Source organism: Blennius ocellaris, assembly GCF_963422515.1.
Source record: "Blennius ocellaris genome assembly, chromosome: 20".
Lineage (NCBI taxonomy): Eukaryota > Metazoa > Chordata > Actinopteri > Blenniiformes > Blenniidae > Blennius > Blennius ocellaris.
Genome location: NC_137669.1, coordinates 15121631 through 15191831, shown reverse-complemented (window position 1 = coordinate 15191831; position 70201 = coordinate 15121631). Strand labels below are relative to the sequence as shown.

The window sequence follows — 70201 nt, the reverse complement described above, 5'->3', positions numbered from 1 at the left end:
CTCCTTTAAGTGTATGTGGCACACATGAGTCTTTCAAAAGTAGAACAAGCTGAAGCATTTAAATGCAACACTGCTCAGAGTGTGGTGATGCTTGAAATTGTTGCTGAAACAATCAGACCATTAATTGACTGGTCAGAAAAGCGGGAAAAAAAATAAAAAATGTCCCTGTCTCCAGCTTCCCCACGAGAAGAATTCACTTTTTTCACTTTCATGGCTTCACAGATTTCATATCTGTGAATTTAAAGGTCATATTTTGCAAAAGCAGCAATTCTATATTTGTAGATATGCACGCGCAAACATTAATAGACATTTGTTAACATGTTACATCACCTTGCAGTGGTTGAGAATGACAACACCAGAGTTTCTGTAGTTTTTCTTCTTTATCTGGTATTTAGGGTTGATGCATTCCCATTGGATCTGTGCGAAGGCACAAATAGATATGTGGAAATGGGGAGGGCATATACCCATCAGAACATAGATACATGTTTATTAAAAAAAAACTGCTTTTCACATTTACTCTGAACATTCAGTATGTGTAAATAATGTAAAACACAAAAACTCACAAAGTTGTGAACAGAAAGAATGTGAAGTCCAGCAAAATCAATGCTTACCTGTTTCCCCTCCTGTTCTACCCTCATCTCCCTAAACGTGGTTTGAAACTCCCCAATAAAGTCATGTTTCCCATTGGAGTCCCAGTCCCAAACTGTGCACTGTAACCAACACACACATCCATCCATCATAGTTAGTGCACAGCGGCAACGCAGTTAGTTGAACGCACACACATACACTTGCAGGCATGCAGGGAAATGCCATGCTGAATGATTGATAAGGCGACATTGGTGGGGGGGCAATAGAGCGGTGAAATATTAATCTGAGGATGCTGAGAGGGACGAGGCTTAAGAGACAGCTTTAGTGTGTGTGTGTGTGTGTGTGTGTGTGTGTGTGTGTGTGTGTGTGTGTGTGTGTGTGTGTGTGTGTGTGTAGACATAATAGTTTGTTTCTCTCAAAGGAGCTACTACACAAAATGAATTACCTCCATGAACCAAGGGTCAACAGTTCAAGGTTTAGCCCACTGTAAAAAAGCTTTCTTACAATTTCGAAACATGACAAAGGGTACCAATATGTGGGATGTCCCACAGACATCTGACCATCAATAACGTTTCATAAACTCTGTCAATATAGACAAGTGTCAAAACACACTCACAATTTAAAACAAACCTATTCTGTCCATTCTGAAAGCGTCTAATGGCCGCGAATGAATCATTTAGCTGTTGAGTTTTGTGACCTTCTTGCCTAAAGTCACCCCAGCAACTAACAATCTGAACCAATTGAACGACGCTTGATTAAAAACAATGTCCAGTAGTAATCCCCTTATTTCCTGTCACCCACTTAGGTTGCTGAGAGCCTGTGCATGAGTGTCTGTGTGAGTGTGAGCATGTCAGCTTGTTTGTGTTTCTGACATTAATTTCTGCGCGTGAGAGAACAGGCACTTGTTTTGGCAGCCTTGCCTCCACTTCAAGCTTGCTGAGAGCTGTGCTAGAGAGTAATGAAAAAATGAAGAACCGCTGTTCCATTCACTGAATACTAACTGTTTGACGGAGAGAGGAATCCGTCAAACCGTCCCAACAGAGGGACGGAAAAGAAAAGTAAGAAGACAGGTACAAAGGGAGAGACAGTGAGACACAGCAGAGGAGGGTTATGCATTTATGCATTGGTCAGTTAAGGCTGTGGTGAAAGGAAAGCACTGGTCTGAATAGAAATCTCTGCCCTGCCATTTCTCACTATAGCTCTGATGCTTCAAACAGGTAGTCCTGGAAACCATAGCCGATGGCGTGCATGTGCGTTTGTGAGTGTGTGAGCCCTTTCTCATGCTGTCAGGAGCCATGCAGAGTTAAGATGCCTTTGAATATTTAATGAGCAAGCTCATGCTTATTCATGGGGGAAGAATAACTGTTCACAGCTGATGTGCGACCACCGCTTTGGCACATATGCACACGTAGATTTATTCCGGCAAGTGGAGGAGACAGTTTGAAATGGCCAAAGAGTGCGTTCACTCCCGCCCATTCGCTTTATATAACGCAGTGTCATCAGGTAAGGTTGCACATGACCTGAACTCAACTCAATGGGAAACAGCACCTTGTGGCGGAAAAGTGCTTAGCGATTTCTGATGAATACTTGTGGGTGAAACATCTGGCAAAGAAACATCTGCGAGTGTTCAGTTGCCGTTTAGCCTAAATGACCCTTGACTCTCACCGGTTAAACCTAAATAATGAAATGATCCAAGGAGGTTTTGCCATGCTGAAATTGCCGTGTATTGTGTTTAAAATTAAGTAAATGCTATTGTCATGATTATGACACGCCAAAAAAAAAAAAAAATACAGTTGCAGACTTACCTTTAGCTCCCTTTCCTGGTCCCCGCTGCAGAGTGTGTTCAAGGAAACTTTGAAGGATTTCCACACTGGGCTCAGGTTGTTCATGACCGTCTGTGCGTGGTGAGCATGCACAAGTGTCACACTCATTGTTAACCACAGATCTAAAAACACCTGTATCATCTGTACCTCTATGTGTGTGTATGTGAGTAATTACCTCAGTTCTGTGCACGAGTGACTCTGTCCCATCATCATTTATTCTGAAAATCTCCAGGAAAGGGTCTGACTTGCTGAAGAAATCCTTCAAAGAGAAAATCACGCATGTGAGAGATTCCCTCAGAACCGGCTTTGATCACCCTAAATCATTCATACACTAACAGAATCATTATTTCACCCCTTTTCCTCTCATTTTCCCTTCTTTCTTGTCACCCATCTCATTTCTGTCCTCTTCAATTTATCCAGTCCTCCCGTGCTTTCCATCCTTCCTCTCGGGCTTAACTTGTTTAGATTAGTCATCCGTAGCAGTGGATGTGTGTTTCTGCATGTGTGCATGTGTGTGTGTGAAAGCTGAAAATTAATACAGTTATCGGAGTGTGTGGTGGGGCTGGTGAGATAAAAGAGAGTTATTGGGGAGGGCGGTGCTCACCTATCTCAGCAGCCTGCCTCTAATGCCAGATTGCACTTCTGTGTATTGTGTGAGTTGCTCCATCATCAATTCCCACGGCTCCAACCCACATACTGTACTTTTCACACAGGCGCACACCTGACTGCCCACCCACACAGACTCACATCTTTAATATTAATTACCATCACATCAGAGGGAAAACTGTGGCGTATCGATTCGTTATTTTCAAATGTGCACATAAGATGGCACAAACCTTGTCGTCCAGCTTGCGAGCACTGAAAGAGAGTTCGACATAGTCGTCGTTACCAGACAGCTCCTCGGCTGTCACCTGCACAGAGGAAAACGGTTAAGAGGAAGATTGAGAGGCAGAAAAGGACACAGGCACACAAGTGTTAGAAGGAGGTGAGAGAAAATGAGATGGAAATGAGGAAGAGAACAAATTGAACGGGCAACATCATCAAATTAATTATCTTCAAGGTGTCGGAGTACAGGAGGTGGTGTGTGTGAGCGCTCTGTGCTTGTGTAGGAGTGCGCAAGTGGGGTGGGCTGACTTTCGTGCCAGTGTCCTACCATGATGGAAGACTTTCCAGCCGTGTTTCCCTGTTTGAGAAGGGCTTTAGTTAGTTTCCTTTGGGAGACGATCTGAAACATACCAACAAAAAATAAACAAAACATTGAATCTAAATCTCTTTTCAGGTGTCAGCTGTACGTGCTGTACATGTCGCCCTGGAATTGCGTTACACCCCTCCTAAAGGCTGACATACAGCTACCTACACCTTGTACACATCCAGCAGACACAAAGCAGCTTGGAGGCGTCACTTTTTTCCACCAGCTGTCAAATGAAATTTCCACTGTTCTGGCGTCCTTGTTGTGATCAGCCGACTTCTGAGATATTTGGACCTGTCTTTACCCCTTAACATTTTCATCCAGGCCAGTGTTATGTGAGACACTTGTGTGCCAGGAGTGACAGGTTCTGGCTGCCAGAGACACTAACCACATAAACAAGACAAAAATGAAAACACCCTTCCATCACAAGCGGTGGAAGAAATAAAGAAAGAGAAGCAGAGTAATCCTTTTGACGTATCCAGCAAGTGTAGCAATAGATCCAGGTTCATTTGGAGTCTTGTTTGAAAACACCAAGGACATATAAGTCAAGTTTTTATTGCTACATTCAGTCTATTAAGTTTAAAATTGTGAAAATGTTAAGCCAGCCATTAACTCTGGATGTCTGCTATTTGCAGCAGAAACTCTGACATATTGTATATTCACTGGTGTTAATATAGTATTTTGTTGCACATTTACAGCTGACGTGTCTTGTCAGAAGCTTACATGACATTTACAATAACATCTCTGCAATAGTATATAGGTATATAGAATTTATATTTCTAATATATAACCGATATTTTTCAGCTTTCAGTGCCAGTTCTCAAACAACAGTATACTGAAATCTTTGCGTACACAATTGTTGTTATCGTATTGAACTAATGAAATGGCTTCTTTTTTTTTTAAATCATGTCTTTCTGATGTTAAATGAAGAAAAAAAAGTAGGTGGAAAATCAGAAGACAGCTCAGCGTCTTGTGGCCTGGAGGTGTTACTGGTGTTTACTTTCACATCTTGTTCTCAGAGGACAGCAACACAAAACTGGTGGGTTTTTAATATTCAGTCAAACTGAGATAACATATGGGGAGAAAGAGACATCCTGGATATTGTTTATTCAGGGTTTTGTTAAAAATAGAGAGAGAGAATTGTTTTCTAGGTTTTTTGCTTGTTTGAGAACTAAAGTATGAAAATCAACTTTCTGAAATTAGATTGTGATTCACTGGAAACAACTTGTTCATGAGAATTACCGCAATAGCTCATGAATATTGTGCAAAGGATACAAAAGAAAGCTAATCTTTCAATATTGATTATGACTATGTAAGAGAGGTAACACTTCATTAAGTTAGTAATGAGGTCTTGTATAATAGTAGACACACATCTAAATGCTTTGAACTTATCTGGAAACACACGCAGGACTTTATTCAAGCAGCGACTCAAGGACGGTTGTGTACATGCAGATAGTGACAGTAAGTGACCACATTAGGATTCCATTCATGGATATAGTTGGCTTCTCACCCTAATTAAGTTACAGATCACCTGATACATATATTTAACATCCCAGCATGCTCATTGAGTTTTACAAAGGATTATACACCCCAGTGTGTAACCCTCGCCCTGGAAGCTTGCACACTGCACTCAGGCTTGTGCAGCTCTGAAAACGACTTGCATGTTGCACACTGGCAGCCAACTGTAGTGCTGTGACATCCAAGCTGAACGCAATCTAATGGCAACAAGTGAGGCCCGTAAATCGTTTTATGCATTCACCTGTGGAAGTATGCGCACATCATGCGTGTTTGTGGTCATTAGGGTGAAGTCACTCTCGTATGTGTTTAGATTGGCACAATATATGAACTTCTCACACGCGCCACTGAGCACATTGCACTGACCTACTGCAAAAGCACTTCGACATTCAGTCATACAAGCTTATAGGACATTTTTTATTGAATAGCATGAAGCGCATGAAGACTGATATAGCTGTGCCGACAGTGTTCACAAACCCCTGCATTCAATGGATGCTGTTCAAACAAGCACTTAGAAGTCTGGAGTGTTTTCCCAGGGCTAACTAATTAAAGGACACACTGACCTGTCCTAAAGTACACTCCATGGCTCCCAGGAAGTCGGCGTCTCGGAGGCCATTGTTGCCCGAGCTGATGTCGTGGAGTTCAAAGCGAAGCCTCTGGACTTCTTCAAAGTAGTAATCCACCAAGAAGATCTTGGAAAAGACTGGGCCACTGCTGCTACGAATCACCTCTGTGCGATCCACCTGCAAGCACCCACGTAAACACACATGCAGGGATTCAGGTGCGCACTAACAGTTCAGGTGTTGCTTTGCGGAGCAGAAAACCGGTGATATTGGATTTTTCAACATCTCATGAATGCAAAAATGTACATTGGATGATTTTCTGTAACCCACAACAGTGCTCATTAGATAGCCGGCGTTAGATGGTTTTTGGCACAGCATGAACCCTGCAGGGCCTCAGGAAATCACAACAGATGCACAAGTAAGTTTTATGGTTAAACTGACATTATATTCAATTGTCTTTCTGGTTTTTTCATCACTAAAAATTAATACCTTTCCAGTCTGATGAATTTTTCTGTTTGAAAAATGAAAAAAATGTAATCATACAAACTATGGGGATGATCTCTATTAGGAACCTGTCAGAACATCAAACATCACAATCATTGTGTCAAATGAACATATTTATATTTAAAAAAAATTAATTAATAAAGCCTACGTAAAATAAGGAATTTGACAAATATAGAAACTGAGTTTCTGATGTTTTGTTAGTGGACTGCAGTATATATAATCCTCTTTGAATATCTAACACACTGCTGCTAAGGATTGATTGTAGGAAAACTACTGAATTTTCAATGCTACAGCAATTACCACAAATAGACGTGTGCACATTGTTTTACACTTATCAACTTGAGAGCTGCAAATATAGATTTTTTTTTTTCTTGGTGGGTAAAAATCATGCAATCTGTTTGGCTACACATACGAGACTTGAGTGTAGCTATAACTATACTATATTGATCTCACATTTTCTTCTCTCGAACTGCCTGGCAAAGAAAGGATTTAGTACGTCAGATGAAAGTCTGTCACACAGCTCTGCCAACAAAGCCGAATCCAACACCAGCAATGACTGGGTCTCTTTTGTCACTGATAACCCTTTGACACAGCCCAAATACACACACGTACACACACACACACACACACACACACACACACACACACACACACACACACACACACACACACACACACACACACCACACACACACACACACACACACACACACTTGCATACACAAACACTATAAATTTATAATAGCAAACTCCAAACACACAAAACACTGACACTTACTTCAATTGACTGGCGACTCATCAAAAGCAAAAACGGTCATGAGTGCATAAACACACATACAAAAACACTCTCATCCAGGGGCTTGAATGCTCGATTCACAATTATCCAATTAGGAGACTCTAAATCTGATGGGCATTGATAGTGTTTGTCCATTCCCACTCTCCCGCAGAGGGGCCTAATTGTAAGTCTCTCTCCATCTCTCTCAAACATGCACACACACACACACACACACACACACACACACACACACACACACACACACACACACACAAATGCACACGCACACAAACAACTACGATACTTTGTATGATTTTTAGCCTTTCATACCGTCTGCAAAGACAGAATAATGCTGCACTACTTTAGGAGCACTTGATCGAGAGCCCCCGTGGACATAGTGTGTGTGTGTGTGTGTGTGTGTGTGTGTGTGTGTGTGTCCTGTGTCTTTTCTGTCTCTTGACAGTGCATGTGTATGAGTTGCATGTTTGATTCTACTGTACGCACGTACATACACATCTGCATAGTGGGTTGCTGCAGCGTGTGTGAGGATGCACATTGATGTGTGGGTGTAAGTAGGAAGAAATGAGGTTCTACTCTGTCTTTATATAACTCTGGATAATTCCCTCATACTGTACTCTTACAGAGTTCATACACCATATGTTGCTGCCACTGGAGGCGCATCAGTGAGAATAAAATGGTTTGAATCAAGGGAGAGTCCATTTGAAAGCCCATGGGTCAATAGAGGTAATGTACGAGGAAGTGGAACACTTACAGACATAATGCAACACCAGCGGTCCATTTCCATGAAGTCAACACTATATTTTAAGATGACGTTGCCTCCAACCTTTTTAGTGTACGATTAGCACCATTAAATGGTCCATTATTTGAGATACATGTCGCTTAGTGATTACTTTCAACAGGAACATAATTTATAGAAAGTTCTATTGGAAAGCTGAGATCACACTTTTAAATAATTTCTTAATTGCGTTGGCTCATTCTTAAAACAGTCTTTTCTCTCTTAATTGAAGTATAAAAATCAAGTTTGTGCGACAATCAATTGCCCATTGACCAAATCAAAAACTGTCAAACAAAAAAGGCAGCCCTCGAAAGGTTGGTTTTAAGCAAATCTCTGCTTTGTTACTATTTATGAAACGCTAATGATTAATGATTGTATAATAAAGCTTTTCTGCTGCTCTTCAGAGTTTTTTTCCATCTTCTATACAGCTTTTATCCTGTACAGGGTCGCGGTGCGCTGGAGCCAAGCCCAGTTGTCTATGGGCGAGGGCAGGAAACAGTCCATCCTGTTTAGTTGTGTATTACACTTGTATTTAATATAAATTTTTCAGTAGCATTAAAGTCTTTGCTGGATGACTATCTATACTGGCACACACACAAAAGGGAGTATACTGCGAACTTGTTCAGTGCAATATATATTTATAAAAAAAAAAAAAAGGTTTTTGATCTTTCATGCAAAGTTGACTCAGCAGCTTCCACATAGAGATTCTGCAACATTGCCATAAGGAGTTCTCAGTGTACACCAGCTGTATGTTCAGAGAAGATGAGGATGCCTGCCGTGTGATTTTATGTAGCGATCCAGCTTTGCAATGGAGACATGCTGTTTGTTAGTGTGTGCATGTATGTGCGTGTGTGTGCATGTGTCTGTGTGTGTGTGTGTGTGTGTGTGTGTGTGTGTGTGTGTGTGTGTGTGAATGTTTAGTCCCACAGTCTTATTTCCAGCCCTCATGTCCCTTAACAATTTAACAGACTTAAGCAATTCAAATCGTACATATTTACACGATCGGCCTCATTGATCCCAAATGATACACTTGACAATCGTACTTACTCTTCAATGGATTTTAGTTTCACAAAACACTTTTTTTTTAATCTACCTTAATGAGGTTTTCCTGGCTAAATAAATTTAGAATGAATAAAATGAGTAATTCACTGTCGTTATATATTATTTCATCTAATTGATTTTACTCTGTCCGTTTGCTACCCTTTATTCCCAATCATTTTATTAAATTATATGTTGTATTCATACTCGTTAGTGTTCATTCTTGTTATTTTATTGCATTGTTTGATTGTTGTTGCTGCTGCTTTTGAAATGCTGTTGGTTTCTTTTTTTCTTTTTTGTTTAAATCATACTACTGTAAGTAAAGGTGCTATATAATTAAGGATATTGTTATCTTATTGTGCTACTATTTTGCACGTTTGGAATGAAACATGTCCAGCTTGCTTGAATCACAAGAAAATAACATTTAATGAATTATCTTTGGAATGAATTAGAAGACTGTAAGTTAATTAAAATCTGTACATTTGTTCAGAAAGCTTTTTTGGAATGTGCATCCATAATTGTTGACAACCAAAAGTAACCTACAATTTAGCGCAAGAATGTTTGCAACACAATCACAGCTCTGTGGGAGGCTCGGGTCCTTGATTACATGCAATCGTTTATTCAATCATGAATTCAATTACATGCTTGAATAACTTTATGTGATACTTGCAGAGAAATTCTCAAAGAGCAATATAACAGAAAACCTGAAAGAAAGAAGACACTTATTCAACAGATCTAACTGGCATCCCGGGTCATGAACAAATTGTGCACAGAAAATAATGTTGAATAGCTCCAATGAAATCATGGTGAGGACACTGTGTGTCATTGAACCTCACGGTGAGGTTTGAATCAGCTTTGAAGCAGAAGTGAAATGGGGAAAAAAGAAAAAAAATCAATGATAAATTGCTTGCAAAAAGAATTCAAAAAGCAAACGCAGATCCCTTGATGTGATGTTGTTATTGATTTGAATCTATTGTTGAGACAATTATAGTTTTTATAGCTTCAAACTAGAAGCAAAGAGAAAAATGTACCTGACAGCATTTCAAAGGCCACAATAATTCATAGCAGTGTAGCAGCAGTACACATAAAGTTACGACAATGTTGAGCTATGTGGAGATTGCGCACAGCGGCAGCTCACATTAGGAGTCTTTTAAAACCCTTCCGGTTTACAATACCTCCCCCTGCCCCGCGGCCCGATTACAATACCTCAAACCACTGCCCGTGCGACTGCATCTTCAGCACCACGCACGGGTCAGGTTTGGAGAGGGCGTCACGATCCGAGATCCCTCGAGAGGCCACTCGCAGCTCCACTTTGGTCAGACATGGAGAACTGATGAAGCCCAGCGTGGCCTCGGCGGACTCGTAGATGTTGCTCATGCTGAACCCACAATCAAACACTGGGAAGAAAGATGAAAGAAAAAATGGAGTTTGCTTCAAAAACCATAGATAGATCGATAGATAGATAGATAGATAGATAGATAGATAGATAGATAGATAGATAGATAGATAGATAGATAGATAGATAGATAGATAGATAGATAGATAGATAGATAGATAGATAGATAGATAGATAGATAGATAGATAGATAGATAGATAGATAGATAGATAGATAGATAGATAAGTTAAAGAGTGATAAGTTGCAGTTCATGTGAACTGCTGCTTGCATTGACACAAGCAGAGGCAGTGGCCCTGACTAAGCACACAGCGCTCAAACTGTTCAAGGTCAGGACTCAGAAGACCCTGAATATCCAACAACGTACTCAAAAGTACACAGATACACAAACATTATGACAGTATCAACACCACATACACACACAGACACCCACACACACCCACACACATATATATGCAATTACGTATGTTGAAAAATGAACTTGACACAAAGACAAAATGCACACGGGGAGGTTCATGCAAATACTCTCCCGAGTAACCAGGGCATATTCCAGGGGTTGTTCTCCTCCCTAGGTTTTGACAGAACGTCTAATGTTCACCCTCCTCTGAGCATCTAATCACTGCAAATGTGCCAGTTTTGCCAGAGTAATATAAAAGGAAATGTTAATCATGAGCCATATTTTGCAGTCAAGCTCACGAAGCAGGAACGTGACACATCACACAAGTGAGCCTAAATATATCTGACGCTTCACATATTCAAGGTGAGAGTTCTCACATTCCAACACTGAGTAACAGACGACACAGCACATTTGTTCAAAGGGATAATAGTTAATATCACACACAGGAGGAACATATTTAATGGGCCAGAAGAAGGAGAGGAGAACTCCACACATCCATCAGCCGCCTACGCAGGTGTTTCCAATTACTTTGTTTAATAAGACCTCTTCCCCGGACTGTGTGGGTGTGTGCGCACTCAGCTCCACGCCTTGTTTTTCTTGTTAGCTTTTTTTTTGTCGTTTTTAATAATTTTCATTTTGCACCTGTTTGAGTGGTAACACCTTTCAAACCTTTAATGGTATGCTGAGTCCTGAGAGTTTTGAGGTCCCATAAATCCCACAATATCTTCAGTGTGCATGCATGTGAGCGCTCGCGCTTGCGTTGTGGAGCCTTAACGAGAGAAAAGTTCAACATGTTGGGAAATAATTGCTTTCGTGTCTGGGGCCAGATGGAAAAGGTCGATATCACTCTCACTTTGTGTGTTAAACCTATGGCCAGCAGCTGTGGAGCCTTTCTCGGCTATGAGAGCAAATAATCAGGATCAATTTGACAAATTTAAAATTTGCTCTGTTCAAAGGTATTTCAGGTTTGGCTCCTTGGATCATTAAAGTCAACAACCTCACATGTTATAGCCATTTATTTCCATTATTTATTTATTTTTTATATTTACAAATTCCTTGTGTGGAGGTGACATTTTATTAATTATTTAACTTTATAAGTGTTATGGATTACCCTTGTTATCTTCCTTATCACTGTTACAGCACAGACATGATGATGATGGCAACATTCTCCTGGGTGAGAATAATGCTCCCCATTATTGTGAACAATTTATTTAAAGTAAAAAAAAAAAAAAGTGCTCTTAATAATGCAATGCAGCTGCATAAGTGCTTTATTCATATCCTGCATTAAAGCCGAGGCTGGTTAAGCTGACAGAGAGTTAAACCAGGCAATATATTTCACTATTAGAATGGAAACTCTGCATCTCATGCATAATTAAACCCTAAATGTATGGATCCAACTTCCCAATATATAGTGTAAGTACTGCGAGGTGTGAATCCTTGGGTAGTCTCGGGTTCAATTAGTCCAAACGAAAGGATAACCACATGTGTGATGCACTAGATGCTACAAACTGAATATTAATGCAATGGTCTAGTAGTATCATCCTTAGGGAGCGAAGCTTTGGAACTGGGTCTGACTCTGACCTGAATGTCTCTCTCTCTTTCTCTCTCCCTCTCTGTCTTCCATAATTCATGTTCTATGTGTGTGTTAGTGATTATTTTTAGCTAAGCACAGTGAATGAGGCTGTACACAGATAAACGGACATGGACAGAGCCACGGGGCAGGTGTGTGACATAAAACAGACCTGTGTGCGAGCTGCATGAAGTTGGCTCCGTTTCCCTCGCGCATCTGAGTACATGTGCAATGTGTGGGCGAGTGCGCGTGCGCGTGCGTGTGCGTGTGTGTGTGTACATGGGAAGCAGCAGATGCCTGTCTGTTCCGGTTGACAGCAGATGACACTGATAGTGACGGGAGATGCGAAAGATTTCTAGAGTCAGAGCTACTGTACAAATGCTTTGTGCAGAATCCTGTGCCGTTACAGTGCAGCGCAGCATCAGTTGACACATGTGTTGCACGTTGCCAGAGGTGAAAATTAATTTTCACATCAGAATTCATCAGAGAAACCGGCAGTAGCTTTGTGCCGGCTTTAAGCCGTTTCTGAAGTTGACAACTGGTTAATTTTGATTTGATGGTATACCAATCAATGCCACTGTGGGAGGGAAAGGAATTAGCATCAGACTCCTTTGAATAAAACAAACTATCTTCTTTGATATGTGCATAATTCCCAACAAGGCATGCAACGCCTACCAAAATAAAACATGTCTAGATCATCACATAACAGAACATCCAAGGTTCATTACAACCTCTAAAGGAATAAGAATTGCACAGGCTGAGCTTTGCTCCCATACTACTCAGATAAAAAACCGGAATAGCAATGATTGATTGCTGAGTCGTGTTAAAATCCTTCCAAGGCTCTTCGCTCTCTGCTCTTGTTCCCCACGCTGTGACAATCACTACAGCTGGATTGCCATGACCCTTGACTGTATGTGTGTACATGCATTATGTGTGTGTGTGTGTGTGTGTGATTGGACATCCACCTTCAGACAGGCACATGTGTAGAGTGACTGTGACAGGTTAATGATACAGTCACGTGAAGGTCCATGACACTGGAGTGTACTGTATCTGCCCGATCACCAATTGATTATCAGACAACCAGAATAACACTGCCAGTCATCCACCACACAAGCAATTAAGAAGGCGTGTGCACTGTTGTGCAATAGTGTCTAGAGAATATATCATGACAGGGGAAAATGGGAAACACTAAAAGACAGCAGACGATGAGGGAAGAATGAGAGGCAAGTCCAAAGTGAGCAAGTCTGGTGATGTGAACTTGCAGTGTTATTAGAGTTGACACAGAGGGAGAAGCAGACAGAGGGAGACGGGAAGGATTAGAGAGCTGTAGTGAAAGAAAGAATTGCAAAAAAGCAGGCAAGTGAGACAGAATGAAGCCAAGGGGGAGAGCAGAGAGAAGAGGGACGGAGAATGAGGTGGATCTTCCCCTCTGGGGCTTATCTTGTCTTATTGCACTCCAGGAGAACAAAATGAAAGCAGAGGCTTTCGAGCAGCCCACATAGTGTTTCCCAGTATTTCAAAAGAATAACCACTCAAGCCCCCTGGGGATTTATTTTGTATAACGTGCTGTTGACTGTTACAAACATGCACAGTTCTCTAGTTTGTTGAATTTCTCAGGGCATCATCTACAAAGTCACACGAGGTCTTCAGCAATGATGATCAGAGAGCGGATTCCGTATTTACGCACAATGTGCAAGATATTAATCACTTGCGAGACAATAATGAGAATAATAAATAAATGAATAAATAACTAAAATACTCAACATCTGTCACCCCTCTCATGCTCATGCACACAGCAGCCAAGCCTATAAGCTGCATCATCCAGTCTGCCCCGATCACCTGCAGGGAGAAAACTCACCTCAACGACCTGGAAAAGAAAAAAGAAAAAAAAAAGAAGAAAAGATCCGAGTGGAGCCGAAGAACTTCACAATCACGAATACCTCACCGCCTGCGGACCCATATCACTCTCTTGTGTTGCCTATAGGTCCGCCTCAATCCCCTACACACTGCGGAGCTCGACAAGCCGAGCGGAGCTGGCGTTGTGATGCCTTCACGGCACAGTGAGGATGAGCTCCGTGCGCCTGGGCTCACTCCGGGTGAAAGATGGGGAGGAGGAGAGCGGTGCGCCACTTAACTGGAGTTTGTAATCCTCTGGCTCCATCGGGGGCCGCAGAGAGAGCGCACAGCACCCAGGGACCTGGCCGCTTTACATCCTGGTACTTTGACGCCATCTAGCGGTTGCTGGAGCGCAGTTATACTTATAAAACTGATTTTGATTTTGATTTATTTTTTTATTTTTTTTTCATGGTCTCAGCTTTGATTGGCTGCGATGCGCTTCGGTGGTTTTATAATAAGCAGTGACCGCACACCTGAGACCTTCTGGCAGCAAGACGTTCACGCTGTTCCCTCCAGATTCATTGGTTCAGAATAATTTAAAATGTCTCAACACTGTTTTTCTGGGGCGATTTTGCCGCTAAAATAAACAAACATCGAAATAGGACAATTAACGTTTTGTTATACTTTCCTTGAAAACTTTTGTCTGTTGTAATGCATTTATCATTTCATTGTTTGGTGAAGGCAATAGACACATTTCACTTACAATTTGTAGTCTGCACTAACATTACCGACTTTCTTTGTTCAACTGATTCTATTGAGTCGGAATCAATACAACTTTAAAGGCCAAGTATCCATACACCCACAAGATATGCAAATCCACTTTTTCAGTCACCCAAGCATCTCAAATATCAAGACAGAAATCTGATATATTTATTATATGTGTATGAGTTAACATGGCCTTTATCTAAAATATTGGCATGTACTCATCGACAGCAATATTAAAGCGTTTCATAGACGTTTGAAGAAGAAAAAAAAACAATTAAAAAGCAGTATTGGGTGGCAAAAACGTGCAAAGTGTTGTTGACAGGGCAAAACCTAAATGAATATGCATGGACGATGTATGTGCATTGGTATGAAGGGTCAAAAACATTTTTCTCGATGCAAAGATACAAGTGTCCATTATTCAGGATTTGTCTTGATGAACCAATGGCCTCCATCCATGTGTTAGACTTGTGAAGAGCTTGATGAAACAAGTAAAAATCCACAGGGTGTCCCGGAGTTGAGCACTGATTTACAGGCAATTTGAAGTGTTTCCAATTCCTGCATGGAATTATAGCGTTATCTCCTTATGAGCTTAGGCCTGGTGCCATGTTATTCACAAATCAAGGCATTTGGTTTGGGAGGCAGTGCATTTAAGAGGATATTGTGTCTAAAAGGGATTTGTCTGATTCTTTCAATAACATATTTATCCTGATAATTTGTTTGGATACATGATCGGGACTATGAATAGCTCATAATAAAAGACGCGATCTGACACTTTTCTTTCATTTATTTGTTGATTTTAAGAGAATGTGGTGTTTCCACTGTGTCCATGCTGCTGTGGATGTGCGCTCCAGATGTGTTGCTTTGTGGATGATGCGTGGAGCGGAGCGGGGCGGCCAGCTTTGTGCGGGCGGTGCGGACCACGCCCCGGCCCCGGCGTGCCGTGCGGGAACTCGGTTAGCTCGCTCGTTGCTACATCCGGGCGCTCCGCTCCGTTTACAAGCCTGCGAAGATGGCGACTCCAGGGAGGAGTGCATTATTATCCTCCACATCAGCTGGATCCAAGAGCACGCTGGAGAGCTCCAACCCGGAGGAGGACGACGGACAGGACCTCTGGTGGGCGATCGGCGGTTTAAAGCCGGCTGGCTGCGGGCAGAGTTTAAGGGCGGCGGGCGGCTCTCGGTGTTGGGATGAGGATGGTTTGACAGCTAGCCTGCTGCTAACGGGGCTAGGCTAGCATCAGCACCAGGCTGACTGGTGACACAGCAGCCTGCTTTAGCCTTTAGCTCCCCGCTGTCTGCCGTTTGTTTGTTTGTTCATGGATGAGCGTGGCTGCTGAGGCTGTGTGCTAACGGGGCGCTGCTCTTGTCTGCAGGTCCACCATCCTGAGCGAAGTCTCGACCCATTCCAGATCGAAGTTACCGTCCGGGAGAAATGTCTTGGTCATGGGTGGGTATCTTGTCTGAATGTCTGCAGTCTCCCTGCTCACCTCATTCCCACAGCCGGGTTTTTTTTTTCTTTCTTTTTTTAATTCTGCACGAGAGCTAAAGCTAACGGGGGAGGGCTCGTGGTGCTTTTGTGTGTTTACGCTCGGCGGCAGGTGCGTCTCGAGCAGGTACATTTGCGGCACGCGCACTCGTTGTCTATAAAAGCCTGCAAGTCATTCTAGCATCCAGTGATGCTAGCAGCAGCGGTGAGGGAGAGATGATGGTGAGAGGACGAGACAAACTAGCGGGCTGTGTTTTTCTTTTTCTTCTTGTGAGTAGGTAGAGGGAGAGGGTGCCTCCCTGCCCCGCTCGTGTCCACACACAAAAACACGCTGTCCACACATCCGCCCGGGATAATCCGCAGCCTGCGACCCATTGCAGCTAATCACACACCCGCTCAGCGATGTATAGTGTTCCTGTGGAGCCCATTGAGTCTTATACCATCACTGGCTGTGTGGCCAACATCAGCAAGCTCTGCTGTCGGTTTAAGTTACCATGACACAGTGCAAGAATGGCTTTATAACGCCATGCTGCCAGCTTTATACTGCAATCACAGATGAGTGCATGCCATCAGCAGGCACTATATGAGTTACTGCACTAGCTGCATCCATGCATCTATTTGTTTAACATGGGAGTGTGATCTTAAATGAAAGCCGAACATTCTGATCTAATACCTAAGTTTCATTATAAAGATGATACTGTGCAGGGGTGGAATCCACACAAAAAAATCCATCCTTCAGATGGCCAAATTATGAGCAAGTATCCCAGGGGGAAGTATTTTCAATATGACTGCTAATTTAAACTAAGAGACATATTGTATGTTTCAGATTGTAATCAATATGGTATATATAGGTTTGGGGGCTTTCTATTGTCTCCCTGTGTCTGTAGACCTTTTTCCCAAAGAATATTTTGTTTCCTCACACAGTCCAAAAACTTCCATCTGAGGTCACTTAATGACTGTTATGTCACTGTAGATGTAAATATGAGCATAAGTAATTGTCTTTCTCTGTGTTTGTGGACTGAGTGACCTATCAAAGGCAGCCGTACAGAAGATGGCTGGATAATGTTTAAGTAACTACAATTTTGCATTAGTAAATGTACCCTATTAAAACTAGACAGCATTTACACATAGTCCTTTCTGATTGTTTACAGCTTTTGTGTGATTTTTTTATTATGTGATTTAATCTGGTCACATGTGTACTTCTGCAGATAGAGAATGTATTTTAATTTTGGCAAGACTCTTTAAGGTTATAGTGTAAAGGGCTAAATTGTGTTAGTTTGGCTTTTAACAGAAAGTTGCACACATAATGATCCGAATTGATTAAATAGGCTGCAGTGCAAACTTGTGGCCAAAGTATCTTTCTACTAAGATGGTAAGTGTTGATAAATGTAGGTAAGGTATGCAGCCATTATGACTCAACAATGCAGTCAACAGACAGCGTGTCGCTTGGCTACACATAGTTTAGCAACTTAGCATTTTTGAAGAATTTCATTGCACTATGATTTAAGATTGACTGTGACTGAAGCAAGCAATTGTTTTGGCATTTGGCAAAACATATTAAGGGAGTATTTAGTCTTTAAAATACCTCGAAATGGTAGAAAGTTTGAACAGTCTTTCCCAAAGCATAAGATTCAGTATCTTTTTGTTATGGTTATACATACTGTATATAAATGCATTCCTCCTTTAACACATCACTTATTAGCCCCCAGAAACACTATATATGCACCATGTCATGTCCTGTCCTGTTTTTTGTGTGTGTGTGCGTGTGTTTAGGTGAGGTGGGCTCGGGGAAGACCACCTTGGTTGCAAAGCTACAGGGGATTGAAGAATACATGAAAGGGCGTGGCCTGGAATACCTCTACTTTAATGTCCATGATGATGACATTGATGGTAATCAGCTGCTTCTGTTATTCACTTATTGCATAATTGTTTTTTTTTTGTTTTTTTTTACCTTTATTTAACCAGGTAATTAGTGATCAATGTATATGTAACATGACTATTAGGCTCCACAGCAGTAAGTTTACTTCTCTTAATGTGTGTGTGTGTGTGTGTGTGTGTTTAGACCATGCCAGATGTAATGCCTGGGTGTTGGATGGAGACCTTTACCATAAGGGTCTGCAGGGAGTAGCAGTACCTGTGGACTCTGTTGAATACACGCTGCTGCTGATCACAGTTGACATGTCGCGGCCGTGGAACGCGCTGGACTCTCTCCAGAAGTGGGCAGCGGTTGCTAGGGAACACATCGACAAACTCCGAGTCGCCCCGGAAAAGCTGCGGGAGCTGGAGCACAGAAGTGAGTCACACTGACGGCAATCAGACTCCGTAATAGATAAATGGCAGACATCCTCTCAGAGGTAGAGAGCATTACTTTGACATGTGGCGTCGTCGTCAGACTTTTGCAATTGGAGCTGTTGTAAAAGTTTCGAGGCCAGTCTGAAAAAATGACAGTGCGGTACATTTGACATCACTGTAAGGTCTTAATATTTACCTAGTTGTGCTGCTCTCTCATGCGTGTAGTTGTAAAACAGTTCCAAGAGTACACAGAACCAGGTAGTGGAGAAGATGGTACACCGCAGAGAAGGAGCGAGGAGGAGGAGAGCATCCTGTTGCCGTTAGGAGACAACACACTCACGCACAATCTGGGAATACCAATGATGGTCGTCTGCACTAAGGTATGTGCCCTCCTTTTTCTGTGGCTTATGTAACTGTGGAAAAATGAATAGTTTTTATCCTTTTTGTTCTCAGAAACACTTTGATTGTTCAGTTAACAATGCCGATTTATTGCATGTCACCTCTGACACCTGCCCAATAACCCTCAGTGCGACGCCATCAGCACACTGGAGAAGGAGCACGACTACAGAGATGAGCACCTGGACTTCATCCAGTCCCACATCAGACGTTTCTGCCTGCAGTGTATCCTTCAGCTCGAGTTACATTGACACGTACACCGGCCGATGATTGTTTTTCTCGTCTCTCCTGACCCCTAACATGGCACATCACATTAGGCCTTGACCTTATTTGGGACGGATCTGGATTTCCAGTTCCACCATTAAAAATACGAGCGAAGTCTTACAGTCCAATTTACAATTACTTTTTCAGTCGACCCTGACTGCTGTGTGATCGTGATGAAATATATTGATGCTACTGATTTTTACCAGCATTCAGAAACCACATCAGATTCTCCTGTTTTTCTGATAAGTACAACTATTTCACTGACATACGTCAAGGGTATACCGTAAGCAATTATTTTAAGCGATACTTGTTGGCTACTCCGTGTTGGCTTTTAGTCTTTGTATTTTAATCATGTTGTGTAGTCCTTGACAGCCTGTACAGACGGTGCCTCTCTGCTTTACACATCAGTGAAGGAGATGAAGAATCTGGACATCCTGTACAAATATCTGGTCCACAGACTCTACGGCTTTCCCTTCCACTGCCCCGCACAAGTGGTGGAAAGGGATGCTGTCTTTATGTAAGCCCAACTGTCTGTTTAAATGTTCCGCTGCACCGTGGGACCCCACTGTATTTGGTTTGTGACCCTCCTTCTCTTCTCTTCTTTTCAGTCCGTCAGGGTGGGACAATGAGAAGAAAATCGCCATACTGCATGAGAACTTCCAGACAGTAAAATCAGACGACAGCTTCGAAGAAGTAATAGTCAAACCACCAGTCAGAAAGGTAGAAGCTCCAATTAAAAATCCATCATATTACCTTGTACACCATCTCCTGCGGTGAGCAGGTCTCTTCACTCAGTCCAGTGTATTGGTTGATTGAGAGTTGCAAAGATAAGCTGGAAGCACAAAACGTGTTCAAATGTATTTGTTGTTGCTCTTCTTCTCCTAGATTGTCCACGAAAAAGAAATTCAGGCTGAAGATGACCAAGTATTTCTGGTTAAACTGCAGGTAAGAAAAGTTATGGCTTCTTCAATCATGCTATTTGTCTTAAATATTAGAAGGTTTTTTTTTCCCCCTGAGGTTGTCTTTGATTCAAGAGTTAATATTCAGCTCCGGATGTTATGTCAACTTTTGTATAACAACAGCACAGGGACCTCAGAAAAAGAGAAATGTGTTGGATCTGATCTGCCGACACCTGACTGAGCGAAACACACTGATCAGAATCTCACTGGTTTCTATACGACTACTGCTGTTCTCGCATTCCTACTATTAGTCCCACAGTCTGGGTGACGTTAGGAGGAATACAGAGATGATGTGAGCTCTGGGTGATGCTGCTGGCCATGAACCGCAGGGGGGCGGTCAACAATTTCAGAGCCAATATTGTTGATCCTCGTGAGCCGCTTAGTATTTTGTGGCGTTGGCGAATTGAACTAACGAATACATGAGAAGGTTGAAAGACTTTTAATATATTGGCTGTTTTTACTGCCACCAAAAGATGATTTTGTGGTATTCAGCAAAGTGGAGGGAGAGGTCATTAGAATCACTTTTGTTTCATATCTGGACGCATATGGTAAAGATAATTTGAGTTTCTTGACTTTGTCAACTAAAAGCAAACTATGTGTCTTGTGCGCTCGTTTTTGCAGTCGCTGATCGCCAAACAGCCCGCTGTGACAGCAGGACGACCAGTGGTGAGTGCTCCTGTTTTAAAGTTTTGCCTCATCACATCAAAGCCTCTCGTCCCGTGTCCATCTTGGTGACATCAACCCGTTATTTATAGGACACGACTAGCAGAGCGCCCACAGGCTCCCCAAGGACGAGTAATCGCTCTGCGGCGGCCAACGTAGCGAACGCCATGCCACAGTCAGGTACGTCTGGCACACTTGGAGGTGCTCATGTTTGTCCGCTGTCTCTGTCGTTAGGCTGCTGTTTGCGTGTTGTCGTTTTGAGCCGAGTCCCATTGTGCTGCAGGTCAGACCAGTGAGGGTGTGTTGGCCAACTTCTTCAACAGTCTACTGACAAAGAAACCGGGGACAGGCGGGCCGGGGACACCAGGTGGCGGTAACAATACTCCAGGGACTGTACGGAAGTCAGGTGAGGACACACTTTGATTTTGTACAATTTTTCCTTTTTTTTTTTTTTAAGTAACAAGTTGATTCTATTCAAATGCTGTCATTAGTCATGCCTCATCACTCAAGCCTTTATTTGATTTCTACCTGCCATTTGACATCCTTCCTCTTTACTCCTCTGTTCTCCACTCCAGACATGAGCATAACTCTTGGTAAAGACGGCCATAAAAGGCTCCGTGTGCATTTGTGCATCACACTAACACATGCTCATCACAGTCACCTCCGTCTGTCTGTAGCCATGTGTCAATGTTTCTTTTCCTTCCTAACGCCACTCACTGTTAACATCATTCACGATGTGTGTATGTGTGTGTGTGCGCACTAGTCAGAGGATGCTGGCCACGTTAAGGTGTGTGTGAGCGAGATACTTCTCATTCATTATTGCTTGAGTATGACATTGTTGGTCATCAGAAGAACCCCTTTTAATTTGTGTGTACTTTCCCTAAAAGTCCCACCTTTCTCCAGCATCTGAGGAAGAACTTTGCTGGGATCAGGCCTCCTGTGTCGGCAACGTAGAGTGCAGGCTCAATGTACTGAAATTCAACCATTCACGCTATAAACTGCTCTACGATGCAGATTATTCAAATGGATCAAAACGCAACCAAAGTAGTGGTCCAGGAGATGATCCCATGTTTTTTTTTTGTTGTTGTTGCTTTATGCCTCAAGGCCTAAGTTTTGTTTTCTGTGAAGCAAGTGTCATTAACTTCATGTGACAATTACTTAGGAGTAAGATCCTCTTCCAAAAGATAAATGGATCAAGCACATGTGGAAAGAAATTAATTTGATATTAACAGTTTTGAGAAATCACTGTCCTGTATACTTGTCCTCACACACTGAACGACGTTTCCCGTCTGAGACTAAAAATGGACAACTCATCGATCGTGGCTGAGAATCTGTGTTCTTTTGTCGCGAACTTAAGAGGGGGCATGGATGTACGGTCCATTGTCACAGTTCAGCAACAATAGACGACCCGAGATAATCTTCACATGTCATTATATTTTAGCGTCACTGGTGCCATCTAAAAAAAATAGTGTGCAGAATCCAAAAGAAACAAAAATGCTTGTTCGCTACTAAAACAGTATTTCTCAAAACAGTTCCTCAAGCTTCTGCAGAGGTTTAGTATAACCAACTTATTTGAATGGGATGTATGGGACCGTACACATTTAAAACATGCAGTGCAGGGGCACTTTAAGGGCAGAAATTAGATGCAATGTAGAACAATGATTTGATTCTTGGTTCACTTCTTTTATTTCTTGAAGGCACTGCTGGTGTATGTAGACGGGATGTTATTCCTCCCAACTGATGGATGTCGTTGCGTTGTCACCTGTGATTCAGTTGTTATTCCTCCCAACTGATGTACGTCTTTACGTTGTCGCCAGTGATTCAGTGGAGACAACACGCCAGGGCATGGCGCAGTCAAACTTACTGTCATACACAAGTTCATAAATGAGCCATGTCGCTCAGTGTGGCAGCTAATAAACTTTTAAGACTGCTGGAATCACTGTCAGAGTGCCTTAAGATGTCTCCCTGCTTCAGCACACTTGATTTAAATGAGTGTATGGTAGCAGCTTCATAAGAACTTCTTCTTTTTTTTTTTTAATGCAACAGGGAGAAATGTTTAACATGCAGGACAGATAGAGGATTAGGATTGCTTAAATCAACAGTGAAATGACAGAAAGATTTAAAAAAAAAAAAAAAAAAAAAAGGGTAATTTAATGACAGATGCCTCCCATATCTTTGCTTGTCTACCTTGTCCTTACTTTGCACCACTCACTTCATTTTGTTTGTTCTTTTCATTGTTTTTGCATGCTGCATTTTGCACCATCAATAACATCATTCACAGTCAATGCACATTCTAACAAAGGCTGGGCAATGGAAAGATGACACTGCAGTGTGTTGATTTATGGGGACATATAAACCACATGCTTGATATTAAGTTTAAATAATTTGCTTTCTGCAGTCTTTTCCCTTGAGGACAAATTTAGTGCTATTGAAATCCAAATAAATCATGACCAGTTTTGGAAATAACAAAAGCCTGCTGCTTGCGTGTTTTCCTGTATAAATAAATACACCAAAGATTATGTTTTTATCACTTGACTTGCAGTTTAGTTTCTTGTGTTTGCTCTCTCACTCAGCCTTTGGTGACTCGTGACTGGCTGCTCTCATCCTGAGCCCCGGTGATGATGTAGGAAATCTGGGGGTTGACTTAAGACACGGAGAGCACAAAATATCCATCATCATCTTCTGAGATGTAGCATTTTTAACGGCATGATTAACAGCGCGAAAGTCATTCAGTCACTGCCCCCACGCTAAATGATTGTCAGTGTTTTGCCCAGCTCGAATTCCTTCATGTGCACTTGACTTTGACTTGACTGGATGGTGGCTTAACCACTCACTTGCATTGTTTGTTCACTGCATCTGCTAATCAGCTTGTTTGACTGTCATTTCTTTCTTGTAAGTAAAATGTGTATTTCCCCCATACAGGTTCGAAACTGGGCCTGAGTGATGTCCAGGCAGAGCTGGACCGCATATCGAACCGGGAGACTGACTCAGACTTGCCCAATGCCAACGAGACCCCCGCCACCGATGGCCAGGACACATGAAGACCAACACACTTCACCCTGCTCTCTTTTCCCTCCACCCCGGTCATTGCCCACCTCTCCTCCTTCCTCCACTCTCACCCTCCACTTCATCTTAAAAATCCAGGGGAAAAGAGCGGTGGACACACGGTTTCCCCCACCCCCCACCCCCCCATCGTCTTTCACCGTCTCCTCAAGGAGATGAACACGCTCTCTCCTCCCCACACCTCGTTCCCACCCACCTCCTCTTCCCTCCTTGGCTGTGTCACCGAGGATTTGTCACTGTTACATACAAGACTGTCTGTTACATGAGTGGGGGGGGGGGGGGGGGGGGGACCAAAAGGGATGTGAAGGCTTGAGAGAAAGTTGGGAAAAGACTGATTGCAAGAACGAGAATGAGTGTTTTATCCATCCATTTGTTGTGATGGTACGGTTAGTGTTTTGGCTGTAGGAAGTTTTGAGGGCGCATGATGAGGAAATTGCACTTAGGTAAAATAGAGATGGTTGTGTGTTTAATGTGTGTGGGGCAAGTCACGCTTGGGTAGAGGAGATAAATAACAAACAATGCCTGAGGCAAAATTTGCAACCAGTCTTTTTTTTTTTTACATATATGAAGGGAAACGTACAGTATTTGTGAATGAGTGTCTGTGTGGATGTGTGTGTGTAAGCAGAGTGGCTGAGATAGGAAAATGAAGGAAGTTATTTCACCTTAGACCCTTTTGTTGCAAGATTTTTGACTGTATTTCAACCAAATGACATACAACCTTACTATGCTCTTACACTACAAACTCACCTGAAAGAGTGCGAACTCTATTATTACAGCAACCATGACTGCTTGACAACGTGAGTCAGACCTGATTTTGGGAAGAAGAAAAAAAATCGACTACAAATTTTGACACTATGGTTTGTCATGGGACTCGATTCCTATTATTGGCCAAACTTTTCCTGGAGTTGATGACAAAGTTGAACATTTGTGTAGATAGCAGACTGTACACTGAAGAGGGAGGGTTGGGTGGGTAGCTGAGCTTTACTTGTACAGAAAGAAGCACTAGTGATTAAGTTTCATAGTTACTGCTGGCAGGGTGGTGGTCGGGGATGGGATTTCAGAACGTGGGAGGGTCACATCAAGAATGTACAGTCATTGTCATACCGATTGGTCCTGTTATTTCAGAGCTCTGTGTTGGCGTTTGTATAATCAAATCTGTCAATCAGTCAAATAAAAGGTGTATTTATTCGGATTCATCCACCTGGCCTCTCTTGCCTCTTGTTTTTTGTTCATTCCCATTTAATATTTTACGAAACTTTAAAGCAGTTGACTGCTGCCAGGTCCATTTTCTCCAGAGGGTATTGGAAGAAGATGATCCACTGTAGCAAATCATATTAATGGGGGGGAAAAAATGCAGAAAAACAAGGTGTGAGAGGTTCAGCTTATGGTAGCAAGCACGTTCCCTGTTATCGTGGCTTTTTGTAAGATCCTTAAATTTAGCGCCGTCCTTGCTTTAAAAAAAAAGAAAAATGATTACAAGTAATTTACAAAGTGTGAGAATAGCAGCGAATGGACACAAGAGGCTGAAAGGCAATGAGTAGAGTATTAGCTGTCTCAATTTTCTTTGAAGTGCTCTTCTTCAGGTTGGGATAATGGGTGTGTTGGTGGAGAATATCGTTGAGGAAACAAAAACAATCACATTAAAATACAGAGTCTCTTCAATAGATTAAGCTCATTATGGTTTGTTTGTTCATTTACAATCATGTGATTTTTATTTGCATCCAGTGTTTGTAAGTGCTGATATAGAAGCTGGAAAATATAAAGAACTCAATGATTGCTACAATTACTATGGTGGCTACTTCTGATACAGGTCTTGATAGGAAACAAGTGACTTACACATAAAGACCAGTGTATTATAAACATAATAAATGGTATAGGTTGTTTGTTTCACACTTAAAATGCTAGTTTGGTCTGCAAAAAAGACAGGAATCGTGTCATATTACATTCTCCCTTTCTAAACAAATCCCAGAGTATTTTTCCCCTTGAAATCATGTATTTAAGCTTCCTTGACAATACTTTCTTGATACCTTCGAGGAAAAGACAATAAGATGTAGCAATAAGGTCATCACAGTGCTGGATTTCAAAGCATAGAATTGTATTTATATGTGTCTTATGAAACTCCATATTCTATCAAATACACAATGCAGAAGAAGCATGTGGATCTCTCTCCAATAAATGAAAGTGTATATGCCATTTGAATGTGAATGTTTATGGTTGCCTTTGATAGTTTATCTTTACAGCTTATTTTCATTCGTGCAGCACAATAGCTGCTGTCATCATTGCAAGAAATAAAACGGTGGCTGTTTATAACCATACTATCTTTCTGTATACCCATGTTGCCCAAGTTCGGGCTACATGTGATCAAAATGATATGGCACAGTAAAGCTGAACTTAATGAAAGCCCAAATCCAGCAGAAATAAATGCCATCCATGTATTCCATATCAATGTAAACTATGAATGGAGAAATATAGTCTACCGTCACTCTAATATTATCTTAACCCTTACACGGACAAGACAATAAATATGTTTTTATTGCTTCTTGTACAGACATCTGATATATATAACTGTATGGATATAAAACGTGTGAGTATATAATTGTGTTGAAGTAATAAGTCTAACCTTGCACATGCGCTACAACAGTATGTTTCTCAATCATATTTTGGACTTTGACCTCTTCTGGCTTGTTGCACGCGCCACAGGCATGAACCTGCACTGGGGGATGCATGGCCTTTTCTTTTTCAAATGTGATTGTTCATTACTGTACTTTCATTTATTATGTAAATAACTGTGTATTGTATTTGTCTCTGTGCTTAGTCCTGGTCCCAAGTAAACATTGTCTATAAAGACCTTGACTATCTCTGAGGTGGAGTCAACAGGGTAGCGGACAAAGACCTGCTAAATAGCATTCACGTGTTCCAAAAATATTAATCAGTACAAAAAACATGATTAAAAATCACAGAATGTGTATTCCACCTGCTTCGGGCTTTTTACACATGATCCTGAGGATTTGCTCTGCACAGTTGCATGATTCCAACACATTTGATTCAAAAGATGATTGTTGAGCTCTGATACTGACATGTTTGTGTGGATCAGCCCATGATCAGAGAGATTGGTAACAAACAGTAATGAAGTATCAGAGAATCCCAGGGGGCAGGGAATGTACTAGGGGCCATAAGCGATCAGAGATATCTGACAGACTTGATGCAAAGGCCTTTGGCTTTAACTGTAATCTGTAAGCTCCTTCCCAAAAAATCAATTTCAAGCGAAATGGATAACTATCTTAAAGTAGCCAGGATTGGCATCAGGCGATTTAGAGCCTAAAATATAAACAGATGTGTGGTGTGTGCCCCCACCGGCTGAACATATAGGCACAAATACAGTGCTTTGTATATAGCACTTTTGTTTTTTTAATGTCTTGATCACGTTGATCCCAGAGTGAAACTAGAAAAACTTAGGTTTCCACTATAATTTATTTTTTACTCTACATTCTTTATTTTCAATTGACCTGTGTGTAGATCAAAACATCCAATCTGCAGGTTGTAGATTGTGTAAGTGCAGAGAGATGTTTATGTCTGCGGGTTAACTGGATGTTAGTTAATTAAAGCCTCTGTCGTGTAACAGCAGCTCGTGAATCCCATTCCTTTCTAATGAAACCACCTCGCCCTCCCCATCACTACACCAACACTTTCAATAAAATGTCTGCAAAACGTCAACATCTAACTGAACAACTCGCCCGACACTAACGAAAATATGTCCCTTTGGAAATGAATGTAAAATAAAAGTTCCGATGTTAAAACTTGATTTTTAAACGACGCCCTATTTTTCCGAGTGCGGCAGAATACTGTATTTTCTGCCTTCGCCATCTTGATGGTGGATTGCACAGGCGGAAGCAGCATCGTCGGCGGAGCGACGGCGGGTGTGGTTCGGACTTGTACGGGTGGTTCACCTAGCAGCCCTTCTCCTATTTTCAGCCAAGAGAAAGAGGACAAATTTCCCGACAAGAACCACGGAGGAGCCGCTCGACTCTGGTAAGGACACCGTGTTTAGTACAGCCACCGCCAAACGCGTGTGCGGCGCGTCAACGCTCGCCGTGCCACGGAAAATCATCTTTTGGCTCGGGGAGGGGGCTCCGGTGGGGTTTTCTGATTTGGCTGGCAGCACAGCAGGTTTTGTACGGTGGCGCTTGGATCTACTTTTCATACGTCCTGGCGAGCTAAAGCTAATCGATCCGATTTTGGGTCGGCGCGCCCGAAAGTCACGAATCCGACAATGAACTCGTTTGTAGGAACGACGACCTCTAATATCGTCCGAGTCTCGGGACGAGCCGCCCGCCGTTTCACGTAACGGCCGAGTCCACGAACCGTGTTTGTTTATGTTAGCTGGTTAGCTAAGTAGCGTAGAGGTTAGCTGCGCACGTTTGGGTTTGGCAGCGCGAGCGCTCGAGGTAAAGCGAGCCAACCTGTTAGCTATTGCAGGAGTGGATGCTATAATTTCCAAATTATGTCAGTCAAAAGCCTCCAGTGATTTGTGCGAGGCGTACTGTCTTGCATGAGGTTGCTGTTGAGGTTTCTCTCGGCAGCTTCAGACCCACCACGAGAGGAGGAGTCATGGAAGTGATTGCGGGGCGGAGGGGGTAGTTTCTCTCATTGGAAACCCAAGCTGCGAGGTCGGAACTTGGCCGTGGTAGGGGGAGGGGGAGAAATATGCCTTTGATGTTCTTTGCCGCTGAATGGTGAATTGTGTTCGTGCTGGCCTGGAAATACCCACCGCTTTGCTCTCTCGGCCGGAGGTGGAGGCTCGGCATTTCCCCCTCATAGCTGCGTTAGCAAGGCAAACAAGCCGCCTGAATCCTCAGGAGCTGGCACAGGTAGCGCAGAAGACAGGGGCTTTATTATTGAGACCACGTAGCCGAGACGATCCAACATCACCATCGGGTTTGACAAACAGCATTTAGGCTTGGTGCAAGTTTTCACATATTCTCCTGTGCACTTTTTTTCCCTCCATCATACAGACAAATCTGCTGTGCGGGGCTGAGGGCAGGCAAGAACAATGGCTACCCAGTGTGAGTATGAAAAAGCACGCATACCTTTTTTAAATGCAAATATTAATATAAGTGTTTTATTTGCTCTTGCATCTGTTTTGTCAATAATTACCAACAACCAGCGTGTTATTGTGGAAGTTGAAGAACGTGTTGTTGTTTTTTATAATCCTGAAAAGTGTTCAATCTGTTTTGTTTTGTTTTTTTCATTATTTGAACAATCTAGCTTTTGGGAACTTAAAGGATTGAAAAGTTCAAGTTTACACAAATTCATTTCTTTGTCAACCTCACTTTACTGCAACTATGTTGATCAAACATTACCCTAACATTAAAGAATCGTTTAAAAAATATTGTTAACTTTGTGAAAAGGCTAAGCGGCTGCTGTGAATATTCATCTTTTGTCATTTCCCTTTTTTCCCCTTTTCTGTAGCTGATTTGATGGAGTTGGACATGGCAATGGGTGACAGCAAGGCTGCTGTGAGCCAGTGGCAGCAGCAGTCCTACCTGGATTCAGGCATCCAGTCTGGGGTCACCACCACAGCACCATCCCTGAGCGGTAAAGGGAATCCTGATGCTGAGGAGGAGGATCCAACTCTCTATGACTGGGAGTTCAACCCGCCCTTCACTCCTGAGGCTCCAGGTTTGTCCCATCGCAATGTGTATTTGTGGGTGATTAAGATCGCTACCGCTGAATATTTAACTTGTTGAATTTGTAATTCTTGTCTCATCATATTTACTGTCTTTTCATATCCCATTTCAGATATTGAGGGCTTCGCCATGACTCGGGCCCAGCGTGTGCGGGCTGCCATGTTCCCCGAGACCTTGGAGGAAGGGATCCAGATCCCTCCAACCCAGCTGGATGCTGCCCACCCAACAGCAGTGCAGCGTCTGGCAGAGCCCTCTCAGATGCTGAAGCATGCTGTGGTTAACCTCATCAACTACCAAGATGATGCTGAGCTGGCCACTCGTGCCATCCCTGAGCTAACCAAACTGCTTAACGATGAAGACCAGGTACATTTCCTAATATCTGAATGCTTTGAAGTACTTAAATGGTTGCAGCTGAGTATTTTTGTGATGAGGTTAATGCGTCTTCTTCAATCCTAACAAATACCATCACCTTGCCAGGTCGTTGTGAACAAAGCAGCTGTGATGGTGCATCAGTTGTCAAAGAAGGAAGCATCGCGCCATGCCCTGATGCGTTCACCACAGATGGTTTCTGCAGTTGTCCGCGCCATGCAAAACACTGGCGATGTGGAGACCGCCCGTTGCTCTGCTGGCACCTTGCACAATCTTTCCCACCATCGTGAGGGGCTCCTTGCAATCTTCAAGTCTGGAGGCATTCCTGCCCTGGTCAAAATGCTGGGGTGAGAATTAAGGAATTACTAGTTTTCTCATACTGTACACATGTTGGAGAATACCTGATTTACATCTGATGACATGAATGCAATGAAGTGTTTGTTTTTTTTATTGTTTTGATCTCATTATTGACAGACCTGGTAGTGTTCAGTAGTTTAATGCATTTTTGCAATTTTGTTGGAAAACAATACATCGACTTATAACTTGTAAGTCAAGTGAAACATGACTTACAGATTTTGGTTTCAACTCTGTTCTCCTGGCAACTAATCCGCTGCCTTTCTTTAGGACCAGATACCATTAACATTCATAAAGAGGTGAAGATTTCACAACTTGTGTTGGAGCTACTGCATCCCCTTTCTTCTTTCTTTTGGTCTTTGTATTTGTACATGAAAAGCCAAAACGGTTTGCTCGCTGGCAAGTTGCAACCTGTCGGAGTCAGATATGCGTTTGATTTTGCACCTGGTATCACATTACCGTGTTCTAGACGCAGGATGAAAGTTGTATGAGAGGAGATCAACTGCTACTTCTCCTCACAATATAAGTGTTGAATAGATTTGGCTACATGTAGGGTTTCATACCGTTTTCCCCTCTCGGCATTTTTTAAGTGCAGTTTGATATTTTATTGATTTTTTTTTTTTGTAGAGTTGGAAGTTGTTTATGCGCCTCTTTGAGCATGAATACTGGATGGTTTTGGCAGATACTGTTAGAATTATGGCAAATTGTCATATTGTGCCACAGGTCTAAATCACAGATTGCATCACAATGTCAGACCTGCATGTTGCTCCTGTACTCGCAATGTGAAATTTTGGGTCATCCGCTTTAATCGTTAAAACAATCATTGGTGAATCGTGAAGAGCCAGTCAATCTTATCTTTTTGGGGACATGAGAATGATTGAAGGTGCAAAGCCACACAAAGTGCAGCTGATTTATTGCCGTCGTTTTATGTTCCGCCGATTGACATCGAAAGTAATTGTGTCCTCTTTGTAAAGACGCCGCCTGAAGACCAAATTCTTTTGCTCCAAATGAGTGAATTTGTGTTACTGCTTGTGAAGTTGATTATTTGTGGGTCCTGTTTGATATGAGTGGGTTTTTCTTCTCCTTCAGGTCACCAGTGGACAGTGTTTTGTTCTATGCCATCACTACACTCCACAACCTGTTATTGCATCAGGAAGGGGCCAAAATGGCAGTGCGTCTAGCTGGAGGCCTGCAGAAGATGGTGGCGCTGTTGTCCAACACCAACGTTAAGTTCCTGGCAATCACTACCGACTGCCTGCAGATTCTGGCGTATGGCAATCAGGAAAGCAAGGTACTGGACTATCATCAAAGAATCCTTTCATTTCACTTTGTGAAGTCCCTCGATTCTCCTGCCCACATCAATTGGCTGAGAGCAGGTTTGCATGTGCGTGTAAACATTAACTTCTCTTTGTTTTAGCTCATCATTTTGGCCAGTGGTGGTCCCCAGGCACTGGTCAACATCATGAGGACCTTCACGTATGAGAAACTACTGTGGACCACAAGTAGAGTGCTAAAAGTGCTCTCTGTTTGCTCAAGCAACAAGCCTGCCATCGTAGAAGCTGGTATGTACACACTTCGTTGTAAAGCATCGTTATTACAAATCAGACAGACATTTGTTGTTTGTTACTGCAGCATAATAAAAAAAAAAATCGATTGATTTCTTTGCTTGGGAAATTGCAGGAGGCATGCAGGCTTTGGGTCTTCATCTGACAGACCCCAGCCAGCGTCTGGTCCAAAACTGTCTCTGGACTCTGAGGAATCTTTCAGATGCTGCCACTAAACAGGTACATTCCAGTTTCACCAATCACTAATTATGTTCATTATTAACTGCTGCTGCTTGGAGATTTCCAGCCTGGCAAACTCTGCATTTGTACAGAATAAATTATTTTGACCTATGGAAAAAAAACAAGAGTTTGCCTCTATATTATACACAAAAATATACACAGGAATGGTTTTTTTTAGAACGAGACGTAAACACACAAACTCAAGTTCATTGATTTATTCCTATTTGTGTTGCGTAGGAGGGGATGGAAGGTCTCCTGGGAACCCTGGTCCAGCTGCTGGGCAGTGATGACATTAACGTAGTGACATGTGCTGCTGGAATCCTCTCTAACCTGACCTGCAACAACTACAGTAACAAGCTGATGGTCTGCCAGGTGTGTAAACATGTAGAGTTTTAAAAAATTCAGCCTTATTTCAACCAGTGTCTTCCTCTGATTTTTGGGTGGGGCATAGTTTGATTTATTTGATGTCATAGCCACACCACTGACATTTTATTATTTCGTCAGGTTGGTGGCATTGAGGCTCTGGTTCGGACTGTCCTTCGGGCTGGTGACAGAGAGGACATCACAGAGCCGGCAGTGTGTGCCCTGCGCCACCTCACCTCGCGTCACCAGGACGCTGAGATGGCCCAGAATGCTGTGCGCCTTCACTACGGTCTGCCAGTGGTGGTCAAACTACTGCACCCTCCATCCCACTGGCCACTAATCAAGGTTTTCTGAGTTTCCTTTATCTATTGAACATTTCATGACAAAATTGGCTCAACACTGATTCCATTATCACATTTTTTTTTTCTCTCTTTAGGCAACAGTGGGTCTTATACGCAACCTGGCTCTCTGCCCAGCCAACCACAGTGCCCTGCGAGAGCAGGGTGCCATTCCACGGCTGGTCCAACTGCTTGTCAGAGCTCACCAGGACACCCAGAGGCGCACCAGCATGGGGGGCAACCAACAGCAGTTTGTGGTTCGTAACCAGCTTCAGTCTAAATAAAATTTACCTTAAGGTCCACGTCCAGCCCAATTTGGTCTCCACTTATCCAATAAATTGCACATTTACTCCACCTTCATCTGGATGATGAGGAGTTTCTTAAACATGCCCCATGATGTTGACCAAAGACAGCCCTCATGGCTCGCATTCTTCCCCTTCTATTCTGTGCTGCTATGCTGCTGTTGATTTAAAAATTGTTGGAGGTGCACATTGGGCGATGCAGAAGCTCTGGCAGTGCATAACCTTTGCACATGGATCATTGGATGACTTTCATGTTGATGCTCCGGCCCTTGTGAGAAAGTGTCTAACTTTTACTGCTGCAACAAAGGTCTTTAACCTAGGAATGCTTATGCTCTTCAGTGACCTTAACTCTTATAATGGTGTGACCTCCAGTGGAAGAATCAGGAACTGCATTTACGTTGAATTAAAAAATGGTTTGCTTTATTTTGAGATTTTGGAAAAGCATTCAGCCAAAAAACTTCTCTGTAGGCATTAGGTCGGACATGGCTGTTCAAGATTTTTTTGTGTGCGTGTATTTGATGTTCTTTTTTTCACTTTGGCGTGACAGGAGGGTGTGCGCATGGAGGAAATCGTGGAAGGCTGCACGGGAGCTCTTCACATCCTCGCCCGGGATGTCCACAACAGAATCGTCATCAGAGGGCTCAACACCATTCCACTCTTTGTCCAAGTAAAACCAAACCCTGACACTTTCTATAGACTACACACAGTTTAACACACATGTTTTGGTTGCTTTGCTTATGATCAAATATTTTCTGTTGTAATTTAATCAACACAAGATGGCTTAGCAAAGAACTATTGACTCGTTGATGTGGATGTTAGCAAAAGGCGTTGTACAGCGAGGCACCGCTCTGCCGCCAGACGTCGCCAAACATCAGCTCTCTGAGGAGAACAGCACTGACGGCAGCATCAAAACAATAAACAGCAGCTCCTCCACTGGCGCTTGCGATTCACACCTCCGTGACGCTGAATCCTACTCCACGCTAAACTCTGAAAAGAGTCCCAATTGTTTGTGCTGCATTAGTGCTGGAGAAATTTCTGTTTGTGCTGTGTTACTAAAGAATTTCCCAGGGATTAATAAAGTGATTCTGAGGTTTTAAAGATAGAACAAGTTTGTTATGCGATGATGACATCACAAAAATAGTTTGTACTGCTTCCTTTTCTGGCCTCATACTAACCACTTTGATGCTGCTCCCTCACATTAATGTCCTGTCAATGTTTCACATTTTATCTTTCTGCTCTTTCCTCCAGTTGCTGTATTCTCCCGTGGAAAATATCCAGCGCGTAGCAGCAGGTGTGCTGTGTGAACTGGCCCAGGACAAAGAAGCTGCCGAGGCAATCGAGGCTGAGGGCGCCACCGCGCCGCTCACCGAGCTGCTGCACTCTCGTAACGAGGGAGTCGGTGAGTGCTCCACTGTGGACACGACGTTACATTTCTGATCACTGATGGCAGCCCGTCGGACTTGACTTGCTCTGTGTGCGTTCTCCTCCAGCAACCTACGCCGCCGCCGTCCTGTTCCGCATGTCTGAGGACAAACCGCAGGACTACAAGAAGCGTCTGTCGGTGGAGCTGACCAGCTCTCTGTTCAGAACTGAACCGATGGCCTGGAATGACGTGGGTGCACACACCAGAGCGAGTAGTGACGGCACACTGACAATATAAAGCATGCACAGTAAAGTTGATAAAGTGATGCATGGCTACACAGTGGTGGTTAAAGTAAATTGAGTACATGTACAGGTACTCAATCTGTTCTCTCTTGCAAAACTAAATACTGTTCTTATGCTACTTTCCCCTTCTTCACTTTAATCAACAGCAATGTTCCAAAGTGGCAGTGTGATGGATGTCTATCAGTCCCCACTTTGAGTGATTTAATACAAGCAAATTTCATTACACACTATCACAAACATTATGGAATGCATATTTCTGCAGTCGCTGTGTACCGTGTGTGTTTGGGAGAACGAGTCCTTCCACAGGTGACGTCCAGTTTTGGGCTTCATTGATGGTTGTCTGACTCTTTCCAGACGGGAGATCTGGGACTGGACATGGGAGCACAGGGAGATCCTCTGGCCTACAGGCAGGATGGTAAGCGCTTACTCTAACAAGCACAGTTACTTCTCTCATTTAGCACATCCTATTCTTAGTTAACTGTCGTGGGCTCCTGGGGGTCGAGGGCCTCGCTCAGCCGCTCGTAGAAGTGACGTGAGATGATCCGAATCTCACTTCTCTAACCTTGAGGCTTCTTTTCCCTCCACTAAAAGTCTCAAATTACTAACGGGTTGTCATTCTGTCTACGCTTAACTACAATATTGAGTTTTTACCGTTTGTATACACTGACCTGTGATTTCCAGAACCTTTTGGATCAGAGTTTTTCATTACTTGTGCCTTTCAGACGGGGCGTACCGGGCCTACCCAACAGCTTACGGCCAGGACACCTTGTTAGATCCCATGATGGAAGGTGGCGACTATCACGCTGACACTCTGCCCGACCTGGGCCACCACACTGATCCCCTGCCAGACCTCGGCCACACCCAGGACCTGATGGACAGCAACCAGCTGGCCTGGTTTGACACCGACCTGTAGGATTGGTAAGACGCGCCACTGGAGCCGCTCTGTTTTGCGAAGTAAAAGAACACGGCATTAATTTCAACCCCCTGTGCATCTTTTCGCAGTTGTATTCTGATAGAACCTGCATTGTAATTGGCCTGTATTGTCTGAAGCAACGTTATGATTGGCCTGGAGAGTGTTAAAGAAGAGGAATTAAGGGGTCTTGGAAAGTGCCTGACACAAGAAACAAAGAAGATGGTTGCCACAGGAACGTTAAAGCAAGTTGACAAATGGGTAAAAGGAGATTAAAAAAAATATAAGGATGTGGGATCACACAATGGAGGTCTTAGAGCAGGTTACCAATATGGATGAGTGCACATGAGGTGGATCTTAAAAGTTTGAAACACATGTTTTAGCCTTGCCTGTATTATCAGTTTTTTTTGTTTCTATTTTTCTTATTCTATTTTTTTATTTCTTTTTGTATTACTCATTATCTGTTATGGTACTGACCCAGCTTGCCTTCGCACTAGCCATCTTCATTTTTCTTCGATGCTAATCATTTGTAATTTTTTTTTTTTTTTTTTTTTTAAACGTATATTACATGTAGTGTTAAGTTATAGTGATATTATACAATGTTCCTTTTGGTTTATGGTCGAATGTGTAGAACACTAATAATCAGTTGAATTGTACTCTGACTTAAAAGTGTAACATTGTGTAGTTTTTTTTATAATCTCAAAAATGGAGAATTATGCATTCTTAATATGTGCTTGTTTAAGCATAAAATATGTCAGTGTCACAAATGTTCTAAAGAGGGATACGGATGAAATTGAGGGTGGGATGGGGATAAATCTAGAGACAAGTGTTTTATATACAGTATCATTGGTAGGGTAACAACTATTTTGTATGCTATCATTGGTTGTCTGATAGAAGAAAAAAAAAAGAAGTCTAATGCTATCATTGGTGGTCTAATAAAACCCAGTTTTATGTGCTATCAAAGGTAGCTGAGTTGATGAACAGTTGTAGTCCTGCTGTGCTTATTTTGGAGACGAGGTTATGACACGGCTGAACATTAAAAATGGCATTTTATTTCATTTGGTGTCTCTCCTGTGTCTTTTGTCCTCACAAGAAAACATTCAGATTTGATGTTAAAAGGATTTTGTCTCTTTAAACACAAGCCGAGCAAAGAAGCAATGAGCTGAGCAACTGCCAACACATGATAAATGTTATTTACAAGCCGGTGGTTAAAGCGTTTAAGAGTTTGGGTTGGTTGCTCCATGAAGTGTCCTCCATTTATTTCCATGGCACTCTGAAGAGGCGCTGTAATTCTGGGAATAAGATGGAAAATTGTGCTCATTTTAACCACTAATAAAAGAGGATGTGTTGTTGACCTACAATTGCTGCACTTCAATTATGTGAGCAAAACTACAGTTGCACTATGCCAGTGTCAAAACTGCATTTCTCTCAATGCAATCAAAAGCCAAGTTGCATGTCAAGTTTACCAAGATCTAAAAAGGTTCTGTCCCTGAAGCTATTGTTCAGTTTGTCATACATTATGAAGATTTGCGTTTGCTTAAAGAGATGTTTGAAAATTAAAGATTTGCAGGTGTTAAATTTAGATTGAAAATAAATGACACTTAGGTTTATTGCAATGAGCAGAGAAATGGATGTATCCCAACATTGAAACATTTAAAAGCCACGTATTAAATGTTCTTGTGTGAAAGTGGACAAAAGAACAAAGTGTAAAATAAAATACTTTAATTAGTTGTAACGTGCCTCTTTAGAAGTTGCATGAATTGAAATAAACCTAAGTTGGTTCTTTTTGGAAATGAGGTGCTTATGACTTCATTTTTTACTCTCAACATTAATATTTGGTTGGACTTCAGTTGTATTATTAAAGTATAGTTCAATACAGTTAAACCATTCAATAGAGTCCTCTGCTGCATTGACGGTTCAAAATATATTTATATTTTCATTTTTTAATAGTGGAAAACATGTACAGAAACATCCCGAGTGAAGTCAAGGAAGAGTACGTTTAAAATACCGCAACTGGCAGCCTTCCCATCAATTAGAATCAATAAGAGACGGAGGATTACAGAGAATGGACAATGAACCAGCCATTATGAAGGTAATTGCTGTTTAGTCAGTTAATCTTCCGCCACAGTTTTCAATCTTGCTGTGTTGAACTTCTGAACCCACAGATTGCCTATAAGCGGCACTGATGACATGATCACAATACAAAAAAAGGTGGGCTCCTCATTTTGTGAGCACCTGCTGCTGTGGTGTGTTCATGAAATGCAAATGAGAATCACTGATATTAATAACCAGCATCATTCGGTTGGACAAAAAACGGATAAGATTCGCTTTAATGAAGCGATTAATGTCTGCGTGTGATTAAAAAGCTCATCTGAATGTCAGGTGTGTCGCTTCATACCGTCTGTCAAATCAAATTCAGGAATAATGATGGCTAATGTGTATTTGTGAACAGTCCAAAAAATAAGTTAAATTATTTCTATTTATATAAATAAGTTGTAACTCACCTTTATTAAAGTGTGTTTCATAGTTGTGAGTAACTCGGCAGTTTGAATCATTTAACTTGAACAGTTTGTTGTTTCCTCTCATGACCTTGTGTCAAGTCAGGTCAGGTCTGAAGCTTCTAGATTATTGTCTGGATTACCTATGTGTTTTCTTTTGGTTAATGTTTAAACTTTGGGCTGGGGATTTTTTTGTATTTTTTCAAATGGATGAAATCTCAGATACACAGCAAAAGCAAAAAAACCCCACCAAAAACCCCATCTTGTCATGAAGATGACAAAAACAGATAACGCCTACATTGTAATAATTGTATACAAATCATTTTCATACATATAAATCAATACAACATATTCAATTTTATTCATTCTAAATTTTTGAACCTTTTTTTTCCCCTCCACAAATTGAGTATTAGATATTTTGAAACTTGTTCAGCATCTTTGTACCTGATCCCTCTGTATCTTCTAGACCAGTGATTCCCAACCGGGGGTACACGGACCCCTAGGGGTACGCGAGGGTATTGCAGGGGGTACGCAGAAAGATTATAAATTAGCCTACAGTATCCACACACACCAAAAAAAAAATTATACTATATTATATTGTATTATATCATGAATTTTAGTAAGGCCATACGTTTATTTTCCATGAGTAGCAGTTCGTCCACAGTGATTGTAACACTACAATGCACATAATATGAAAAGACTATAAAGTGGCGCGCTTTAAAAAAAAAAAAAAAAAAAGGTTCACGTTCTTGCTGCGGGCGCGCACGATTCGCGAAGCTAGCTAACTCTAGCTGCATACCGACTGTAAACATGGATGCATGGCTAGGCAGGAGTAAACGTCCAGCTACCGCTACTGCTACCGTCGCCTCGGACGCAGGCACAGGGGAGCCCAGTGAAAAAAGGAATTATGAAAGACTTATGAAAGACAAGCAAGCGCAAGTGTCTCATTAAAAGGTATGTTTTTACACTCACAATAATTGTTTTATTTAAATGAGCAGTTGGATAGATAGAAAGACAAAGGGTTAAATATAAGTACACATTAAGGCGAATAATCACACACGAGAGAGGGGGTACTTTTCACATGGAAACCAGCTCAAGGGGTACACTGGTCAAAAAAGGTTGGGAACCACTGTTCTAGACAATTGTCCACCATGCCTAGGAAGCTTAAATAAATGACATTATAACCACTAGTCTGGAGTGGATTAATATGTTGATGAGGCAGTTTTATTCTTGTTACAATGCATAGAATAAAAGCTGTTTTAATGTATATTGATTCTATGAATTAAGTTTATCCTTTTGGATATCATCATAAAAAACACATCAAATAACCATTTATTCCAAAATGCAGTCCAATGTGTTGCATATTGCATTTATTACAAAAATATGTTGCTATTACGCAATGAAGTTAATCTAATAGGTGACGTGATTACATAATGTGGAGTTTACTTTAAAAATCAGCTTCAAGTTTCCCATCCTGGTCAGTAGGGGGCAGCACAAGACAAGAAGACACTACTGAACGCTGGATTTGTTGTGGACACAGGAGCCAGAGCTGTTCCTCATTCCGCCTCATCACAGCACAGTTACATTAAGAACTATGCTGCAACTGTTTGTGTGTAAACACAATGTTTCCTCTGAAGTGGGACTTATTTACAGTTTTGTAAAGTTTGATTGCTTGCAATAACAAAATTACAAAAATCTTGTTCAACACATTTCAATCCATGTGCCCGGAAGGACACATTTACTTTGTAAATTAACTCAACTGGCCAACTCAAGATTTTTCATCTTGTCTTTGTACTTTTTTTCTTTTTATGTGACTCTTTCACATTAGATTATTTGCGTGACCTCTCAAGAAAGAGGAGCTTGCATCTCACCTGGAAACCTGGGCCATGCCATGTTAGCTGTATGAAGAGTCTGTGACTTTCAATGACGCCAAAACCTAATCACACCTAAACCTGCAAACTGTTTGTCCTTGTTAAACGTTAACGTCCGAACTTTGAACTGTGGCCAGCGAGGCCTCAGTCCCCCCCCCCCCTATATCTTGGTAACGTAACACTGAGGTGACTGACCAAAGTGGCGAGGTCAAATTGAGCAAATATGTAATCCATGAAATCAGTTTGCTTTTCTATTTGCAGCCCATCTGATCGCACACAGGACCTTGACTGAACCTGCAAAAGGACGAGCGAAGAAGATACAATTGGAGGTTGCAAGTTGGTCAAATGTGAAAAATTGCACAAGTTGCTCAACCTGACATGTAGTCAGGGTACAAAGGCCAAGCGTTATGCATTATGAAATAAGTTTTTAAAAAACTGAATAGTTTTTCATGCAAAGAGCACTGTTGACACAGTTTCACATGATACGAATGCGCACCAACAGTTTATGTTGCAGACAGCGTCGCCACACCCTGCTGCCGGCTCACTGTGTGCACACCCGGTGGGCCGGCTGCAGATTTATGACCCACTGGGTCAACACGAGATATGAGCTCTCACACGCAGACATAATGAAGAGGAGGTGAACAGAGATTATAAAAGTTGTTTCAACATCAGAGCGTATTTGTAATCTTTATAGAATGAGTGATGAACCTCAGAGGGATTACTAAAAAAAATGTGCACTGGAATACAACGACTGTCACTTGCTTAGATTGTACTCAGTCACCAGTGAAGTCCTTTTCGTACGGGTCGTCACTGGAAGTTGTTGCATCTTACACTGTGAACATTTACCAGAGAGCCAAGCCCATTATAATCTGATGCACCACCAGGGGGACACAGATTACAGCACAAACTATTAATAGTAGGTACTATTGAACCATTAGACGTTCTATTGTACTACCAACAGTAATTTACTTCCATTGGTGGCACAACACATTTCACAAACTAGCAGCAGAAGTATGAAAATCACACTGAGAGTAAGCAAATGTACATTTTCAGCAGGCATTTGGTTTTATCTGCTACAAATATCAAAAGATTTGAATATTAATCCAAAGTGCTAGTATGGTTTACATGATGTAAACTGTACTTGAGAAATACTGATGATTGTACAAATATCCCCCCCAAAGTCGTAAATACTCTAATATGAGTACATACATACGTGTGTAAAAAAAAAAAAAGACCATTCGACAGTTTTAAGAATGAACTAATTGTTCTTTCAAGGAATGTTTTCCATGTGGGCCTATTTAATCGAGGAATCATCTGAATCCAAAGGATGGCTCCAATGTGACTCTATAACCCAATGTGATGCAGCCAGGAAGAAATAACTCTGATCCACTGTAAGACAATGTTAGAAAACAACTTCATGTCAGAGATCATTTTCCAATATCTCAACCGATCATTCAATTCAGCAGTGAACCATTTTTAAATCTCATGGCTTGAATGTATTTGCAAACTAAAATTAATTCACCTGCCTGAAGATTGCTCCCCCCCCCCCCCCCCCCCCCCCCCCCCCCCGCCTTTGTTGCACCGCAGCACTATTTAGTAATGAAAGGATTATATTAATTGTTAAGAGGTCAATTGGTGGAGGGTTCAAGTAGATTTCATTGCATGCTTTGGGAGCTTTTTTTTTGTCAGTTTGTTGCAGATAACATCAGATCATGTGAGCAGAAGGCAAACTGAGGGGAGGTCTGTCATGAGAAAAAAAAACAAAAATCTGCCAGACAGAGAACAAGCAGCAGGAGTAGGGTGAGCTCAGCATTTGATGCTGCGTGCCCACGACATACTTCTGCCCTGCAGGATTACTGGTGGACGACCTAGATTGTGAAACAGCCCTCCTGTCCTTCATCTTTTTTTTCCCTCGCTCGCTCCCTCCCTTCCTTCCCTCCAATGACTGGTCAAGAGATTACACTCGGAGAGTGAGCCTGGCAGTCAGTCAGGACGAGCATGTGACTGAGTGAAAAAGCAATTCTTGTTTCTTTGTCCTCAACTGCTTTTTGTCCAGATCTCTTATTTTCTGTAACGGACACTATTTTTTTTAACCTAGATTGGCATTATATTTCTCAAAGGGCTCCCTCAGCTTTAGGTGCACAATGATCATCCAAACTGCCTTAGATTTTGAATTTCTGACAGAAATAAAGTTTTTGCACAAAAATGAGTTGTTTGTTGGAGTGACAAGGTTTCGTCAACTTGTGTTTTGAAAGGAAACTGGAGCTTGTCTGTCTGAGTGTCTGTCTGTTGTTAAGGATTAACTGGTTTGTATGTACTGATTGACTAAACTGGTTCAAGCAATAATCCCCTGAACCCTGTATTGAGGAAAAACTCCTCACCGTGCTCCGGTATATTGCCGTCATGCCACAGATGTCCTGGTCTTGTACCGTACATCTCTGAATTTATCTATTTTATCTTTGCACGTGATACCAGCAGAGACACAACTGTTCTCATCCTCTCATTTGTGACAATAACAAATGTTGTTGACCTGTTTTCTGTCTGTGTGTTTGTGTACATGCTCATGTTGGGGATAATCTGGAGGCAGTTGTTCTGCGGCTTGTTTACATGTATGTAGGCCAGGAGACACCATGGGAGACCGCTGCACTGAGGAAAACTACTGTGCTAAAAATAGAGCAGAAACTTCCTTTTCCTCCCATCAGACTGTGAAGTATCAGGGGCATTATGCAAATATTAAACTGTCATTAATGTCTTAGTGTGTCATTCTTTGATTATTGAATTAGTGATCGCAGGAGGACCGAATGCTTTTATCCCACAATGATACAATTTAACACAAAAAGGCCGATGAAGCTTTCTATTTTTACCCACAAAAATAATCCTACTGCAATATTTTCCTGTTGTTCAAGGAGAGGGTGAAGAATATGGTAACAAATTTGTACAGAAGCACAAGGACCCACACACTATTTCGCACCAGTTTAGAGTCTAACTTACATTCATGTTTTGGGATTGTTGAAGGAAAGTGAAAAAAATACGCAGGCACAGGGAGAACATTCAAAAACACAAAATACCAATAAATCACATTTACATTTGTGGTTGTAATGTGACAAAACATGGAAAAGTGTGAATAGTTGAGCAAGCCTCTGTATGTCTGCTGATGTTACAGAACAACTCCTAAACAAATGTAGAAAAGCAGCTCCCTTTGTAGAAAAAGTCCACCAATGTCTGCTTTATCACTTTTTCTTGATAAATCTTCACATGCTTCCTCTGGCTGACTACTTTTTGGCTGCGAACTGTAATAGTGAAAATGCCACCGACATGTCTCGATACAATTCAAACTATAACAACTCCAAATATATAGTTGGTTTGTTTTGTGTTTGTTTTAATGTTGAGAAAACATAAAGTGTGTGAACTTGTCATTATTATTGTTTCATATGCAGTTTACACTTTAAATTATGTGAAATGATTTTGTATCTCCGTTGTCGTTGCAGTAAAATACGATACAGTCCCTTGCTGAGCTGCAACAGGTAAATGTTGATCTGTAATTAAAGTTCCAACAGGCTCTGGCTGGTATCGTTTGTCCTGTCCCGAGTAAAGACGTGCTGAAGGTGCGGCCTGCTGACGTCAGAGGATAAACATCCGCTCACAACAAGCGACGTCTGAGGAGTCACGTCGCCCTCGTCTTCCTCGTGCCCTGTCCCGCCCGCCCCAGCAGCTTCCCCCCTTCCCCTCCCCCGCAGACGCCCGAGTCATCAGTAAAGTCGGTTCATTCACCCGAGCGGCGGCTTTACATGTTGCATTGAAACAGAACAAGTGAACGCAGATCAGGATCACTTTCTTCATGGAGAGGAATCTGTTTCGCAATTATGCGCGTGAATCATGTTTGACTAAACTGCAGAAGCTGTATGGTTTTATTCATAACCCCCCCCCCCCCCCCCCCCCCACGTAGTATGAATAAAGTGTTATCTTGTTGTTTCACCTCGGTGGGTTTTTCAAGGCAGGAAAAATACATCTAATTCTAAATATATCTCTGGCCTTCATGACGCACCATTGTGTGCAGATCCTTCTGTCCCAACACCTCTGGAACTCGCTCCCACCCAACATCCCTCCACAGTTTTAAATTCCACCTTAAAACACATCTTTTGTCAAACAATGTTGGTCTGCTGCGTTTGCATGTTTAAAAATAAATAAATCAGCATTTTAGCAAATTAATTGTTTACAGTTACCTTCAGTGTCCAGAAAGGCACTGATAAATAGCGAATTATTATTATTGTTATTGTTATTGTTGTTGTTGTTATTGTTGTTGTTGTAATCATCGTCACTAGTAGTAGTGGTAGTGGTAGTAGTAGTAGTCCACGTGGGGTCATGTGGGGGAGAACAAAGAAGTCCAAACATCCCTTTCTCTTGCATCATCGTCCTGGCACACCCCAAGCTGATCCCAGACCCCCCAGAAGATCCTGTGCTGACGCCAGAACTTCCTCTTCGTGGCTGCGCCCGATACATCTCCAATGGAAAGTGACCTCATCAGATGACCGTCTCTCATGCACGGTGAGGACGCCTACCACTCAGCGGAGACAACTGTGTTAAGATCTCTTTCTATTGGTCATGACAAAATGTTTATCATTGGAAAGGCTTTAACATTTGCAGTGTAAAGACACAGTTAATAGGCCGTTCTTAGTGTCGTTACTAAAGTTATCACTGCCGTGGTTGTGCTGAAGCAATGAGAGGAAATTAGAAGAGAATTTCTCTGCTTGCAAGTCACAGCATACGTGGATCTGAATGAGGAAGACAGGGTCACCATTTAATTTTAGGCAGTCAGTAGTAACACCTGACCCTTCAACTCCCAAAAAAAACGGAGCTGACCAACCCCCACTAGTGCTTGAGGGGAGTCTCGGGATGGGGGTGGGTAGTTTCCAAGACCTTTGCTAGTAGTGTGATGTGTGAATAGGAGTGGGTGAGGGGTGTGAAGGCAAGCTTCTCAAACTTGTAGTAAAACACACTTGATGGGAGTTTCCTGTTGTTTGAGGGAGGCTCCAGGCATCACCAGCTGGCTGTGCGTGCAAAACCTACCCTTCAGGTTTTCAGTGCTGCTTTCAGGTGTTTGCTGCTCTGAAGTCTCATGTTCGTGAGTTTCCAGCTTGGTTGCACATAATTCCCGATCCTCCTTTTCTCCTCTTTCCCTTTGAGAAACTTACCGTAGAGACTGACACGGCACACACATGTCCAAACAGATTTTAAAGAATGGTGGCACGCCTACAAAACTTATTTAAACACTTATGTTGTCAAAACAGGCGTGTACTCACTCACTGGTGTCACCCCGTCTTTTGGAGATTTTACTTTCTTCCCTTAATCTGTGAGAATATTTAGAATAGAATAGAAAAGAAAAGACATTCTTTATTAATCCCACAGTAAAATTCCTTTATTATATCCTTGTGTATATTTAGATATTATGTATTGTATCACATTGTGTATATTTACCTTAAAACCTTTATCTGCTCAAGCAGCAGGTGCAGATTGTGAACAGTGCATTTTACACCCTGTATATAAATATACTAAAGTTAAATCTTGTCCATTATTTGGGATGCTGTCATTGGGGGCGGGGGACTAGTAAAATGCCTAAATATAGCTCAGAATAAAACCCCAAAGAGAGAGGCCTAATATAATAAGAGAATATAGAACAAATTAGATGAGAGCTGCTTTGTCCTCAGGCGGTGGATGAGTGACCTTTTGCTTATTATTGTCATACTGATGAAAGATGTTACTTCCGTATCCAGCCACCAACAAATCCTCGACTATGAACCAAAGTGGAGACATTAAAGTAGACAGAGTCATACTATAGGGGGACATATTTGAATTTGCCCTAAATGAACTTGTCAGTAATAATTCACAATGGCTTGTAGTCTCCTCTGAATTACCCAGCCCCAGTTAATCAATTGTAAACTTTCCATGGCCGTGAAGGAATTTGAACTTTGAGATCATGTGGTCAAAACATCCCTCATGCACACAGCCAAAAGCAATCACCCTTCAGCACCCTGTTTTTTTCCTTCGTATCCCCCCTCAGTTAATCAGTCAAAGCAGAAAACACACTCATTCGCGGTGTTATTTTGTGACAGTTTCCTTTTTTTTCCCACAACATGCTCCCAAATATTCAATATGTCTCATCAGACACTCTCATGATCCCATCTTAATAATCCAAACAGCTCTGTCCACTGCTTATATAAAAACACTGCTGCTCTGCTGTAATTTTCCTGTGTGAGGGGTGAGTAAAAAACACAATCCCACCTGTGAAACAGCAGGAGCTGTTATCACAATCTTCCCTCGGTATGTCACAGGACACTGAAAATCTTGCTGATCCACGCTTATAGCAATTGGGCTCCGATGACACCCGTGAGATTTCTATCTCATTGATAGTCGACTGTGTTTTGTGTTGTTGGAGTGAAAGACTGCACAACATGCAATAAATCTAATGGAGGGGGGTGGGGGTTACAGCGTCACCCACCAGCTGACGCCCTGCCACCCTGACCTCACATTTTTCACTCAGGAATCTAAACAGAGGCCGGTAAGGTGCAGTTTCCACTTTGGTGATTGCTCCAACTTTATCTGTGGGAGCTGGCGTTTGGGTGTTGGAATGTCTTTGGAGCTGCCAGTCCTGAAAGTGGAAAAAAAAAAAAATTATTATGAAGGTGTTAGAAAAAAAAAAATGAAAGCAACATATGTGGATGTGAAGCACTGACAATTTGCAAGAAGCAATAGACACATTTCCAAAGGGAGTTCTAAGGTCACGTTAATCCCAAGCTTAATATTTCATAGCTAGCACGGTGTGAAAACCCACTTCTGCTGCTTGGTTCAGCTGTGTCAACAGCATCAACTGCACCTTGCCATATTTACTATACCCTAACTTGGTGCGGTGGAAGAAATATTAGTGCTCTGATAGAGCAGTTGACATTATCTTGGTGGGGACCAGATTCAGCTCAAGTCCATTCACTGCTTTATTGATATTTTGTTATGCAACCCACAACTCAGGTGCTTGTTACTATTGTATGCTGTTTGTATTAAGCTATATAGTTGCGTGTCAATTGTTTTCTTTATTTCTCAGTCTGTAAATGATTCACTGAAATGGAGATTGGCCATAAAGGGCAGTTGTGTATCTCAGAGTGTGACTTGCACTGAGCAATATGAAATAAAATATCAAATTGTCTAAATAGCGAATAAAGTGGCTTTAACATAAAATGCAGAAGGTTACTGATGCCACTTATGGTTCTCTCTTTAATGATTACATGCACAGCCTTGCTTGTCTGACTCCTGTAATCACAATGTGTCAGTTGACTGTCAGCCTGCTTGTAACTCTGGACACATTTCATTATACATACATCTATCTTCATAACAGCAACAGAGGCTTCTTGTTTTCACCATGCACAGTCTTCAGTCTCTAGCCATGTTTTCTGTCTGCACTTAAAGTGGAATAGCAAAGCAATCAGTGAACCGTGCTATCATTTGTCCGCGTCTCAACCTTTGTACACATGCACTAACAGACCCAACAAACAATGTTATTAAGGCTTTACTATTCATTGATGGCTGTTCATATCAGTAATATTTACCCAGCATGGTTAGTCACTCAGTAACGGTCTTATCAACATGAAGAGAACAGAAAGCTTTCTTATCACAGTAGATTCTGCACCTTAGTGAGACAATCAATATTGAATGCAGGTCAGGGAGAGGGTGATTTTCTTGACTCAAACCTAAAACTGTGCAGCTGATAAAGCTACTTTACAGCCCCAAATTTGTTTGTTCACCCATAATAAAAGCAAAGCTGCAAAAATTCACACACAAATGCATGCATGAAGCCAGAGGTGTCAAACAAATGGTACGTGGAACAAAACTTGCCAGTCTGACCAGTTCAATGATCTTCCATGGTGTTAAAAAAGATCAAATGAAGGCTTGCACTGTTTTGGTAAAAGTAGTTCACATACCACAAGACTGAAAACTAAAACTAAAGCTGATTTTTTTTTGCTCCGCTTCTAGTTATGTTAGTGATTTATTAGTTACTGATTGAGCATGAGGTTGAAGGCAGCAGACACCGTGCAGACGAGGAAGCAGCTGACTTCAGGCAACATCAGTGTCGTCAGAACCACTGTGGTGGATTTCATGGTGCGATGACTTTTCCAGGATGGTTATATTATGTTTTACGAAGAAACAAAGTGAATAATTTCGAGCAATTATTTATGTTATTGTGATGACTTCTGTGCTGCTCCGGCCCAAAGATCCACCTGGACTATACAGTATGTAGTCCCTGAAATAAACTGAGCTTGAGCTTGGCTCCGTGCAATATTTATGAAAAGAAAGTGTAATCAAAGGGCTCATTTGTGGGTTTTACTGCCATACGTTTCCACACATGGCTGGGTCTGTCATTTTCCCATGTTTTTATGTCCATGCAGGTAAAAATGTTGCATAGATATCGAAGAGGCGTCTCCTCATTTAACTCTCAGGAAACATATTGCTGTGATATTTTGCATTATTCTGTGAATATACCGATATGCTTTACTGGGCAAGTGACCACACTATTTCATTGCTGCATGAGTAATGAAATGAAACTGTTTGTTTAAACACGTAGATAGGTGCTGCTTTTAGCATAACTTCCACCCCATTTGATTATTTCATTAACTTGAAAACAGAAAATAAAGGGAAACATTTTTGTAAGTTTCCTCTTTTCAAAGTAATAGCCAATGCTTCTAGGAAGTCACATATGGGGTGATTTTTGCAGCTATTACATAATATAGTTGCACAGTACTTCACAATACTGTGTGATCAATCGTTTACAGAAATCCAATCAGAAAATCCTCCAAAAAAGTATTTTTTTTAAAGCTTGAAATAGTAAATTGTGATTCATTTTGATGCATTTTCAAAGGATTTTATCTTTAAATAATTGGCACTTATTTTTTGCCCATATTTTTAAGTTGCAATGTTTGAAATACCATTTGAGTAATGAACTTAAAGTATTTTGAGCACTGTCTTTAAAATTGCAATATTGACAAGAAGCAAAAGAGTGCGACAGCCTTTATGAAACGATTCACCAAGGCTGATAACTCCAGAAAGTCCCTTTTTGTTCATGTTTACATGAAGTTAATGAAGGCGCCAAAACACTTCCAGAGAAAACAAGCAGAACAAACTCATCGGCTGCATTGCGGAAAGTTTTACGGCATTACAAACCATTTACTACGTGACCTACCGGCTCACTTCGTGTCATGTGTGTCTGAATCACAGTCGTTGCGAGCCTGTTGCATCACTCAGACTTCTGAGGCTTGTTGAATCTTGCTTGGAGATGCACAAAGAACCTGGAATGGGTGTGCGTGTGTGTGCGTGTGTGTGTGTGTGTGTGTGTGTGTGTGTGTGTGTGTGTGTGTGTGTGTGTGTGTGTGTGTGTGTGTGTGTGTGTGTGTGTGTGTGTGTGTGCGTGTGTGGTGGATAAACACGGGGGAGAACCAGACGCCCGGAAACAGCAGTACAATCATCATATAGTGCTGGACAGCAGCTGTCAGGATGAGTTTGGACTTCCAGCACGACGTGTTCTCTGACAAGCCTTTTATTTTCTGTTTGTACTGAGCAGCAGTGTAACACGGTCATGAACTCAGAGATCAATCTCACGTCAACTTGGTGACCCCAGACTGGCATACAGTATACTGAAGATATGCTGGGCAGGAGACAAGTTCATCTGCACGGACGAAATGTACCAACTGGGTTTATTGCATTGGAACATCAAGCAAGCAGGTAAACACAAGAAGTTCCATACAAATTGTGACGATGCATATACTCGTCACCAAAAGTTTCGTGAAATATTTATAACACACTGATTAAATATGAAATGTAGCCACCAAAGTGTTATGCCAGTCTTGAATATGTCATGGAAGTTGAAGCCTCATTTGATGTGTGAATGAATATGTCTTACTCGCAAGGTGTGTATTTAAAAATTACACACTCGCCTCCACAAACACACTAATCAGCTGGGTTGAAAGTCCACCGGTTAAATCATGTATTGAGACACCCCGTGACCCACATATGCTGCACTAAGTCACTTGCAGATGGACGGGCTGCAAAAAGTTTCTCAAAATGATGCAGTTCCCTTGAATGCAGACAGAGATTCTATTTACATGGAAACATACAGCACAGTTAATAAAGGTTTTAAACTGATTTTGTTTGACTTTTCTTCCTCCGCCTTGCTGCCCAAAGCTTTGCAGTGCAGTAAGTGAGTGACCTGAAATTAGCATAGTGGTTATATGTTCCCACTTTCCAATGCGGCTATTGTCTAATGTGTTCCTATTGAGGGCCTCACATTACAAGTTCACAGTACGGCTATTGTATCCCGACAAGGACCTTTCACACACTCATCGCCAATACGAGCTCTTATTGGCAGATTCACAATGTAACAGTCACACTCTCGCAGGTGTGGAAATTTCCATGAAGAGGCTCTGCACTGTGGAATATGCTTTGTAAAGATAAAGTGAAGAGATCCGCGACAATGAACAGTCTTATAAGAGGCCAACAAGCGTGTCTGCAGAGACCTCAACATTCAGATGCCATGGGATACGTGTCTCTGATAAGTGGTCTCCACACACCAAACGACTGCAGAGGCCATTCAGCAGACATGATTCCCGATTAGATATGTTGGAAGGCACTTGTAGAGCAGATGATGCTGTAAAATGCATCCCCCTTGCTCGTCCTCGAAGGAGAGTGAGACGCACAGCGAGACATCTCCATTGTGTGAACAGATGGGATCATTTCCTGGAGTACATGATTGTGTTTTGCATGTTTTTATTTTGTTTTGTTTTTCCAGGTACTCTGGCTTCCTCTCCAGAGTTTGAAAAAAAAAAATGCATTTGAAGTTAATAGGTGACTCTTAATTGGCCGTAGATGTGATTGTGGTGGTGGGATCAAGCAGTATAGAAGATGGGAGGACTGGAACAGCCAAGTCCTGTCAAGGAAGAGGCGTGTGGACCAAGGTTGAGGGGAGGGCTTCCCTTTGTACAGACTTATCACCGATTTGGCCTTGAATCAAGGTTACAAGTCTGCAGAATTCCTGAGCCCTCAAGACACATGACCCTAAAACACACCTTAAAATTTAGTATCTCCTCCTGAGAGTGATTTCAAAACAATCCACTTCACATTGAGGTTAAATTCAAAAGTGAAGTCGTTTGAGTTGAGAGCAATTACTTTCTTTCTTTCTTTCTTTTTAATATACATGTGTAAGAGTTTATCTGAGTCGACCAGGCCGCTCCCACGTGTGAAGATAAATGCATAAGGAAGTAAACACGTCCCCATCAAAGTTTCATGGTGAAACTGAGGTCGCGATCCTTCAGGATATCCAGCGGCAAGTCTCTCGTCCCGGTAGTCCGCAGCACAACCCCTGGAAAGTTGCGCCTTCAAATTCCACATCTGTTGTTGCCCAATAGAAAGGAGCAGTGGGGGGAAAGTGGGCCGGGCCGCGCGCGCTCTGGCTTTATAAAATTCCCTCAAACATTCGCCCTCGCGACACGACACGTTATAAACAAAGCAGCGCCGCCGCAACAAACTGCGCAGTTTTCAACACGCACAAAGAAAAGTTTTTTTTTTGTGGACTTTTTTTTTTGTAGTTGGGGGGAAAGTTCTCGTCTCTGGACAATCAGCAGCTAAAACCAAACAGGTAAGCGCCTGTTCTGATATATATATATATATATATATTTTAGTTTCTATTATTAAAGCAAGGAAGAAATGCGCGCGACCTCCCAGTCATGTCTGAACATGTTTGTGCAACGATCAACAGTTTTAGTGAAGGAAGAAATATATATTATCTGACTAATTTCGCAACTTTTTATTCCATCCTAAATAAACACGTGTGCAATTGAATGTGTAAATGTTTTTTTAAGAAGTTTTTTTTCCCCCCTCCCAACAATTCTACGACTTCTGGTATCATGTGACACGATGAACTCGCAGTTGAGGAACAGGTCGAGGAATCCACGCCATAGATCAACACGTTTTTCTCACGTGATGTTGAAGAGACGCATAAAAAAACAAAACAAATAAACAAACAAACAAAAAAAACGTAAAAATGTTTTTGGACAAGAAAAACCATGTGACCATGTAATCATGCAACAGACCACCTCTGGATATAAGGCATGTGTTTTATTTTCTGATACTACGGTATTACTGGAGGCGTCTCAAAACATCAAGCGTGCCTTCCTTGGTCACTATCAAAACAATGCTGCATGTTGACCTGATTCAAGGCTGTTTAGATTCTAAAATGATTCTAAATGTTGACTTTATTCTGAAGTCTGTGTTCACTGTAGGGTAACAGATTGCCCATCTGATTTGAGAAGATCTGCTGAATTTGAAAAGGAATATCTTGCGGAAACCGCTTGCTCAAATGATCATGTTGATATTGTTTTTCTGTTTATAGAACCACTGGTGATCCCCACAGACCAGCATGACCCCACTCCCTCCCTCCCTCCCCCTCCTTCCCTCCATCCCTCCTCTCGTTTCACTTACTGTAGCAATAGGGACACCCACATTTTGATATCTCTTACAGTCTGAAAATGTAGGTCTGGAAGAGCTTAGTCCAGCAGGCCTGCTGCTGCTTCTGCGCTGGTATTTCAGAACCAGGGATTTGACAGATTAAGCGAGTTCCCAAAGATTAGGGAAGCAATCATTGTTTCTGCAGATGGATGGGCCAGGCTTGTGGATTTAAAACTATATGGAGGCAATGAGGAAGGTTGGCCAGGCCTTGATTCTAAAATCGAGACTCGATGTCAAAATCTAATCAGTACATATGCTTCCCTTTAGCTCTGAGTGAACAAAGAGTTTGAGCCCATGCTGTTTTGTAACTTGGATGTCCTGGCTTAAAGCAGTTTGTCATATCACTAGATTTACTGAGTAAAATAAGTAGGCTTGTCCCATGTAGGCCTCGGATGTTGTTGTTTTCCTCTGATGCTCAACGTACTTGTACAAATTAGATTTTTTTTTCTCTCTCTGACAAATGGAAAACCCTACAGTCCAGAATATAACAGAGCAAGTATCAAATTTCTTTCCTTTGTTATGCATCTGTTTTTGACTTGCATGCTTCAGATCATCCCAAACCTATATCCTCCCACTGTTTCCTGTTCATGATTGCATAACAGTCTCACTTCTGCCAGGACAAAGATGCTTCTGTGAATTCTTTGATTTCTTTCCCAACAATGAATCTGACTGTAGAAACTGGTTTGACTTGGTTCAAGCCAGTGACATGAGTGTGTTACTAGGCCTGTTTAGTGAGACCCCCCCCCCCCCCACACACACACACACACATTCCCCCATGCTGCAGCCGTGTCATAAAACCCCTGCGAGAAAAAGAATCTCAGAAAGTACATCTACAAGATTCCACAAATGTATTTGTGCGTTTCTTCAATGTATCTTTATCATATATATTCTCCAAAGGTATTTCACTCATGTGAAATGTTTTCTTACCATTAGAAGCCTCACTCATATCTTGTTTCCACGATTAAGACCTGTGAGGTTGAAACTAAAACATCTCCCTCAGTGAAGGTGAAATATTAGCTTGGTGAAACCAGCGGTTGGATGCACTCTGTAGGTGTAAACAGCAGGTGACCTAGTTGAGCCCTTTTCACCAGCAAGAACCTCTTTTTTTTCCCCCTCAACATGCAAACAGGTGGTGATGGCCATGCACAGAGGAGGAAGTCTCCTGCATTATTGATTTGGTTTAGTGTTACTAGAGTGTTATTATTATTATTTTTTAACATGTCTGAATTTATTCAGCTGTCTACACATGCTTTTAATCAATGCATGTGATCAGTGTTGGGTCCATTTTCTGACTAGTCAACATTTCCTTAGAATCTAAAAGTTACCCCACCCCCCACCCCTCAATACTGTGATAGTCACAAACATGTTTTCTCTCGCATGGCTGTGGAATCTGGACGGGGGCTGATCTCTTGTCCTCTTTAACAAAGCTGCTGCAGTGCGATGGTGGCCATGTTTGAGAAATCCACAGCAGACAAATGAGCCAGTTGTTTGATACTCCTCTTCCTCTTCAGTATTGCGAGATCCGGCTGGCGCTGGTGCCCTAATCTGCGTCTGTGTGTGTGTGTGTGTGTGTGTGTGTGTGTGTGTGTGTGTGTGTGTGTGTGTGTGTGTGTGTGTGCGTGTGTGCGTGTGTATTTTCTGCAAGACAGCTGTATTTGAAAGAGAATGATTCGCTTCCTCTAAATTACCACCTTGCTCTGGTGTGTAATTCCTGCACGTTTAAGGGGTTGATTTATCGTCCACCGTGTCTTTAGGCAAAGACAAACAAGTGAGACGGGGAGCACAAAAGCCTGTTGTGAAAGTCTGCTGAGAGCAAACATCGTGTTTCCAACCAAGCAGCAACCAAGACAAGCAAGGGAGAAGTGTGTGAATGCTCGGAGCTGGGAAGCCAACAGAGAGCTGAAAAGAAGCTGGGGTGTGTTGATGGGAACCAGTGTGTCCGCTGCATCCTGTATGTGGATGTGTGTGTTGGTCAATGTTTCCCCCTCTTTCAGCTGCAGGGGAGAAGAGGGCAAGACCCTGACTCTCTGGAAGGACCAGGCCGGGAAGAGGAGGGGAGGGGGGGACAAAGAGCTCCCTTAACTGGCTAATTTGATTTGCATGCAGAGTTGCAGCATCATGATCCACACAGCTTGGCATCTCTTTATGCTGTCTTCTTTCAACTTCTCAGACTCTTTCTCTTTGTGCCTGTCCCTCTCTTTTGCTTTTTATCTTGAATTGCTTTAACTGAAGAGGTCTTTAAAGTGTTTTGTTTAGTTTTTTTCCTATTTGAAGTACAGGCCTGGTCTTGAAACAAGCATTTCTCATGGGATGTGATCTGTAATGAAAATGTAGTTGTCACTCTTCAAAACACATTTGTGGGAGAGTTAAATGACAAAACGAAGCATTTTAAAATAAGGTGTGAACTGCTCAAAAACACGTTTCCTCTGTTTTTCCTAATCTTTTCGACACACCCCGCCTGTCAGGTGTCTATGAGACTGTGTGATTCCTCTTCTGTTGCTCAGCGTCTCTGTTGTGGGTGGGACTTGGGTGTGGCCCTGTTCTCTGCCCCACATGCTCCTGCAGATCACGGCTACCAGTCTATACAGGCGCTTGTGCCTCTGCACCTTCGAATGTGTTCTAACCTATAGTTAACCTTGTAACAGTCTCTTCGGCATTGTGTAGATAAAACACACCCACTCCAAAGTTCAAGCAGTCCATCGGTTTATTGTGTGCTGGTGCTCCTCCCAAAGTCTGTCATCACGTGCTCCTGAGAGGCTTGAAAGCCAACAGAAGAGTGAAAGAAACTAAAAATAACTAATTTCTCATTTCTGTGTCTCTCAGACTCTTCATCTCTTTGCAATGGATGACATCCAAGTTGTTGAGTCCAAACCCCTGCTGGTTGACAGGGAACTGCCGGTATGTAAAGTTTTGGAAAATCATATTCAGAACTGCTTATTTTTATGTGTTTCAGTACTTTATTGCTCAGCTTGGAATATAACTTCCAGCATTTTATTCTGTTGAAAATCTCACAGTTTTACAAGCCATAAAGGTAATTTTCAGGAAATTATACATCAAACATGCATGAAAATGTTTGACTCGTGTGTTTTGCTATGTAAACCATCAGTCCATAACTCATTCATCCATCTACCCCTTTGTACTGAATTCTTTTTTAAGTCACTAAGTCATAAAAACACAGCAAGCTTTTGCTGGTAATACATTGTCCAACTCATATCCGAGTTAATATTTCATTAACAACACAGCGCACAACATCAGGCTATTATTCAATACATGTTTGAATAGAAATATGACACTGAAAACAAGAATCTGCACTAAAATACAAAATTAAACTACACCAACACAATTGAATATATCAGCACTCTGTACACAGAGTGCAGCTAAGATCCACGTGGATGTGAGAATTAAAGTACAATGCTGCTCTCTGGATATTAGATGTCAATATTTGCATTATTCCTTTGTGTTCATTACTCTGTTCTCTCCTCCAGGGCTTGAGAGAGGCTGTACAGCAGCTTGTTGTGAAGGTAAATCTTCAGAAGAAAACTCTGTAATACTTTCACCTCTTGTAACCTCTGATGCATTAGGAGACAAATCCACTTGAGTCCACGACTTATCATTTTACTACCATCTAGTGGCAGATGAAGGGTATTCCTTTTCCAGTGATCAACATTGATCTCTTGTCATCTGCTGTCATTTTATCAGGACAGAAATCACATTGAGGCTGAACTAAATATCTGAGCTCATAAAGGTGATGAAACAAAGTGTATCAGCAGTTTTCCTCTCTTCCTGTCAGCATTTGTTTTTTCTGTGTGATTTGACGATGCTGAACTTGAGGGCCTTTTTGAAAAGGTTTTAAGTATAAACATGGCTTCTCTAGTCTTTGAGGTCAGGGTGCCTGAGTTTTGTCAATAATAAGGATCCTTGAACAGTTCATCAAAGAGCCAATTAGCTTCTGGAGTTCTGAACACCTTCTCCTCCACAGGAGAAGGTGTTAAACATGGGATTAGCGGATTGTGACGATATTGTACATTTTGCCCCTGGTAATATTTGTGAATGAGCTCCGATGAAGGAGTGCATTTTTACGACACCTTTCATCAATGCTTGCTTGTAAGCATGCAAGCACATACACACTCATGTGCACTTACACACACACACACACACACACACACACACACACACACACGCACATGCACACACACACGTGGCGCTTCGCTGGATTAGGTTGCTGTTGTTTCCGATGTGCTCGTGCGTGGTCTGCAAAGGTGGAGGGCGGGCGAGGCAGAGTGCGGTAAAGCGGGCACATTAAATCCAGTAAATAGGTTGTACTCCTCTGTAGATGTTCTTTTATAGTTGATCCTCTGCAGGTACAACGAGTTAGGAACAAAACATTTCATAGGTTATCTTACACTAAAGACCGATAGGTCAGGTTACCACTTGTCAATAAGCTTTTAACCTCACTGGCACTAGTGTTTACTGTGAAAGCCCAAATTCTTATATGAGATCAACAGTGGGTTTTATTTGAGGGAAATTCAAGTGTCCTCAGGATATACAATTTTGGGGGACAATTCATTGTACATTTAATGTTTTACTTTGAATATCTTTTATCTAAATATTGCTTATTAATGGTTCCGCCTCACCCAGACTTGTTCAGTCAGCCTGTTTTTTTGTTGTTGTTGTTGTTTTTAGCATACCCATACATCGTGTCAATGCATTTGTGGATGCCTCTCTGTCGGACGTTGGCTGATCCAATTTAAGGATATCTTCATCTAGAATTAGCTTGTTTTGACCAGCTTGCAAGGCACCATGGGAGGCAGGGAGCTTAGGCCAAGTGGTAAGCAGGGTGGGGTATAAAATGCAGCTCTCAGCACTGGGCTAAACAACTTCAGAGGCTTACGGCTTGTTGGATCTATAGTTGAAGTGGACCACTGTGACCACAGTCTTCAGTAGCGAGCCCTGCGAACTACTCTACCGCAAACATGGTTTTGGAGGATTCTGACATTGAGATGATTGTGGCTGAGATTGAAGTCACTGTGAGTAGACTTTATTGAAATGGAACATTTTACATTGACATTGTTGGATCGTTTTGCCTCTGTTATAAATCATGCGAAATGATTATTATGGCTCTTTAGAAAAGGTGGATTTGTTTTTTGCATGTTTGCAGAGCTTGTTGTTGTCAAACGAAGAAATCTTGGCAGTGTTTTAATAAAATGTATTCAAAGAATATACAAAAAAAAATGTTTTATGCATTTGTAGGAGCATGATGTGGAGACACCTTATGGAAGAGTTCACTGTACAATGAAGGGGGTTCCCAAGGGGGAGAGACCCGTCATCCTCACCTTCCATGACATTGGACTGAACCGTAAGTCCTTCTCCTTATTCAGCTCTATCTGCGTGAAACATCTGTTGTTGTTCCTAAAGCCTGGAGTGTTTTGAATTACCATACCACGTGAAGAAGATTAAATATTACAGCGTAACTTTATATTAGGTCAGTTGCACTGCAACACCTAAACTCTTCCAAGCATATAGACATTTTTATAATTTTTTTTTTTAATCATAGAGTTCATGTCATGAATCATAATGTCATAATCATAGAGTGCATGTTCAAGAAAACAAACCCTCTTTTGCTTCCAGACATGTCGCACTAATTCATCTCCACCTTTTTGCCGTTTCCTAGACAAAACCTGCTGGGACACGCTGTTCAACCATGAGGACATGTCAGAAATCATGCAGCACTTCGCTGTGTGTCACGTTGATGCCCCCGGGCAGCATGAGGGGGCCAACACCTTTTCCACTGGGTGAGCCAAACGCACACGTACACACAGACAGACAAACATAGCAACTCGATATATGTCAAGGAGTCTGTAACCTTTGACTTCACAAGCACTGTGGACGTACTTAAGGTAACCTAATTTGACAAATGTGCTGTAAGGACAAGTGTTTATCTTGTTCAGACTAATCTCTTTGATGGTCTCGGACTTTGTCTCATGTTAAGGTTAGCTGAACATTTACACGCAGAGTTAAAGTGGTTACACATTGATTGAGGGGTAATAAAAAAGGCCATAAAGGCAAGATAGTGGGTCGAGTTAAACTGTTATCTTAATGGCCTGAAACAATGTTTTTGTTTTGTTGTTGCTGTTTTCCAGATATGAGTACCCCTCCATGGACCAACTGTCTGAGACTCTCCCACTGGTGCTGAAGCACTTTGGGTATGTTAAATTGCAGTTTTTACACTTGCACATCAGTTTCTTCTATTTAAGGTATTTTCTAGCCGGTTGTTCTAACAGTACCCGTCTATCTCTGCGCTCCTCAGGCTGAAGAGTGTTATTGGAATGGGCACTGGAGTCGGGTCCTACATTCTGACCAGATTTGCTGTAAGTTCACTTTTCTCACTTAGCCAGGATTAATAATCTTGGGTTTTAATCAACCTGGGATTAGCAGAGCCAGCTAATGTGTTTTCTGGCCTTTTTTTTCCCCTGCTGATGTTGGCCATACAACACCGCTTATTGCTTGATCCTGCTGAGCCATGAAAGCCTCAGGAATGTCGCAGATCAGCGCAACACTAACACTTTGCTCAATGGGAAGTCTCGCTGTGTTGACAGAAGGCTGACAGAGAGCCTTCTTACTAACGAATGCCATGCTGTACATCGCAAAACACTAGAATGTATATAAGATTATTTCAAATAAGTAATATTTATAAATAAAGATGCTAATGCTGTAACTACCTTGTAATAATGAAGTGATAAAATGAAATATACCTCAAATTATGCAAAAAGGTCATATTCAAGAGAAAGTAAATGCTTCCATCAAGCAAAATGGATTTGAAATAGACCGTAAACATCTCAAAAATGCCCAATATAAGCAAAACTTGCACAAAGAAATTGTCCAGATGTAGCCTTATGTATGCTTAAAGAAAATCTATAACTTTACTGCCTCATGTGGTTTTAGCTGGACTATCCAAATATGGTAGAGGGGATCATGCTCATCAACATCAACCCATGCGCAGAGGGATGGATGGACTGGGCTGCTCACAAGGTAATGCAAATGGATCTTCAATAACGGCATGATGAAACCACTGAAAACGACATATTTGAAGCCGCAATACCAAATTTGTCTTTCATGCCCAATTTCAGATCAGCAGCTGGACACATGCAATGCCTGACATGATTATCAGCCACCTGTTTGGAAAGGTAGAGTCCAGTTCTGTTGGAGGTTCCTTTTCTAAGTGGAGTGAGGTTGACATTTTGGTTATGGTTCTATCATGTAACTCGCATTGTGTTTTTTTTTCTCCAACAGGAAGAAATCCACCACAACCAAGACCTGATCGCAACATACCGCCACCACATTGTGAATGACATGAACCAGTTCAACCTGCATCTCTTCATCAAGGCCTATGAAAGGTGGGCATGCACCATGAGAGAATAGAAAAGTTGTGTTAAATACCTCAGTAAACACGTTCGTTTCTCTGCAGTCGGAGGGATCTGGAAATCGAGAGACCGGTTCCTGGAAGCAACGTTAGAACCCTCAAGTAAGTTCTGCTTCATTTAAATGACATTAAAATGTGTGATATTTGTGCACAGTGTGTGATTGTGCGTCTTCATTTTCACCAGGTGCCCTTCTCTGCTGGTGGTTGGCGACAGTTCTCCTGCTGTGGAGGCTGTGGTGAGTAGAGGCACCAACTCGGACATTCTCACAGCCGTTAAAACCATGCTTAATGATTAGACAGTTAACATGTGCGGGACGTGTTTTCCATTCACTTCAGGCGTCTGTTAAAGCCAAAGAGATATGCAAGATTAAACATGTAAGGGCACAAGTTTAATGTGTCTTAAGCAAGAACAGCTTTGGAAACAGAAATCAAGTGACGCAGAGCCGATTTAATCTGTTAAAAGTTGAGAGATTTGGGTACGGACTCTATTTTTACTTCTGTAGAGGTCTCAAATCTCCCGATCTTTAATGTGGCCTATAAATGCTGCATGTTTATAGGACTAAGTTTAAGCCCACATTTTGAGACGCAATCCCAAATAGACTTGTTTAATTTTGTATCCCCAGGTTGAATGCAACACCAAGCTCGACCCGACAAAGACTACCCTGCTGAAGGTGCGTGGCCTGTTTCCTGCCCTCCGTCCTGCCACCCCCCCCATCCCCCCATCCCACCCTACACCTCCTGCCCCATATTCTCATCCACTCTATAATAGCCTTGATGGAAACGCATCAGCTGATAAGATTCCAGCGGGTCAGCGTTTACCTGGTGACACATTAACCGGCGGGCTGACAGCTGAGTGTGCCCTCAGACGCAATGCGCACACGCTTGTTGCCTGTGAGGACGCAATCTGCAGCCGCTGACCCACTTGTGTGGAAACCTGTTATGATCAACCACCGCAACCAAATGCCTCTTCAACTTGAACCGGGCGCCATCTATCAAGGTTAATTGTTCAGAGTGTAGAACAACACTGATTGAAGGTGGCAGGGACAAGGTGTTTTGTGTGTTCCAGTGGGTAATGTAATGGAGGGGGGGTAATGGCGCGTGTCCGCTGCCGAGTGAATGTGCCATTTGCAACATGCTAAATTCTCATGGGTTCTCTCCTCATCTCCCTCTTGCGTACAGATGGCTGACTGCGGCGGCATGCCCCAGGTTGACCAGGTATGTATGCCTGCGCGGCCGAGAGATAATCTCTGTGCGACATGTTGTTGTAGAGCAGACTGGACAGAGCCGGATAATGACACAGAGGGTCAGGTGGAGGGGCAGATAGCGTAAGGAGGTGGCACTTAAGAGCTTTAACAAATACAAGATATGAACCACACTATCGTAATCCTCCACATTGGACCACACAGGCTCATAACAGCTGTCATATCTGAGGCACTGGACATTAAGCTGCGGGATAAGTGACAGAGTCTGTCAATGTTATGTAAACAAGTGTGATGATTAACAACACGGAAGATGAATATCAATATATTGTTTTTTCATTCACAGCCTGCCAAGCTGACAGAAGCGTTCAAGTACTTCATTCAGGGCATGGGATACAGTAAGTATTGATGCTGTGAGCGAATCTCAATTTTAGACAGAATTGGCCTCAACCAGTTAAGAGAAACACACCATGCCAACGTTTAGAAATTGTATGCACACTTTTCTGCCACCTTGTGGTGAGATAAAGAAATATTCAGTTTATCTACACTTGGGGGGTACTAATAAGGTTGATATTGATTTGTTCCTAGAAGCATTCAGAATGTATTATTCAGCTTAGGACGCTTACATTAAGTACTGTCACAAGTATTATTACGAATGCAATTTATTTTATTATCTATACGCTTAAATAGCTTTATTGGATTGAACTCTGTGGCTTACTGTAACATCTAGTTTCATTTCAATAGCACATTACATGTTTACATCACGTCTGTGTTGTATCAAACCCCATCTTCAGATGAAAACACCTTGAAATACTTTATATAAGACTAGGTTTAATCCTTTTGGCTCGTTACACCTATGTTGTTTTCTGAGAATAAGGCAGTAAATTTGAATATAAAAGTGTTATAGTGTTAAAAATAAACAAAAAATTTTCTTAATTAAGACATAAGACAGATTTTCATATGAGGTCATTTGTAAATTTGAATAAAAACTCTTCACTGCTTTAAATCCTGCTCCTCGTCCTCTTCCTTCAGTGCCGGCTGCCAGCATGACCCGCCTGGTCCGCTCCCGCACCGCCTCCGGCTCCAGCGTCACCTCCTTCGAGGGCAACCGGTCCCGCTCCCACACCACCGAGGGCAACCGATCCCGCTCGCACACCAACGAGGGCAACCGCAGCCGCAGCCATACGGCCGACGCCCAGCACGCACGCTCTCACGCAGACGGCGCCATGGACGGCACGGCCAAAAACAACGTGGACCAAGCTGTGCCCAAGTCCACAGAAGTGTCCTGCTAAGTGACCCCCCCCCCCACCCCCCTCTCTCTCTCTCCGAGGTGCCCCTCCCCACTCACCAGACCCCCAAACCTCTCACAGTCCCTTTGATTTGTGCTGCACTGCCTCTAATTAACACTTCTACACACCAATGTAGAGAGCGACATTCAAATACTTGGAATTGTTGAAATGCACAATAGACCCTGCAGATTCCCCAGTTTGAAAATGATGTCTTTTGATTGGGAGATTAAGGTCACCTGCTTGCATGTTTTGTCATCGAGAGGGACGCAGGCATGCCTTAACAGAATCTTTTGTCCGGTGACGTGTGATTAGGGACAATGCAGCATTTTGGGACCCCAAAGCAGAGAATATTGGAGAAAGCTGTGGCTAAAAACGACACCAGCTTGTAATGTATCTCTTTTACTCTTAATGCATTAAAAATAATTTCTATTACAGCATTCCTTCATCTGGTTTTTATCCATTTTACCTTGTTGACACAGCTTTCTCAATTATACCCGACTGTAAATGTCTGTTTCCTGTTCTGTAATTGTTTGATCATTTATGCTTTTTTAAAAAAAAATGTTTCAAGTGTTGTCATATGCACGTTGGAGCAGATTTATAGATGTTGAGACACGACGGGAAGACATTTGGATCAAGAAATGCCTAAAAATCACTCATGGAACTTTCAAATTTAAGGGACAGACTTCAAATATGTTGTGTATATACAGCGAATCATATCGTTTGACTGACAAATGTCCTCAATGTTCTCGTTTGTTTTAAAGATTGCTACTTCAGAACATGTATACATCATCATGAAATACACATTTAAAAAAAAAAAATTGTAAAATATCTTTGTCATGGCATCCATTGAGACTTCATTCTTTGTCAGTAATCAAAACCTTCTCGAATAAAAATGGAAAAGCTTTATGTCATTTATGAATGGACAAAAGAAAATCTCATTTTTTTTGATGATTACTATGCAATCAAGCACAGCGGAACAAAGATGTGCCATGAATTTGTTCCATTTTTTTTTTAAGACGTGATGCTCCTGTGGCTGAGGATTTGTTGGTGAGCGATCTGTCAACATATTAACATGAGGCTAGCTATAGATCTTACCTGATACTTTCTACTCCTGTACGTTATTTGCACTACAGTGAAATTTTACTATATAGGACACATACACAGCTTTGTAAAGATGCGATGCACAACTGTCTAATGCTGTAGGAAAGCATTACATGACATAACAGTTTGTATTTATTAAAAAAATGACAATAAAAACCTTGTAACAGACCTTGCCTGATTGTGTTATTTGGAGGTGTGCAAGTAGTCTTAAAAATGAGTCTCCATCTTGTCGTCATGAAAATTTATTGAAGTACTAAAGGAAATATACTAAAAGTGCTCCACGTTGACTTGTGGGTATAAAAACATGATTTTTTTTGGACTTTTTTTTTTACTGTTTACATATGTGGAATACATATGCAAAATAAATAAATTAAACTTTCAATATTTAACATGCTCTGTTGAATATTTTCATTCGTACAAAGTTCTTCGAAAGCAAACCACGCTCTCTGAATCCTTTCTGGAAACGCATACATATTTCTTATTTACAGGTTTTTCCCATAGGAAAAAAACAAACAAAAAAAAAACATAAGAAAATCCCTTGTACATGATTGCACTAGTTAAGAATACAAAATACTGCATAAGGAAAAGAAGTGAGGTCCGAGTCAGAATGTATGTCCGGACAGTGAGCGTGACGGACATGTTAGTCCATAACTTCAGGGTAGCCATAGTAACTCTCCAGCTCGGCGAAAATGTCATTGGGGTTTTTGCAGCTGAGGTTGCAGAAGCAGGCCTGCACCCACATCACCTTCCAGGTGAAGCCCGTCCCTTTGGGACACTCAAACTCCACGTCGATGGTCTTGGACTTGTAGGGGATGCAGCAGCGTTCGTCCGTGCAGACGCCGCAGAACTTGGGCCTGTACTGCTTCTTGCTGACGCAGCCCGAGATGGTGAAGTTTGAGGGCTGATCTTCTCGGTAGATGTTTAGACATTTCTTTCCCGGCTGAGGGCGAGAAAGAACAGAAAACCTCTGAACGTGGGCACGTGAGGTGACGTCTCCTCCACATCAGCCCAGTTTTGACTGCTTGAATTAGTTGCAGAGACGCTACCTTGATGTGTTTGGTGATGTCAACCTCACACGGCCGCAGGTTGCAGAGACGAGACTCTTTGACCAGCTCGCACTGCTCGTTGGCGTTGGAGATCCTCATGGACAGGCCGCGGCCGCAGGTCTTCGAGCAGGGGCTCCACGAGGTAGTCTGGCTGATGCAGTTTTTGTGCCAGCTTCTTGTCTCAGCTGGGTATGCTGGATGAGCAAAGAGAGAAAAACTCCATGAATCCAAATAAATAGGTGAGAACCAGAGGATTATATGCACAGATTGCTCGGGTTCGATAAATCAGCTTCCTGCCTTTTATATTGTCTATTGTCTTAGAATTCAAACCTGTCAGTTGTTCTGTTTTTATATTTTTGGAAGACATGAGCGCCAGAGTAACACTCCATTCGGCCTCGTGCATCTGTCTTTAATCTCCTCTGGTTACGTCTGCGCCTGACTCGCAGTCTGGATCTCATTTGTTTTCTTCTGCAACACGAACAAATCCTCATTCGCATTCTTGCCTCCGCCGCACCACTGCGCTAAACGACTGGAAACCGGACGTGACCCAGAAAGGCAGTGTGAGGGCTTCCACAGGAAAAGGATTGGTCTCCCCTCGCACACAAAGGCACACACCCAGACCTCCCGTCCTCCTGAACGTTTACTCACACGTGTGCATTCTTAGTGAGAACCCGTTTCAGATGCTGCTGTTTCACATTTTCCTTGTCAGATTAAATTCTGTTTAAATGAGCATCTAAAAAAAAAATCATTACAATATTGTTATAATGGAGCAATAACAGGCCATCTAGAAAACCTTAATTCTTAAACCTACAGTATGTTTGTTTAAATAATTTCCTCGAGTAGTGCCCAGTATACTGTTGTTTTTTTTTTCTTTTTCAAATATTTGAAGGACTTTGCATGTTCTTCCTGTGCCTGTTTGGATGTTTTTCTTACCAGGTACTCCAGATTCCTCCTACAATCCAAACACATTAGATTGGGTTTAAATCAGGCCAATAGGTGACTGTAAAGTCTCTCTCTGTATTCATTTATGCAGGAGTGATTTGACTGTGAACTGTGTCGAATTTCATTGACTTGAATGGGGGAAAGTGAAAACAAAAACCAAAAACAGAGCTGGACCACAGCAGTGTTCCTCAACACGAACACGTTCCTCCCGTCCTACCTTCCACTGCGTGCCGCGGCGCCGTCTTGCGCCCTCTCTTGGGTTCGTCACAGATCCACTGCTCGCAGCACTGTCCCCGCACCTTGACCCGGCGTGGGGTTTGGCACCACACTCGGGGAGGCTGGGACTCCATGCACTGCGACACGCACCCGATGGCACCGTTCACGCACACACACTGGTATTTACAGCTGGGCCTGAAGCTCTGCCCGTTGCGGTAGATCACACCGTCGTGCTCACAGCCTGTTCCCACCATATCTGAGAAGAAGGACGACAAGCAGTCACTTATTATGCAGACATGCAGGGCAAACTGCAAGCACAATGCTTTTTAGATTATTATTTATTTCACAGATTAAATGAGAACAAATAAATGGAAATGAACTCGAGTAACTTATTTGAAAAAGACAGAAAAGCATGTAATGTGCATTTTTTTAATATTTGCATTTTATATGCCATATGCCTTTACATCTTCCCAAATATTACAAGCTTCATATTGCACAGTGTTTGCACAGTTTATATGCATCACTGACAAGTTTATTATATATTTAGCACCACTAAAACAGAGTTTTGACAAGGCATTAAATAAATGTGTTGTCTTGCTGTTCCAGTTACGGCCCAGTAACTGGAAACTCAAAGCATGTTAGGTTAGGCCTTTAAAATTTAAATAATGAATGAATATCTGTTTTACAGACTGAAAAATAAGAAACATCACTCAACAGTGTGACCAATACACCCAAGTTGATCAATATTTGTTTTTTTTCTTTCAATATACAAGTAAATGTTTAATTATGTAGTTAAGTTGAATCACATTGCATTGACTTTTGACTATGAACCTGACAGACAAAAAATAAAGTTCCTGCAGTGTGGAGACAGTTTGTTTGATTTGCTGAGTGACACTTACATGCACACACTCCCTTTTCGTACCTCGGCTTGTCCGAGCTGTAGTCACAGTAGAGTCCCTTGTGGTAGTCGCACATGTCTGCCTCGTTGCAGACCTCGCCCACCTGCTGGGCGCAGGCCTTGCAGCAGTCGCAGCCGTCCATGAGGAGGCTCACGCCTGGCGGGCACTTCGGGGTGACCTCTGGACACTCGCAGGGCCACTTGCAGAACTGCGTACGGTTGTACGTGTCGGCCGTTGGGGATGTGAAGGCTGTGGCAGGCGGCATGGCAGAGGAATTCTGGGAGTAGGCCTGAGGAGAGGGAAGAAAGCCAATGAGTCTGAGGATGCCTCTAAAGCACGGCTGTCAAACACACAGCCACAGAAACACTGCGGCAGACAACCTTTTGTGTCTTCTGTTGACGAGTCAAATGAAATCTTTAAGCCATTTGTTAATATTTTGGATGGAACAAAATAGAAGAAATGCGAGAACCATAAAGTGAGGACATGAGGCTGTGAACAACCTCACTGATCTCTGATTGCCCCCTAAGTCCATATTCTTTATCATCCTAATCTTAAAGCCTTTCAGTTTCAGCTCTTTGGTAACCCTGCGTCAGTACATAATGGATCTACAAGGTCTCAAAGTCCTTATTTATACAGTTCTGCTTCACTGCTTACATGACTTCTAATATGTGGTCCTGCTGTGCAAGAAATTAAATAAGTCTAAAAATGAACATAACACCCAGCAGTGGGGATAATCTCATTAAATCAATGTCGGGGTCTCAGTTTGTGCTTAGCAGTGGCATTTCATCACCAGATAAGAAATCTTCAACCGTGCCGAACACTTGAAAGCTCTGCCAAATAAACCCAATTTTCTCCTGAGTAAGATTCGACTCTCACAAGCTGCTCGCTGCAGCCAAAATCACATAATCAAGTATTTTGTAATGGTTTAAAGCAGATATTCTCATTCCAACAGGTCACATTAAAGCGCCTGTATGCCCTACTGCATGGAGACTGGTTTTGAACAGAGGAAGCACGAGTGAAGAAAACGTGTCTGTTGAATTGAAATGTAGGATTCCACAAAAAAAACAGACAGAGAAACGTGAATGAAGTTTTCCGTGCGTTGAGATCAGAGAGGGCGCGTGAGCGAATGCAAGAAATGGTTGTGAGGCCATCTGGATACAAACTGGACAGATCACGCCATTGGGCAGTTGAGTTATTGCTTTCAGCATCCTTCCTTGGAAAGACAAGATTACATAAATTAGATTATAGTAAAGAATTGCAAATATCAGTAGTAATGTCATCATGAATGATGTTGGCACGGTCTCTGGCACCTTATTCATCATCATTACGACAGGTTCAGACAAAAAACATGAACGTTTGACTGGAGGGCCAATTTCCCCAACACAGTCATAAATCACAACATGACCATGTGCTTCAAGCAGCAGAGCTTTAATCAGCCCTTTTGATCCATTAAAGACGAACATTAGGAACGCAGACACACTTAGTCTCCAGCTAATTGTAAGAAAACACACTCAATCACCTTCAGCCCGACAATGGCCTTTATCACTTCTGCTCAACATTACAGCGGAAGTATTAATAACTTTGTGTAAAGTGTCAGAAGCCAATGCGGATAAATGAGTTTTAATCACAGCTGTGCAACTGAGCCATTCCTCAGAAGGGTTTTCAGCCTGCTTAGCCTCGTGGTGACTTCACACAGTCACCAATACAAAAACAAGAGAGAGAGTGAGAGAGAGAGAGAGAGGAGAGAGAGAGAGAGAGAGAGAGATGAGAGAGAGAGAGAGTAGAGATGAGAGAGAGAGAGAGAGAGAGATGAGAGAGAGAGAGAGAGAAGAGAGAGGAGAGAGAGAGAGAGAGAGAGAGAGAGAGAGAGAGAGAGAGAATGTCATCAGCGTTTTAAATATTTTCTTATTTTTTTAGGGTGACCTGAAATACCTGTAGTGGTTTGGCTGGCAGTCAGTAATGAAAAGGCTATTTTCTTTACAACTCGAGCTGACAAGTATGGATGATCTCAGTTCTTCTGCTGGCTGTGATGAAATATTAGCCTCTTGCACAGACACTCAGTTACCATTGCTCTGGAAAAGGGGTGTGTGTGTGTTGTGTGTGTGGGGGGGGGGGGGGGGGGGGGGATCAGCTAAAAGTAAAGATTTCTATAAATAATACCAGAAGACAAAACTGGAAACTGTCACTCAGTCAATGTCCCTTTATATGTCTTTCAAAAACATAGGATCTTTTATTTAGCCTTAAAAATGCATCTCCAATAGTCTCTATTATGAATATATTTTCAATATCACATCTCTTGACAAAACATAAAAGTTGGAATATATTAGTATATTAGTATAGGATATTATATATACGTTCCAGAGGAATTTTTATACTTCAAAATGTTTTATTGAGATATTTCTATGTTACACAACGTGACATAAGTTCACTTTTTATTTTGTATTTCGTCACAGTTTAGGGTTAGATGATGAAGAGATAAGATAAAGATTTAGGGATTGTGGGAAATATGCAGGGGGGGAAAAATCCACACTGAGGTGTTGAAGAAGTGAACTTACCACAAGGTGGCACTAAAATGTAACATAATAGTGGAAGTGAACCCACATGATGAAAACTGCCAGCATCTGAGGGAAATCGATGAGTCTTCAGAGAAATAATAATGATTTGAAAGGGAATATTCAAACTAGTCTGTGATTTATTTCATGGGGGTATCACTTTATACATTGTTGATAAATATGGATTTATTTATTTTTTTAAAGTTAAAGACACTGAATGATGCGCAAAATATACAAAAGCGGCTCAATGGAATGAGGTCAACAAGGTTGACATTTGTTTTCCCCTAATTTCAAAATCAGTTTGCGTCACCTGCGTTTTTGCGTCATAATTAATCCAGCCGCAAATCTGCAGATTTAAAAAAAAAAAAAAAAAATCAAAAACCATAACCTGAACTCCGTCCCACCTGTTGAATCCCAGCTGCAGTTAGAATCCAGAACAGGAGCCAACTCATCACTGGAGAGGATCCCGCACATGCATCGAGTCCAGAAGTAGTTTCGGTCCCTGAACGCACCACCGGCCGCGTCTCTCCTCAGGTGCGCTACATCTTCCTCCGCCCGCTGAACTCCTCCGCCGCCGCGCGCCTCAGTCTGCGTCCCGGACCGGAGCCCGCAGCTTGTTAACGAGTCCCGGGCTGACGAGAAGTCTGAGGGAAGCGCCTCATGCTCCTGAGACTTTTCTCTCTTCTCTCTCTCTCTCTCTCTCTCTCTCTCTCTCTCTCTCTCTCTCTCTCTCTCCTTCTCCTCTCCTCCACTTTCACCCGGTCCTCCTCTCCTCCTCTGTTTGGGCGTGTCGCTCTGTCACTCCACTCGCGTTACTGCAGCTCCACTTCAAATTAAAGGATAAAGTCCAAGTATTTCCGAGCCGCTCTTAAAAAACAGCACAGATGACCAGCAGCTGCAAAAACCTCCCCTCCTCTTCTTAACGGTCATAATAAGGTTCCTCCGGTGGATTTCTGTGGATGAAGATTAAATTGCATAAGT

General features: G+C 42.1%; 5 protein-coding genes across 6 annotated transcripts in view; 3 read left to right on the top strand and 2 right to left on the bottom strand.

Moving 5' to 3' along the window:
- The window catches only part of cpne4b (copine IVb), a gene marked incomplete at both ends in the record, with an annotated part of 15548 nt that extends 5380 nt beyond the window's left edge, over window positions 1–10168 (bottom strand). Inside the window, 8 exons of the mRNA XM_080516464.1 lie at window positions 331–417; window positions 612–710; window positions 2394–2483; window positions 2587–2670; window positions 3248–3322; window positions 3565–3636; window positions 5679–5858; window positions 9998–10168. Coding sequence (XP_080372590.1) covers window positions 331–417; window positions 612–710; window positions 2394–2483; window positions 2587–2670; window positions 3248–3322; window positions 3565–3636; window positions 5679–5858; window positions 9998–10168 — 858 coding nt within the window. The remainder of the gene's footprint in view (window positions 1–330; window positions 418–611; window positions 711–2393; window positions 2484–2586; window positions 2671–3247; window positions 3323–3564; window positions 3637–5678; window positions 5859–9997) is intronic.
- A 5576-nt stretch (window positions 10169–15744) lies between these two features.
- Window positions 15745–24818, top strand: dync1li1 (dynein, cytoplasmic 1, light intermediate chain 1). Of its 2 annotated transcripts, XM_080515558.1 has the most exons (14): window positions 15745–15866; window positions 16126–16199; window positions 18012–18128; window positions 18301–18531; window positions 18756–18910; window positions 19058–19151; window positions 19572–19707; window positions 19799–19910; window positions 20076–20135; window positions 20771–20815; window positions 20905–20992; window positions 21096–21218; window positions 21388–21405; window positions 23735–24818. In XM_080515558.1, exons 1-14 carry the CDS (start codon window positions 15763–15765, stop codon window positions 23851–23853), a joined length of 1476 nt encoding a protein of 491 aa, XP_080371684.1. In that variant the 5' UTR covers window positions 15745–15762; the 3' UTR covers window positions 23854–24818. The 2 variants fall into 2 exon arrangements, with proteins under 2 accessions (XP_080371684.1, XP_080371685.1); XM_080515559.1 differs by lacking the exon at window positions 21388–21405.
- A 2955-nt stretch (window positions 24819–27773) lies between these two features.
- LOC308144747 (catenin beta-1-like) lies at window positions 27774–36705 on the top strand. The gene is made up of 17 exons (XM_080515939.1): window positions 27774–27904; window positions 28888–28938; window positions 29345–29554; window positions 29675–29925; window positions 30040–30278; window positions 31375–31576; window positions 31703–31847; window positions 31966–32069; window positions 32307–32441; window positions 32574–32777; window positions 32869–33027; window positions 33620–33739; window positions 34321–34471; window positions 34563–34684; window positions 35092–35152; window positions 35460–35655; window positions 35740–36705. Exons 2-16 carry the CDS (start codon window positions 28926–28928, stop codon window positions 35648–35650), a joined length of 2307 nt encoding a protein of 768 aa, XP_080372065.1. The 5' UTR covers window positions 27774–27904; window positions 28888–28925; the 3' UTR covers window positions 35651–35655; window positions 35740–36705.
- A 14835-nt stretch (window positions 36706–51540) lies between these two features.
- Window positions 51541–63733, top strand: ndrg1a (N-myc downstream regulated 1a). Its single transcript, XM_080516258.1, has 16 exons — window positions 51541–51687; window positions 55380–55454; window positions 56042–56077; window positions 57807–57912; window positions 58228–58348; window positions 58697–58759; window positions 58864–58924; window positions 59499–59585; window positions 59684–59740; window positions 59847–59950; window positions 60022–60078; window positions 60161–60212; window positions 60600–60647; window positions 61156–61191; window positions 61522–61573; window positions 62208–63733. The coding sequence occupies exons 2-16, from the start codon at window positions 55398–55400 to the stop codon at window positions 62465–62467; spliced, it is 1197 nt and encodes a 398-aa protein (XP_080372384.1). The 5' UTR covers window positions 51541–51687; window positions 55380–55397; the 3' UTR covers window positions 62468–63733.
- Window positions 63734–63789: 56 nt separating this feature from the next.
- ccn4a (cellular communication network factor 4a) lies at window positions 63790–69915 on the bottom strand. Its single transcript, XM_080516259.1, has 5 exons — window positions 69625–69915; window positions 66669–66957; window positions 65771–66025; window positions 64612–64805; window positions 63790–64505 (listed from the first exon to the last, which is right to left on the bottom strand). Exons 1-5 carry the CDS (start codon window positions 69670–69672, stop codon window positions 64206–64208), a joined length of 1086 nt encoding a protein of 361 aa, XP_080372385.1. The 5' UTR covers window positions 69673–69915; the 3' UTR covers window positions 63790–64205.
- Window positions 69916–70201: the final 286 nt, after the last annotated feature.

What these genes read in the sequence shown, in the direction of transcription:
- ccn4a (XM_080516259.1), bottom strand. Translation starts at nt 69,672, where the DNA reads ATGAGTTGGCTCCTGTTCTGGATTCTAACTGCAGCTGGGATTCAACAG. An exon ending in CTGCAGCTGGGATTCAACAG is followed by an intron (nt 66,958 to 69,624) that starts GTGGGACGGAGT and finishes CCCTCTCCTCAG; the next exon opens with GCCTACTCCCAGAATTCCTC. An exon ending in GCCGCGGCACGCAGTGGAAG is followed by an intron (nt 64,806 to 65,770) that starts GTAGGACGGGAG and finishes TTGCTCATCCAG; the next exon opens with CATACCCAGCTGAGACAAGA.
- LOC308144747 (XM_080515939.1), top strand. An exon ending in GCAACCAACAGCAGTTTGTG is followed by an intron (nt 33,028 to 33,619) that starts GTTCGTAACCAG and finishes TTGGCGTGACAG; the next exon opens with GAGGGTGTGCGCATGGAGGA. An exon ending in CCATTCCACTCTTTGTCCAA is followed by an intron (nt 33,740 to 34,320) that starts GTAAAACCAAAC and finishes TCTTTCCTCCAG; the next exon opens with TTGCTGTATTCTCCCGTGGA.
- dync1li1 (XM_080515558.1), top strand. Translation starts at nt 15,763, where the DNA reads ATGGCGACTCCAGGGAGGAGTGCATTATTATCCTCCACATCAGCTGGA. An exon ending in TGACAGCAGGACGACCAGTG is followed by an intron (nt 20,816 to 20,904) that starts GTGAGTGCTCCT and finishes CGTTATTTATAG; the next exon opens with GACACGACTAGCAGAGCGCC. An exon ending in GAACGCCATGCCACAGTCAG is followed by an intron (nt 20,993 to 21,095) that starts GTACGTCTGGCA and finishes ATTGTGCTGCAG; the next exon opens with GTCAGACCAGTGAGGGTGTG.
- ndrg1a (XM_080516258.1), top strand. Translation starts at nt 55,398, where the DNA reads ATGGATGACATCCAAGTTGTTGAGTCCAAACCCCTGCTGGTTGACAGG. An exon ending in TACAGCAGCTTGTTGTGAAG is followed by an intron (nt 56,078 to 57,806) that starts GTAAATCTTCAG and finishes ATGCATTTGTAG; the next exon opens with GAGCATGATGTGGAGACACC. An exon ending in GCATGCCCCAGGTTGACCAG is followed by an intron (nt 61,192 to 61,521) that starts GTATGTATGCCT and finishes TTTCATTCACAG; the next exon opens with CCTGCCAAGCTGACAGAAGC.